Raw genomic sequence first — 72,089 nt, 5'->3', positions numbered from 1 at the left:
GTAAGAGCTAAAACTATAAAACTCTGAACATCATCAAACTGGACATGAAAGTTTAAAATTTTTTTGCTTCACAAGATAACATCAAGAGAGTGAAACACAGCTCACAATTTTTTTTACAAATTTTTACATGTCATAATCATCTAGTATTCAAAATATATAAATAATTCTTATAACTCAACAAAAAGACAACCCAAATTTAAAAATTGGCAAAGAATCTAAATAGACATTTCTCCGGAGAAGATACACAAATAACCAATCAGCACGTGAAAAGATGCTCAACATCATTAGCCATCAAAGAAATGCAAATTAAGGTCACAAAGAGGAATTATTTCACACCTCCTAAGAAGGGCATAATAAAAAAAAAAACAAACAGATACTAATGATCATTGGTAAGATTGTGGAGAAATTCAAAATCTCATACATTGCTGGTGGGCTGTTCTCCAAAATGTTAAACATAGAGTATCATGTGACCCAGTAGTTCTACTCCTAGGTATATATCCAAGAGAAATGAAAAACATATGCCCACACAAACACTTGTACATGCATGTTCATAGCAGCATTATTCATTATAACCAAAAAGTAGAAAAACTCAAATGTACATCAACTGATGAAGGAATAAAATATGGTATATTCATGGAATGGATTATTATTCACTATTATAAAGAAATAAAACACAAATCCATGCTATAACACATTGGACCTTGAAAATGTTCTGCTAAGTGAAAGAGCCAAATATAAAAGGTCACATATTATATGATTCCATTTAAAGGAACTGTACAGAATAGGCAAATCTACAGAGACAGAAAGTAAGTGAATGGTTCCCTGGCACTGGGGATATTGGGAGCCAGTGAAGAGTGACTATTAATGGGCATGGGGTTCTTTTTAGAGTGATGAGAAAATTGATATTAGTAATGGTTGCATAACTCTGAATACACTAAAAACCATTGAATTGTGTATTTCAAATGGGGAATTGTATGGTATATGAATAAATCAATAAAGCTGATACACACACACACACACATATGTATATGTATCTATATATACATTTATATATGTATTATTTTACATCTCCCCTGGATAACTTTGTGCCTCCAGGACATGAAGCAATATTCATCATTCATCCGTTTACTCAATACATATTTACTAGGTACCCACTATTGAATCATTCATTTTTCAACAAATATATATTGACTACCTACCCTGTGCCAGGCATGGTTTCAGACACAGAGAATTCAACAAAATATACAAAAAAACCTAGCCTTTGTGTTGCTTCCATTTTCATGGATAAAAACAGGCAATAAACAAATATACAGGAGGATCTTATATAGCGTAATACATAGAAAGTAACTGATGCTATGGAGGAAAATAAAGCAGGGCAGTCATAAAAGTAAAGCATGGTCAATGGGGGAATAGCAGAGGGGAGGGGTTGCAGTTATAAATAGGGTGGTCAGGAAAGGCTTCACTGAGAGGATGAGACATTTGAGCAAAGATGTGAAGGAGGTGAGGGAGTGAATCACAGACATCTAGAGAAAGAACGTTCTAGGCAAGGAAAATAGCAAGTGCCAAGGTCCTGGGGTGGACGTGCCTGGTATGTTCGAGGAATATTTGGGGAGTGGAGTCAGTAACAAGGAAAGTAGACTATGAAGTCAGAGAAATAAGGAGAGAGACACTCTCTGCTATTCTTTTGAGGTAGAGCTGAATGGAGTATGTCCATCTAAGAAGAGCAGAGATTATTCTGGACACTGGTGCCATGAGGAGTGCATATGCAATCACTAAAGTTACAATCACTGGTGTACTGGAGCTGGCACAAGTTTTGACTGAATTTTTTGAGGAATCAGGGGATTCAGTTGATAAATACAGCTATTACTAAAAATCAAATTTATAAAAATTTACAATGAGATAAATTACGTTAAAAATAAAAGCATTAAGTACTCCCACTTTCCCAATTATTTTGCTACATTTAACTATTATCTAGGCTGCTGAGGTTTTGTGTCCATTGTATCTGTATGGTGGAGATACTAGAAAGAATGAGCCATGGGGCTTCCCCTCTCAACTCTGCATCACGCTCAGGGATGGCACATTAGCTCACTTGCAATGGGTCATGGTAGGAGTATTTATACCACAGAAATCAGCAAATGATCCACACCATGGCTTGATTTATTGTTTTATTTTGTCTGGACTTTAAAAAGTAAGGGAGAAAAATGCTAGTAGTACAGTTTTAACGAAAAGTATGTCATATTCCAATCATTCTAGAGCAAACAGGACAACATTGTGAGGAAATATTTTTACAGTATTTTGAAAACTATTGCACAGTTTAGCAAAGAAGTCACTCACATCATCGATGATATTGACAAACTAGTGAATTTCTGACATGTGTCCTTGTTTCTTCTCTCTGACCTTACTAGCATCAACCTACACTTATGTTGTAACCACACCTGTTTGTCAATTTCAACCTCAGGTTGGTACAGATAGGTGAGCTCAGCAAAGAGCAATGAAAAGATTCCGAGGAAATCAACTGACTATATAGAATTTACAGTAAAGAGTACTATATATTGGGACACCCGGCTGGCTCAGTTGGTTAAGCATTTGACCTTTGGCTCAGGTCATGACCTCAGGGTCCCAGGATTGAGTCCCGTATTGGGCTCCTTGCTCAGCATGAGCCTGCTTCTTCCTCTGTCTCCCACTCCCCCTGCTTGTACTCTCTTTCTCCATCTCTCTGACAAATACTCTTTAAAAGGAAGGAAGGAAAGAAACATTCCCAGAGAATCAATTGAATATATAGAATTCACAATAAAGAGTACTATACACTTTTCTCTGTAATTTGTGTGCTACAGGTCATCGCTATCAGTAAGATGCATACTAAGAGTGTGTGTGTGTGTGTGTGTGTGAGAGAGAGAGAGAGAGAGAGAGTGTGTGTGTGTGTGTGTGTGTGTGTGTGTTTACATTTATTTTTGAAGAGCCTGGTTGTTAAGCATTTACCAGCTACCAGCACTGCTCTGGCTCCAATCCAATATCAGATCAGTGATAAAAGATCTCAGGGACCCAACAGACAGAGGGAAGAGAAGCTTCCCAGGACAACCTATCAGCTGAAAGGGAGTTATTTTGAAATCATTCTGTTCTGATATTCAGTCCACCAGGCCAGAGGCCAGAAACTCCTTTGCATTTCTAGGGATGGTTTACCTTCTTTACTGTAGATGAGCCTAGCTCTCCATTTATGGTAGTGATATGGTTTCCTTTTCAAACAAAAACTGTTCAAAGTACCAGAGGAAAAAGGGGGGGTGTGCAATTTCCAAAAGGAAAATATTCAGTAAGTGATACAGGTAAAACACAGAAGGGACAAAAATTCCTACAGTGGCCTTTAGTGACACACCTTGGGCAATGCTCACACAGTGCTAAAGACCAGAGACAGTGAAGAGCTACCCCCCAGGGCTCCCATTCAGGCATTCCTAATGACCCCTGGCTTTTCGAACTTTCAGCCTCAGCGTCCTGGTCTGGACCACAGGGAGCTGAGTCAGTGAGAGGAGGGAAGCCCAAGGCCTGGCACCCCTGCAGCTGACTGGAGAGGGGCTCTGGGGAGGAGCCTGGGCTAGGCCAGGCAGCATCCTCCCTGACCCACACCAGGCACCGCCTTCGACCTCCCCTCCCCAACCTGTGTAATATCCATATTCACACACGCGCAGCAGTTTTCCCTTGGTAATCCGTAATCACCCCTGCCCAGCAGCCAGCGCCTTCTGGCCATGACTCAGCAGGCCCAGCCTTCTTCTCCTGGGGGCTGCTGGGGCAACTGCGGCTCCCAGGGGGCGGGCTTGTCCATTCTCTGCTCACCCTTCACCCCCAGCCCTGGGCCCTGGCAGGTGGACTTCTGTGCTGCCTTGGGCTTTCACCTCCGGTTGGACTGGTCTTTGGGTGGCATGGGCAGGAGATGAGTGTTAGGGAGGAGAGGGATTGGGGGTCTGTATCCCCTCCACTTCTTCCCTGTAGGGCCGACTGGCCCAGCAGCAGGCTTGTCCAGAGCCCACGGTTCCTGTCCGGCTGCTCTCTCTGGAGACTGCCAGGTGTCTGCTAACTGCTCCTTCCTCATCCCCTCCGGCGAGGGGACCGGGGAAAGGCTCCTGTGAATGCTAGCCAGAGTGGGCTCTGCCCTTCCTTTCCTGTCCCTGCACCTCACCCACACCTTTTGTCAATGGGTCCCTTCCACTCTCGCAATTACCCAACCGCATGACCCGCCCAGCCCCAGAGCACTCCCAGAGCTGCTCCTGCTGCTCCCGGCTCCTCTCTGCAGGCTCGGACCTTCGCTCGTGCACGCATCACAACAATCCCACGAGGTGGACACCCGTATCCGTCCGGTTCACGAAGGAGGAAACTGAGGCACAGAGAGGGCAGGTAACGGCCCAAGTTCTCACAGCAGTGGGCGGCAGGGCCGGCATCCATCCCGGGCCATGCTGCGCCTGACGCCATTTTGAGTTCGGATGTGTAAGGGGCTGGGAGGGTGGGTGTCTCTCTGTGCTCCCGGGAGCACCGGCCCAGCCAGACCCACAGGCTGCTAGAGTCTGGGGCAGAGTTCAGAAACAGAGAGGTGGTCCAGGCCACTTGGGGGGGCCCTCACTATCTCACAGCTCCCAGGACTGCTGCCTCACGGTGACTCAGCCACCCCGCCTTGTTCCCACCCTGTTGCCAGCATCCTGCTCCTCTCTGCTCTCCTTTGCTCTTTTTTTTTTTTTTTAAGACTCTACTTATTTATCTGAGAAAGAGAAAGTGTGTGGTGGGGTGGCCGAGGGAAAGAGAGAGAATCTCAGTCTGCCCCCTCACCCCTGCCCCCACTGTGTGGAGCCTGATGCAGGGCCCGATCTCAGGACCCTGAGATCACCACCTGAGTTAAAACCAAGAGGCCGATCCTCAATCGGCTGAGGAACTCCCCCTCTCCCTCCCAGGCATCCCCTCTGCTCTCCTTCTCCTGTTCTCACAGTTTCTGCCCAGGGCCTTGTCTGTGTGTCCTTTCATTTCTACCCCCCACCAACCACTGCTGACCCCTTCAGGGCAGGGTCTGCTTGATCGGGCCAGTCACCAGTCAGTCTGCTCTGTTCTGAAAGTCACCGGCCTGGCCCCAGTCAGAAGCTGCCTGGTTACCACAAGGGGGTGGGAGTCCGTGGAAAGCCACCCACAGCCCCAACTGCAGGACTGTTGCACAGCAGAGAACACAGAAACATACACAAGCTCCAGTCCGCACGGCCAGCGCCCGGGCAAAGACATGGGCATTCTCGTCAGGGAGGAAGGATAGACAGCACCCCTCCCAGCTGTTCCAGAGGCCCTGGCTTCCTGCTGGCTCTCCATGAGAGCAAGAAACTGATGCCGAATAGGCCTCACACATACCAGGAGCTAGGTGAGGCAAGACTCTGTTTCTCGGGAGCACCCCAGCAGACTCAGGCCTCAGGCCGGTCCCAAGTCCATCCCTGCACACATCTACCCTAGTCGGTGGCTGAGGCCAGAGTGGGAGGGCCACCTGGTACAGAAGGACAAAACCAGGCTGGTCACACATAAGAAGCCACTCTGGGCCCCTTCTCAGACCTCTCCAGGTGCAGCAAGCACCCAGATCCTGAGAGACTCCCCTGTGTACATTCCTCCTGCGCCTTCCACTCCAGGCTCCCCGAACTTTCCACAGGTTCCAGACATAAAGCATTCATGACTTGGGGCGCCGGGGTGGCTCAGTCAGTGAAGTGTCTGCCTGAGGTTCAGGTCATGATCTGGGGGTCCTGGGATTGAGCCCTGTGTGTTAGGCTCCCTGCTCAGAGGGGGTGGCTGCTTCTCCCTCTGCCTCCGCCCTCCCTGTTCCCCTCCCCTCCTTGTACGCACTCTCTAATAAATACAGGAAATCTTTAAAAAAAAAAAAAAAATTCATGACTTCCTGTCTGCCCAAACCCTTCCCTCAGCCCCGAAGGCCTTCCTCCACTTTCTTCCAGCAAATTACTTTCCATTCAAGAAAACTCCCCAGAGACCCCCCCGAACCGGATCAATTGTCCTACCACCTGGACCCCCACTCCTTGGTTCTCTGGACTAGCACCCTCCGTGTCCCGCTGCCAGGTTTCAGCTGTGGCCTCCTCTCTTAAACTACCAGCTCCTTGAGAACAAGGCTCGTGTCTCATTCATTTTTATATTTTAGGGCCCTTCCCCACACCAGGAACATACTAGATGGCCCCCAAGTGATACCAAAGAAATGAAGAGATGAAGAGCCAGGAACATAACCAGAAAGTAGCAAATAGGAGTGTGACTGTTGTTTCCCCGCAGGGAATAGCGGGAAAGGATGGGGGAGAGGGGACCAGGCAAGGAGGCAAAGCCAGCACAGGGGTGCGAAATCAGCTGGTCACCAGGTAAGCATCTGGGGCCTCATCCCACTGGAGGCTTCTGAGGAGTCACGTAGAAGGACCTCTGAACTGCCCAACTAACAGACAGAAGGGGAGGTCTTCACCCTTCAGTCCCATCCCCCACTGACTGAAGTTTGCCCCACATCACGGCAGGTCCCTCACATAGCCAGAAGGCAACCAGGAGACAAGTGCGTCCCTACCGCAGGGTTGGGGAGACACCAGGCAGCAAGTGAGTGATTCTCACTCACTGCTAAAGTGAGAGCGCTGCTAAAGTGAGAGCTGTTGGGCCGCAGATGCAGAGAGCTGTTTGCCACAGTGGTGGTTAGAGCAGCAGCTGGGCCAAAAGGAGGCAAAGCATCTGTGCAGGTCTCTAGAAGGCATAGATATTAAGGCTGGAAAAGCAGAGTGAAGGTTATACTACAGAGGGCCTTGAAAACCAGCCCTTAAGGCTTAGCTGGGTGGGTTTCTCAGCCACTGCGAATTTCTGGGCGGCACAGAATACAAATGGCAGCACCAAGGGCCGGCTTGAGTTAGTTGGGGTCCCCTCCCTCATAGACCAACCAGCTCTTTCCCCAGACCTCTGCAGATAAACCCGGAATGTAGCAAAAACCAGTACAACTGCTGTATCCCTACCCACTCCCATTAAACAACAGCACACCTGAGCCCCTCAAGACGGAAATACTAAGCCCCAGTTGGGGCTGCTGTCTCTCTCCCCTCCCGTGAGGAAATTCCTATATTTTTAAATATTGAGTTTTTTGTGTATACCTTTGAGATCTAAAGAAAGAGGAGCTTGGGAACCTTTAAGAAAAAAACCAAGCCCAAGGGATTCCTTGTGGCAACCCATCAGGGTGTTTGGCTGCTGAGGAAGTAGAGTTCATTCTAATTTCTGAAAAGGTTTGGAGAAATGTTAGGTGAAAGGAAAAAAACAAAAACAAAAACAAAAACAACCCCTTCAAATTAGTAAAGAATCAAGAGGAATACACCTGGCAAATGCCATGACACTACTTTTTCAACTTCTTAAACAAGTCCATTAAGACCTATACAATGAGAGCTGGCCTTTGGGGCACCTAATACTTATGTTCCATGGTTCCTTTATTTGTCTATCTTAGCTCTGGACGCTGGGGCCACCGTCATATGAATCTCCTCCAGAGTAGCATTCTCTGTCCTTTCAAAACAAATTGGATTTTCCTGAACAGTCCAAGATCAAAGGCAGGAGGAAAGATGAAGATTTATTTTCTCATGTGAGTCATCGGCTGGATCACCAAACACGGAGTTCACCAAATGTTTTGAGTGCTGATGACACCACGCAGACAAGATTACAGAGTTCTGGTGTGATGTTTAATTAAAACTTTTCATCTGATCAAGGGCACTGTCACAGTTGGTGACAATGTAAATTACCCATCACCCAGAAATTCTCCTCCTGGGAATTTATCCTAAGGAACTAATAAAGAATGTGGGGTAAGATTTAGCAACAAGGATAGTCACCAGACTGCACTTGAAAAAGAAAATTTAGAAACAACGTAAATTCCCAAAAGAGGGGGATTAGCTAAAGATAGTACCATCAAACAGTGGAAGTCTATGTTCCGTGCTGCCATAAATGTAAACACTGTGTTTGTGTGTGTGTGTGTGTGTGTGTGTGTGTGTGTACATACACCCACAGAGACACGTTTATATATCGTGCTCTGACAGAAAATGAAAAGAATGTCTGTGGTAGTCCCCAGATTTGGGGAGATGGGATTAGAAGTACATTAAATGTTCTCTTTGCCTGATTTTTCCCATTCCGAGCATGAACTGCTTTTGTACTATAGAAAGAATAATTAAAGAACAGTCCTACTCAGGGGAGTCCCATTCATTGCTCGTGGACCAGGTGGTCAGAATTGCCCTCTTTTTCCAGGCTCAGTTCATGGAAGAGTTTAGTCCGGCAGATGTTTAACAGGCTTCACGAGGACATGCCAAGCCCTGCAAATTTCTGGGGACACAGTGGTGAAGGTGAGGTATGGTTCCTGGCCTTGAAGGGCTCCTGTCAAATGGGAGGACCTATACCTCAACAGAAAGTCATCAGCAACCCAAGGGGGGCCCAGGAATTGAAGTGCAACTGCGCCCCCATCCCCAAGATTGGATACTACAGGAAAGTGCTTTGAAAGGCAGCACTATATTAAGGGGGGCTCCCAGACACCTCCCATCAGAGCGACCAGCTCACAGGGAAACCTAAGTGTTCTCATGAGAGCTAGTACATAGTGTGCACAGCGTGTGAGGAAATGGTTATAAGCCTCTTTTAGGCAGCCAGAGGTAGGTAGAATCTGAGTAACGTTGCCGTCAGCCTTCTAGCAGCAATACCCTCCTGATAGTGATATTTCCCTCCTATAGAAGAATACTACAAAACACTATATTAAAGAAAGAGGTTTCACCCCATTTATACTAGATGTTTTAGATCTGGTCTGAGTTTCAAGCGTGCCATTTTTTTTTTTTTTAATTGCAGTTGCATGTTGCCCCCTGGTGTTCATCTATATTATTGCGCCCTGTTTTAAGGGTGAGGATGAAGTGGAGGGAGGTCTGGGCCCTTGACTTTACAGAAGGGGAAAAATAAACGAAGTGGATATGTGATATCCACTTGCAAATGTACACAGATAATAGCCACTTAACTTGAAAAATATAAGCCATGGCTCTATTTTTTCTATAACAATATAAAATCCTCTCATTTTTGGTCGGGATAATAAGAGGTAATATGTAGTGTTCACTTACCATGTGCCAGGCACAATACTAAGCACATTGCATTTGTTAACTCGCTTAATGCTCACAACAATCCTGAGAGGGGAGACCTATTAGTTGCCCTGAGCTCACAAGTCAAGGGAAGAGATAGATATAAAATGTCACATCAAGGGACACCTGGGTGGCTCAGTTGATAAGCATCTGCATTCAGCTTAGGTCATGATCCTACAGTCGTGGGACTGAGCCCCACATTGGGATCCTTGCTCAGTGGGAAGCCTGCTTCTTCCTCTCCCTCTCCCCCTGCTTGTGTTCCCTCCCTCACTGTCTCTCTCTGTTAAATAAATAAATAAAATCTTCTAAAAAAAAAAGTCACATCAAAACAAAGCAAACAAAGCACAGGGGCCCATGATATGCAGAGAGAGTACTGGAATGAAGAGCTACATGCAGATGACAAGGACTGTGTTCCATAATCTTGTTGTATTAATTGTTGTGGAAGAGATCTGAATGATGGGCTTTCAGTTTACCCTCAAAAGTAAACCATTTGAGGCACCTGGGTGGCTTAGTCCGTTAGGCGTCTGTCCTCAGTTCAGGTCATGATCCTGAAGTCTCAGAGTCGAGCCCTGTGCCAGGCTCCCCTCTCTGCTTCTCCTAATGATCCCCTGCAATGCTTACTCACTCCCACCTCTCTCAAATAAATAAATAAAGTCTTCATTATAAAAAAAAAAAAGTAAATCATCTTTTTTTTCTTAACTACTTTACTGAGATATAACTCACTTATACAATTCACCCACTTAGAGAGGACAACGCAATGGCTTCTAGAATGTTCAGAGATATATGGCACCACAGTCAATTGTAGATCATTTTTATCACCCCTAAAAAACTCCACATGTCCATCAGTAGTCACTCTTCAATTTCCCAAACCCCACTGATCCTAGACAACCACTAATCTACTTTTTGTTTCTATGAATTTGCCTATTTTGTCTATTCTGTATTTTATAACAATAAAATCACATGGTCTTTTGTGACTGACTTCTTTCCCTCAGCACGTTTTCAAAGTTTAGTCATGTCACAGCATGAATAAGTACTTCATTTCTTTTTACTGGCAAATAATGTTCCATTGTACAGATATACCACATTTTTTAAAAAGGTTTTATTTATTTACTTGACAGAGGGAGAGACAGTGAGTGACTACACAAGCAGGGGAAGCAGCAGAGGGAAAGGGAGAAGCAGGCTCCCTGCTGAGCAAGGAGCCCAATGCAGGGCTCAATCCCAGGACCCTGGGATCCTGACCTGAGCAAAAGGCAGATGCTTAACCAACTGAGCCACCCAGGCGCCCTGGCTATACCACATTTTAATGATCAATTTACTGGTTTATAAACATTTGGATTACTTCCATGAATATTGCTGACATGAACATTCATGTACAAGCTTTTGTGTGGACATGTTTTCATTTCTCTTAAGCATATTTCTGGGAATGGAATTGCTGGGTCCTATGGTGACTCCATGTTTATCATATCAAGGACCCACCAGACTGTTTTCCAAAGTGACAGCACCATTTTGCATTCCCACCAGCAGTACATACGGGTTCCAATTTCTCCACGTTCCTCCCAACACATGTCTTTTTGACCACAGCCATCTTAGTGCGTGTGAGGTAGTAGCTCACGGTGGTTTTGTTTTGTGTGATGGCTAATAATGTCAAATGTATAAAACCATTTTTTTTTGAAACTGGAATTCACAACCTAGTCTAATTTTTATGAACAGCCTTGACATATTGATAAAATAGGAGTAAGGAAATCAGAAGAGATGGAATTGAAAATTCTAAAGATGGCAAGTCAAGGGGCGCCTGGGTGGCTCAGTGGGTTAAGTAAGCCTCTGCCTTCAGCTCAGGTCATGACCTCAGGGTCCTGAGATCGAGCCCAGCATCAGGCTCTCTGCTCAGGGGAAACCTGTTTCCCCCTGCCTCTCTGGCTCCTTGTGATCTCTCTCTCTCTGTGTCAAATAAATAAATAAAATCTTTAAAAAAAAAAAAAAAAAAAAAAAGATGGCAAGTCATGAATTCATTCCCTGATTTGAGCCCCTGTTAGAGATATGAGACTCTTTTGGGTTCTGAAAACAAGGCAGACAGCCACACGGGAATAGTTTCTGCTCTTGTGGAACTTAACTTTCCATCAGGGGACACTGACCAAGCAACCATCTACATAAGGAAGTGACTGCAATCATGAACAGCCATGTGAAGGAGCAGTGGAGGCTCTGAGCTATAACAGAGGGTCCTGACCTCGTCTGAGGGCCCAGTGAAGTGAAGTTTGAGTGAAGATTTATAGGATGAGTTCGGGGTCAGAAGAGGGGTTGGTGGCAAAGGCACCAAAGAGGAGGGGTCGTGCGGGGTGGGGAAGTTAAACAAGGGGGAGGGATGAAAAGGTGGCCAGTGTGGCCTGTGTCCATGGTACAGACACCAAGGAAAGGAGGCTAGAGACACAAGCCAGATCATAGGGCGTATTACAATTTGTGATCAGGGTTTTGACCTTTCTCCCAAAAGCAATAAGGAGCCTGTTTGAAGGTTTTTAAGTTGGGGAGCTGGATGACAGAATTAGAATTGCACTTTTATTTTATTTTTTTTAGAAACCTGAATTATTTTATTTTAATTTTTTAATTTAAACTCAATTAATTAATATATAATGTATTATTTGTTTCAGGGGCACAGATCTGTGATTCATCAGTCTTATATAATACACAGTTCTCAGCACAACACATACCCTCCACAATGTCCATCACCCAACCACCCCATCCCCCCCACCCCTCTCCCCTCCAGCAACCCTCGGCTTATTTCCTAAGATTAAAAGTCTCTTATGGTTTGACTTCCTCTCTGGTTTCATCTTGTTTCATTTCTTTCCTTTCTTTCCCTATGAGCCTCTGCCTTGTTTCTTAAATTCCCCATGTCCGTGAGATCATGTGATAATTGTCTTTCTCTGACTTATTTCACTTAGACTTATAGTTCCATCCACGTCATTGCAAATGGCAGGATTTCATTTTTGCACTTTTAAATGATCACTCTGGCCGCAATCTGAAAAACGCAAAGGTAAGAAGGAATGCAAGCGGACCTTTCAGGAAGGGATGTTAATTAATCTAAGCCAGAGACAAAAGTAACTTAAGTCTAGAATGCGGGACACTAGAGAGACTTGAGAGACAACGAGGAGAAGTTTTGGGAGAAATCTAGTGACTGATTGGATTTCAGGGCTATGAAGTGGAAGAGATCAAGGATGACTCCGCAGTTATCAGATATCAAGGATAATGGCTCCATGCACTTGATAATGAGAACCCAAGGGAAGGAGCGGGTTGGGGATGGGGGAAGCTCATGAGTTTATTCCAGAGAAACTAAATTTAGGTGCCTAGGAAACATGGATCGGAGAGGTGGAATGGACAGTCTCATATACAAGTTTGGAACTCAGGGGGTGTTCAGGGTCCAGATGGTAAATGTGGAGCCTTGGGTAGAGATAAGCTGATTTAGGGAAAAGGTGTGGCATTAGAAGAGAAGGAGCCAGCGCTGAGGCAGGAGTCACCACCATATTTAAAGCCACATAGAAGAGGACTCACCTGCCGAAGAGGCTGAGGAGAGATGAAAGAGATAGGATGAGAACTGGGAAAGCTACTTGAGTCAAGAGATAAGAGTTTCAAGGGGAGAGTGACCAACAATACAAGAAGCAACATGACGACCACTGAATTTAGCAACAGAGAGGTCACTGGTGACCTTAGCAGGATCTAGCATGTTGAAAAGTAGGGATTAAAATCAGACTGGAGTGAGGTGAGGAAATCAAAAGGAGGCAAGTAGGCAACTCCATTAAGAAGTTAGGAGGTGAAGGGCAGAAGAGGGGGAACAGCTAGAAGGAGATGTGTGGTCATGGGAGGGTTCCATTTAAGATAACAAGCTGAGGCATATTTAAATACGGAGAAGGACTCACCCTGATGAGAGAGACAGGAGGATGGGAGCTGCAGAAGCGACAAAGCTGAGTGACAAAGAGCTCAGCTTCTGGATACAGACAACTTGGGTTCAATTCTGGCTCCTCCATCTGCTGCCTGTGTGGCTTTGAGTGGGCTGTTGGGCCTCTGTGTGCCTTCATTTCCTCATCTCTAAAATGAAGGAAAAAGGGGCACCTGGGTGGCTGTGTCGCTTGAGTGTTTGACTCTTGGTTTGGGCTCAGGTCATGATTGCAGGGTCATGGGATAGAGCCCTGTGTCAGTCTCCCTGCTCAGTGAGGAGTGAGAGTCTCTCCCTCTGCCCCCAACCCCGGCTCACGCGTGTGCTCACTCTCCCAAATAAATAAATTTTTAAAAAATAAAATAAAATGGGGGGGGGATGGGACTACTGTTGGAAGGATTAAGTAAGAGAACGTATAGAAAGGGATGAGATTTGCCAATGCAGGATTCCAGAGCCACACTGATCATCTTTACCGATTCCTGGAGCTCTGCTCTTAGAGACCCTCATTTGCTCCCCATTTAAATTGTGACAGCAACAACCAATTTCTGATTCAAAGGGGGTGATGGTAAACTATTTTTACAATTAAAAATAGAGCACCAGGGGCACCTGGGTGGCTCAGTGGGTTAAAGCCTCTGCCTTCAAGTCAGGTCATGATCTCAGGGTCCTGGGATTGAGCCCTGCAGCCGGCTCTCTGCTCAGCAGGGAGCCTGCTTCCCTCTCTCTCTCTGCCTGCCTCTCTGTCTACTTGTGATCTCTGTCAAATAAATAAATAAACTCTTTAAAAAAAAATTAAAAATAAAGCACCAACAGAGTATAAATATAGGCTCACCAGAAATCATAGACTAGAAAGCACCATGATTCATAATAGCCTTGAGTTGGAAGCTGTTCAAATACCCGTCAACAGAATAATCAATAAATAATCTGGTATATTTACACAATGAATACCATATGGCAACAAGAATACACAGTCTACAACCACACACAGCAATACACATGAAAGAAGCCAGATGCAAAAGAGTATATGTTGTTTGGTTCTACTCATAAAGGGACAAAAACAGACAGAACTCATCAACACTGTAAGATAACAGGACAGGGATTTCCCTTGGGGGTGGGTAGTGACTAGAAGAGGTGGAGGTTTGGACAAAAGCGAGTTTCCTGGAGGGTTGCTAATAATAATGATGATAATAATTTTTAAGAAAACATTAAATAAAGGACATATTTAGAAAAAATACTGCTTGATAACACTCTTTCAAACTCGTTTTTTTATCAGGTTGGTGAAGTAAACACATACATTCTGAAATTCAAAGCAACAAAGTTTTTGCCTTGTTCCCACAAAGGCAATGACCCCAAACTCTATAAAAGGTGTTTAAGAGGCACCACTTTTCAGAGGGAGAAAAAAAAGAAAACCTCTCATGTTTTCTTAGGATTTGAGGTCTTTCATTTCCTCAGAACATTCTGGATAAGTAGCTTTAAAGGAAGCATCTTCCTGACTCAGCCTCAGGAAAAGTCACTACGTCCGGCCAGGCAGTCTCACCCCTGTGTCTGAACCAGCATCTAACTGCTGATCTTCTCTCTAAGACAGGCTTGTCCAGAAAACTAAGTGTTTTGACAGACTGTTACCTCTCATCCGACACTGAAATCCCTGGATGTTTCTAGAACAAAGCTGAGTTGTAGCCATAGCTCTACCTAACCTTCCCCTGCCTGAGTGAGTCTCTTGACCTTATTTTTCTCTTTATTCAGAGCTTTTGCCTGGACTTCTGACAGAATGATTGGAGTGAACTAGCTCTGAAATTAGTATCAAGGCGTTTACCAAATTTTCTCTGACACTCTACCTTCAGCCTGTTTCCAGCATATTGAATTCCCCATGATTTTAGAAAATAAGAACTGCACTGGATAAGTCACATGCTGCTTGGGATTTGACCTGAGTGATGGCCTCTTCCTTGGGCCTTGCTTCTGTCCCTACTTGTCCCTCATTTCTTGTTCTCTTTGTTTTGGGGGGCTCCTTCCTATTTTCCCAGGTGTCCTCCCTAATGTCCTGTTTGGGGCAAACTATGATACTAGAGCATTAAAAAGTTCCCCTTTCTCTATCCCCTGGCTGCTTAATGCCACTTGGAATCAGAAATAAAGCCATCCAGATTCAGCTAAGTCGTAGATATCAGTCATCAAAAATGAAGCCTATAAATAGATTCCTTCCAGTTTTTGGTAATTTTCTCAGGAAACATTCTTTTTTCTTTTTCTTTTCCCTTTTTTTTTTTTTTTTTTTTTTGAGAGAGGGAGAGAGAGCATGTGGGTGGGGGCACAAGAAGAGGAAGAGAGAGAAGAGCCCCACACAAGGCTCAATCTCATGATTGAGATCATGACTTTAGCTGAAACCAAGAATCAGATCCTTAACGGAGTCACGAGGCACCCCCAACATAATTATTTTCAAACTGATCTGCCTTTGTTTTCAACTTCATTCTATAAATTAGCATCTAGAAATTCAACTACCCCACTCAGCCAACTCAAAAAGGGAGGAAACAACTAAATAAATCGCATTCCATTTTGTCCTGAAGAACCAAGGCCTATATTCATAGAGTTCTCATTAAAATATGTATAAACAGCTATAACAATAATATAGTGCACCTACCTTTGTGAAGCAAACACACAGTGACATCTGCTTATCAGAGATGATTCAAGTGAAGAGGTTTAAATGGCTTTGCAAGATATTCTAGCAGTTTTAGCCTGGAGACAGAAACAGAGTATGAGGTCGTAAAGTAAAAGTAAAAGTAAAGTGGTCGTGCTTATGGATGGTGAGGAGTTGATCTCAGTAATATAACATTGAAGGATTCCAGAACTTCACAACGGAAAACACAGGGCTCAGTTATGTTATTGTTGGTATAATAATACAATACACCCATCTTTGTTAATGCATACAAATGCATACAAAACCATTCCAAGCAGCCCAGGCGCTCAGAGTGCTCTCCGTGTTTGATCCCAGATCAGTAACATTAGCATCATCCAGCAAATTGTTAGAAAGAAAAAATTCTCAGAACCACCTTGGGCCCACAGAATCAAAACCCTAGGGAGTGATGCCCACCATCCTACATTTTGACAAGCCTTCCAGGACATTCTGTTGTATACTCAAGTTCGACTCGAATTCATCTTCTCCTAGCACACAGAAACACCATGCGCCCCTCCTTTTGTGTGAAGTCATACTGGTGTCTCCCCCTCCTTGTCCTGTGAGCCCACCTGGGTATGAGACTTCATTCTCCACCTCTCTTAACCAGGGTCATGATAGAGATCACCATCCTCAGGATCCATTCTTTTCTTGTCCCTCTTAGTATTACAATCATCACCACCCCATTCCACCACAACTTTTAACAGGTCAGCAGCCTTTCCAGCAAGAAACTACATATCCATTCTCTCTTACCTCTAGAGAGGACTATGCAAATAATTAGTTTGGATCAAGAATACAAGAATGGAAGTGATGCATTCAAATTCCAGATTATATCTCTTGAAAACTCCCCAACAACCTGGTTAGCCTCCTCTTTCTCTCTCTTCCCCCCTCCCCAACTGGAATGATAAGATAGTTATTGGCCCTGAGGGTGAGGATGACATTGCTCTGTTGGAGCAGCAAGATAGAGGACACCTAGGTCCTTGGATGCCCCTAGGTCAGAGCCACCTCAAGAACCTCAACTACATTCTTCTGGATTTTATGTGAGAGAGAAATAAATACACTGTGACTTCATTTGAACTGCTATCTCACTCTGTTACAACCTAGCCTATACTTCTTTAGTGGGCAGAGCTGTCTTCCTAGAGCTTCAATCCCATTTCCTTTCCTAAGGCTAAGATTTCATGCCTCGTTCTCATAAATCCACCTTTTATATATATTCCCATCCAAGACTGTTGGCACTTTACATAAAGGACTTCTAGTAATGATGGTTTTGGTAATTTGGACCAACTTTCTCACTGAGGATCACTACAAAAACCAGACACATCTACTTAATTTTTTAAAAAAATCTACTTAGAGTCACTAAAGAGGCAATAAGGAAGTTTAAATAGCTAAGCTAAGATAGCAGAGAAGAGGGAAATCCAAAGTGGTACACTGGGACTTGCTTTTTCCCTGGGCATTTGCCAATTCTGGAAGAGGTAACTGAGAGGCTGAGTAAGATTTTTGACAGCCTTGAATGTGCTAATGAAATTTTTTTAAAAAAGGGAATCAGAGGACCCATGCGGTGGGGTAGTGACCTCAAGTTCCTGCAGCAGAGAACTGAATCCGAGGCAATATATGAGGGGAAGTGGCCAGCTCCCAGCAAGCGGCAGAACAGCAGAGCACAAAATAGGAACTTTTAGAAGTCTGCTCCACTAAGGAATATTACTCCAGAGACTAAGCAGGGGGTGGAGCCCTCATGGGGACAGTGTGGTCTCAGGACCTTTGGGGTCACAGAAAGACCAGGAGGGGTCTGAGTGTGGCAGAGCCCCCAGGGATCAGAGCAGGGAGGCCAGCTGCAGAGATGGAGTCGAGAAGAGACTTTCGGCTTGGAGTTACCTTAAACCGTGACCTGAGGCACAGTCAGACCTCTGCTCTTGGAGCAGGGACCACACAAACAGCAGATCCAGGGAGACTCACCTTCCTCCCCCAGGAGGAGCAACACTGGAGAGCATGCTGCAGGAATCGACTGGGTTTGGAGACTCCAAACGGGGCCCAGTGCCAGAGAGAGAAATGCTCGGTCACAGGCCGGGTGAGCACATAGCAAAGCTGGAGACCAGGGAGATGGGAGGGATTGACTGCTTTTCTCTGAGGGTGCACTGAGGACCAGGGGCTGAGCTCTCGGTTCCTCTGGGCAGGAGACTGGGAGGCCGCCATTTTCATTCCTGTCCTCCAGAGCTCTTCGGAAAGTGCTCAGGAAACAAAAGCTCCAAGAACAACCCGGAGCAGATTCTTAGCCAGGCCCCTGGCAAGGGTGTTGCAATTCCGCCTCCAGTAAAGACATTCGAGAATCACTGTAACAAGCCCTTCTGCCAGATCAGCAAGAACATCCAGCCAAGACCAAGTTCACTGAACAATGAGAAGCACAGAGGTCCAGAGCTAATGGAACGCAACACGTAGAATTCATGGCTTTTTTCCCATGATCCTTTAGTCTTTCAAAGTTAAATCTTTTTAATTTTATTTTTTCTTATTCTGTTTTTTTAACTTTTCCTCTTTCCTCTTTTAATGTTTTTTAACTATTTTATCTTATCAATGTCTTTTTTAAAACTTTTTAAATTTTCATTGTTACAGTCATATTTTATCCCTTCATTGTATTTAAACTTATTTTTTGTATACATATAAGTTTTTCTTTCTTTAAAATTTTGGGAAACAGTTTCTTCTAATAGAGCAAAATATACCCTAAATCTAGCACATAGCTTTGTTCTAGTATCCAGCCTTATCACATTCTTTCCTCTTTTTTTTCTTCTTCAACCAACTTTTTCTCAATTCCTTTTTTTAGAATATTTTTAAATTTTCATCTTTACAGTCATATTCCACCCCTACATCATGTTTATCCTTATTTCTGTGTATATATATGTTTTCTTTCTTTAACATTCTGGGAGACAGTTTCTTCTAACAGACCAAAATACACCCAAAATCAAGTGTGTGGCTCTGTTCTATTCACCAACCTAATATGTATATAAATATAAAATATTTATATTTATATATGTGTATATATATTTATATTATATATTAAATGTATATAAATGTAAATATATAAATATAAATATATATATATATATATATATTTATCTACATTGTTTTCTTTCCTCCTTTCTTCTCCCCTGGTTTTGGGTCTCTTCTGAATTGGTTAGTGTATTTTTTTTCTGGGGTCATTACTACCCTTTTAGTATTTTTTCTCTCTTCATCTATTCTTATATTCTTTTTTTTTTTTAAAGATTTTATTTATTTATTTGACAGAGAGAGATTGCAAGTAGGCAGAGAGGCAGGCAGAGAGAGAGGAAGGGAAGCAGGCTCCCTGCTGAGCAGAAAGCCTGATGTGGGGCTCGATCCCAGGACCCTGAGATCATGACCAGAGCTGAAGGCAGAGGCTTTAACCCACTGAGCCTCCCAGGCACCCCCTATTCTTATATTCTTCTCTGGATAAAACAACAAAGCAGAAAAACTCACCTCAAAAAAAAAAAAAAAAAAGAACAAGAAGCAGTACCAATGGCTGGGGACCTAATCAATATGGACATTAGTATTATGTCAGAACTAGAGTTCAGAATGACAATTATCAAGGTGCTAGCTGGGCTCGAAAAAGCATGGAAGATACATAGAGAATCCAATTCTGGAGAAATAAAAGAACTAAAACCTAACCAAGTTGACATTAAAAAAGCTACTAATGAGGTACAGTAAAAAATGAAGGCTCTTACTGCTAGGATAAATGAGGCAGAGGAGAGAATTTGTGATAAAGAATACCAAATGATGGAAAATAAAGAAGCTGAGAAAAAGAAAGATAAACAACTACTGGACCATGAGGGGAGAATTCAAGAGATAAGTGATACCATAAGATGAAACAATATTAGAATAATTGGGGTCCCACAAGAAGAAGAAAGAGAGAGAGGGGCAGAAGGTATATTGGAACAAATTATAGGAGGGAAATTTCCCTAATTTGGCAAAGGAAACATGCATCAAAATCCAGGGGACACAGAGAACCCCACCCTCAAAATCAATAAAAATAGCCCACACCCTGTCATCTAATAGTAAAACTTACAAGTCTCAGTGACAAAGAAAATTCTGAAAGCAGCTTGGGACAAGAGGTCTGTAACATACAATGGTAGAATTACTAGACTGGTAGCAGACCTATCCAAAGAGACCTGGCAGGCCAGAAAATACTGGCATGATATATTCAGAGCAGTAAGCAAGAAAAATATGCAGCCAAGAATACTATATCCAGCTGGCTGTCATTGAAAATAGAAGGAGAGATAAAAAGCTTACAGGAAAAACAAAAATTAAAAGAATTTGCAAATACCAAACCAGCCCTATAGGAAATATTGAAAGGGGTCCTTAAAGCAAAGAGAGAGCCTGAAAGTAACAGACCACAAAGGAATAGAGACAATATACAGTAACAGTCACCTTAAAGGCAATACAATAGCACTAAATTCATACCTTTCAATAGTTACCCTGAATGTAAATGGGCTAAATGTCCTAATCAAAAGACACAGGTTATCAGAATGGATAAAAAAAAAAAACAAGACCCATCGATATGCTGTCTGCAAGAAACTCATTTTAGACTCAAAGACACCTCCAGATTCAAAGTGATGAGGTGGAAAACAATTTACCATGTTAATGGACATCAAAAGAAAGCTGGGGTGACAATCAAGCCAAAGACTATAAAAAGAGATGAGGAAGGCCACTAAATCATACTGAAAGGGTCTGTCCAACAAGAAGATCTAAAAATTGTAAATATCTATGCCCCTAACATGGGAGCACCCAATTATATAAACCAATTAATAACAAAATCAAAGATACACATCAACAATAATACAATAATAGTAGGGGACTTTAACACTCCCCTCACTGAAATGGGCAGATCGTCTAAGCAAAAGACCAACAAGGAAATAAAGGTTTTAAATGACACACTGGACCAGATGCATATTCAGACATATTCAGAACTTTCCAACCCAAAGCAACAGAATACACATTCTTCTCTAGTGCACATGGAACATTCTCCAGAATAGATCACATCCTCGGTCACAAATCAGGTCTCAATCAGGACCAAAAGATTGAGATTATTCCCTGCATATTTTCAGACTACAATGCTTTGAAACTAGAACTCAACCACAAGAGGAAAGTCGGAAAGAACTCAAATACATAGAGACAAAAGCATCCTACTAAAGAATGAATGGGTCAACCAGGAAATTAAAGAATTTTAAAAATTCATGGAAACAAATGAAAATGAAAACACAACTGTTCAAAATCTGTGGGACACAGCAAAGGCAGTCCTGAGAGGAAAGTATATAGCAATATGAGCTTTTCTCAAGAAACAAGAAAGGTCTCAAGCACAAAACCTAAACCTACACCTAAAGGAGCTGGGGGAAAAAAAAAAACAGCAAAGAAAGCCTAAACACAGCAGGAGAAGAGAAATAATAATCAAAGCAGAAATCAATGAAATGGAAACCAAAAGAACAATAGAACAAATCAATGAAACTAGGAGCTGGTTCTTTGAAAGAATTAATAAGATTGATAACCCCCTGGCCAGATTTATCAAAAAGAAGAGAGAAAGGACCCAAGTTAATAAAATCATGAATGAAAGAGGAGAGATCACAACCAACACCAAAGAAATACAAACAATTATAAGAGCATATTATGAACAACTCTATACCAGCAAATATGACAATCTGGAAGAAAGGGATGCATTCCTAGAGACACATAAACAATCAAAACTGAATCAGAAGAAATAGAAAACCTGAACAGACCCATAATCAGTAAGAAGACTGAAACATCACCAAAAATCTTGCAACAAACAAGAGCCCAGGGCCAGACAGCCTCCCAGGGAAATTCTATCAAACATTTAAAGAAGAACTGATACCTATTCTCCTGAAGCCATTCCAAAATAAATAAATAAATTAAATAAAAATGGAAGGAAAACTTCCAAACTCATTTTACGAGGCCAGCATTACCTTGAGTCCAAAACCAGACAAAGACCACACCAAAAAGGAGAATTACAGACCAATATCCTTGATGAACACGAAGCAAAACTTCTCACCAAAATATGAGCCAATAGGATCCAATAGTACATTAAAAGGATTATTCACCATGACCAAGTGGGATGTATTCCTGGGCTGCAAGGTTGGTTCAGTGTCCTCAAATCAATGTGATACAATACATTAATAAAAGAAGGAACAAGAACCATATGATACTCTCAATAGATACTGAAAAAGCATTTGACAAAGTACAGGATACTTTCTTGATCAAAACTCTTCACAGTGCAGGGATAGAGATAGAGTGAATCATTCTGAATGGGGAAAAACTGAGAGATTTTCCCCTAAGGTCGGGAACACAGCAGGGCTGTCCACTCTCACCATTGCTATTCAACATAATACTAGAAGTCCTAGCCTCAGCAATCAGACAACAAAAAGAAATAAAAGGCACCTGAATGAGCAAAGAAGTCAAACTCTCACTTTTTGCACATGATATGATACTTTATGTGGAAAACCCAAAAGACTGCATTCCAAAACTCCTAGAACTCATACAGGAATTCAGTAAAGTGTCAGGATATAAAATCAATACACAGAAATCAGTTGCAAGAGCAAGACAGAAGAAAGAGAAATGAAGGAGTTAATCCCATTTACAATTGCACCCAAAACTATAAGGTACCTAGGAATAAACCTAACCAAAGAGGCAAAGAATCTGTACTCAGAAAACTATAAAGTACTCATGAAAGAAATTGAGGAAGACACAAAGAAATGGAAAAATGTTCCATGCTTATGGATTGGAATAACAAGTATTGTGAAAATGTCTATGCTCCCTAAAGCAATCTACACATTTAACGCAATCCCTATCAAAATACCATACTCTTTTTTAAAGATTTTATTTATTTATTTGACAGAGAGCGACACAGCAAGAGAGGGAACACAAGCAGGAAGAGTGAGAGAGGGAGAAGCAGGCTTCTTGCTGAGCAGGGAGCCCAATGAGGGGCTCGATCCTACGACCATGGGATCATGCCCTGAGCTGAAGGCAGACATGTAACAACTAAGCCACCCAGGCACCCCTAAAATCCTATCAATTTTTTTTTAAAAAAATGGAACACATAATCCTAAAATTTATATGGAGCCAGAAAAGACCCTGAATAGCCAAAGGAATGTTGAAAAAGGAAACCAAAGTTGTCAGCATCACAATTCCAAACTTCAAACTCTGTTACAAAGCTGTCATCATCAAGACAGTATGGTATGGGTACAAAAACAGATGCATAGATCAATGGAACATCATAGAGAGCCCAGAAATGGACCCTCAACTCTATGGTCAACTTATCTTTGACAAAGTAAGAAAGAATGTCCAGTGGAAAAAAGACAGTCTCTTCAACAAATGGTGTTGGGGACAACTGGACAGCCACATGCAGAAGACTGAAACTGGAATATTTCCTTATACCACATACAAAACTAGACTCAAAATGGATGAAAGACCTCAATGTGAGATAGGAATCCATCAAAATCCTTGAGGAGAACACAGGCAGCAACCTCTTCGACCTCAGCTGCAGCAAATTCTTCCTAGGAACATCGCCAAAAGCAAGGGAAGCAAGGGCAAAAATGAACTTTTGGGACTTCATCAAGATCAAAGCTTTTGCACAGCAAAGGAAATAGTCAACAAAACCAAATGATAACTGACAGAATGGGAGAAGATATTCACAAATGATATATCAGATAAAGGGCCAGTATCCAAAATCTATAAAGAACTTATCAAACTCAACACCCAAAAACAAATAATCCAATGAAGAAATGGGCAGAGGACATGCACAGACATTTCTGCAAAGAAGACATCCAGAGGGCCAACAGACACATGAAAATCGCTCCATATCACTCGGCATCAGGGAAATACATATCAAAACCACAATGAGATACCACCTCACACCTGTCAGAATGGCTAAAATTAACAAGTCAGGAAACGACAAATGTGGAGAAAGGGGAATCCTCCTACACTGTTGGTGGAAATGCAAGCTGGTGCAGCCACTCTGGAAAACAGCATGGAGGTTCCTCAAAAAGCTTGAAAATAGAGGTATCCTATGACCCAGGAATCACACTACTGAGTATTTACCCTGAAGATATAAATGTAGTGATCCAAAGGGGCATGTGCACCTGAATGTTTATAGCAGCAAGGTCCACAATAGCCAAACCATGGAAAGAACCTAGATGTCCACAACAGATGAATGGATAAAGAAGATGTGGTATGTGTATATATGCATGTATATATATACATACATACACATACACATACACACGCACACACAATAGAACATTATACAGTTATCAAAAAAAGAAATCTTGCTATTTGCAATGACGTGAATGGAACTAGAGGGTATTGTGCTAAGCAAAATAAGTCAATTAGAGAAAGACAATTATCATATGATATCTCTGATATGAGGAATTTTAGAGGCAGGGTGGGAAGTCATGAGGGGTAGGGAGGGGAAAAAAATGAAACAAGATGGGACCTGGGAGGGAGACAAACCATAAGAGACTCTTAATCTCAGGAAACAAACTGAGGCTTGCTGGGGGGTGCAGGGAGGGAGGGGATAGGGTGGCTGGTTAATGGACATTGGGGAGTATATGTGCTGTGGTGAGTGCGGTGAATTGTGTAAGACTGTTGATTCACAGACCTGGGGCAAATAATACATTATAGGTTAATTTAAAAAAATGAAATCCTTTATCCCACAATTAGCCATATAAAAAGAGAGAGAGAGAATTAGAGCCCCACCAGCTATGGGAGAGAGGTGGTGCTGTGGGGTTACCATACTTGAGACGGGACACTGACACTGACGGCTGCATTTCAGCAGAGGATGACGCGGAAGTAGTATAATCCTCACAAAGACGCAATCTAGCTTTAAATCACAATAATCACCTGAAATTGGATTAAGGTAATCCTGGATTATGAGGCTTCCAAGGTTCCTTCTTAAAGCAAATGTCATTCCTCTCCAGCAAAAGATAATATTTTATAAACCTCAAATTACTTCTATAATTTTTTCAAATAACAATGTCTGGCACAAGTCAAAAAAAAAATAATAACCATGTATTACGGTGACGGATACAATTGTGGTAAGCATAGCTGAACATGTAGTATGTTCAATCACTGTGTTGTACACCTGAAACTAACATAACATGTGTGAACTATATAAGAAAATCCAAAAGAAAAAAAAAAAAAACGGGTATTTAAAGAGACAAAACTGCATGAACAATAATAACTACAAAATGAGCAGAAAAGGATACAACAGAAACCTACCTGAAGGGTTCTGGATATTGGAGCTACTGGACATTGGCTTAAAAATAGCTATGCTCACAAGGTTAAAATAGACCAAAGATAAGACTGAATTTCAACAGGGGATCTGAAAATATTAAAAAGGACAGAACAGATTCTATTTTTTTCTGGAATTCTATAATTTCCAAATAGAATGAGGAATTTCCTAGAATTAGGAAACTGTAGGCTGACTCCTGATCATGGAGAGATTTTGAGATCATCCTCATCTAAATCCTATGAAATAGGTTCTCCACAAGAAAGATGAATAGAGAGAAGGAATGCTGGGCCATCACGAATAATCACTGCCCACCAGAGGGCTTTATAATGACAGGGACACAGAGTGTATAGGTAATAAAATTAAGGGGACATGTCAACTTTCAGAAGGTTTCTAATTTAAACCCATCCTTAATAAAGAACCTTAGAGACCTACATTTTTCTCTATGCTCATTCATGGTTTTTTTTTTCCTGTATGACACTGGTTTTTGTGTTTTGTTTTACTTTTGTCCTTGGAAATCCCAGACCCCATCTGCTCTCCACTCTTCTGCACTCAAAACCTAAGGTTGCACAACTTTCCTACTGAGTCATCCAGTGGAAGGAGCTTCTGCATCAGCAAATGGGGTGATGGTTGAACAAGCCCCTGGGCACTCCCCCACAACCCCTCCAAAGACGTGAAGTTATTTCCCCACCTCTCAAAATAACAGAACCCATTTCCACTTCTTTTTCCTCCATCCCTTTCTCCCATAACCTTCCCTCCACCACCCTGCACCCACCAATGGATGCAAGGAGCAAGGACTGAAATGGGGCAGAGAGCTTCCCAAGGCTGCTGTGAGCCTCTAACAAAGACACTCTCCTCTCATCTCCTGAGGGAAGAAAAACCCCAAAAGACTGTGGTTGAGAGAAAAGGGGATTGGGTCCCCTAGGCCACAAGCTGGAAACAAAATGGAAGCTCCTCAGCATGATGTCAATATTTATTTAACCACTGATTGGCTACAATCACCAAGTAAAATCAGTTATTTGTGCAGTATCACAGTGAACCTACACACATTTTAAATGTATTCAAATATTTTGTATCTTGGGCTCTAGGTGGCTCAGTCAGTTAAGCCTCTGACTCATGATTTCACCTCAGGTCATGATCTCATGGTCTCAAGATGGTGCCCTGTGTTGGGCGCCATACTGGGTATGAAGACTGCTTCAGATACTCTCTTCTTCTCCCTCTGCCCCTGCCCCTCCCCCACCCAAAAATGACCCAGGTGGTATTGTAAATATATATTTATTGCAAAAACATCTATATAGACATGTATACAGAGCTAAAATTAAAGGGCTTCTTCACTTCCCGCCAACCCCTAACTCATTCCTATTCCCCAGGGCTATTTGTTCCTGACATTAAAAAAGAAAAAAGCCCTCTCCTCTATGTGTATGTATACACATGTGTGTATCTCCATCCATACCTAGGATGCTACCATACCTGAAGGATATCAAATGTGTGTTATTCATTTTTTTAAAGATTTTATTTATTTATTTATTTGACAGAGAGACCCACCCAGTAAGAGAGGGGACACAAGCAGGGGGAGTGGGAGAGGGAGAAGCAGGCTTCCCACCAAGCAGAGCCTGAGGCAGGGCTCGATCCCCGGACCCTAGGATCATGACCTGAGCCGAAAGCAGACACTTGATGACTGAGCCACCCAGGTGCCCCATTTATTCATTTCTTTACAGAAGTTCCAGCTACCGCACTATCTAGACTACAAGAAAAAATCACTTTTAACTCTGTCATCTACTGCCATACAACAAACCCCGTAAAACTTAGTGACTTCAAAAACAAACAAACAAAAAATTCACCATTTTATTTAGTTCATGCTTCCGTAGTCAGCCATGCAGGTCTTCTGACCTGGGCCAGCTGGCTCATCCCTGTGGCCAGTTGGTGCGTGAGCTGGAGCTCTCATTCACATTTGGCTGGTTGGTAGCTGTTGGTGGGAGGGGCCTCAGCCTTACCAACTTGTCCTGGCCCCACGTGGTCTCAAATCCTTCAGTGGCTACCCCAGACTTCATCACGTGGTGATCTCAGGGGTCCCACCAGCAAAAGCTGCTAAGCTTCTCAACCAGGGCTCTGGGCTTCTACCTACATCATGTTTGCTAATGCCCCACTAACCAAAGCAAATCACATGAGAAACCCCAGCTTCCAGAGCAGAGACATGGGCTCACTTCTTGACAGGAGGAAAACTACGTTGCAAAGGAGTATATGAACAGGGAGGGTGGGAATTTGTTGCTGATTTAAGCCACCAGACTCCTTGAGGGTCTGTGTAGGGCACCTGGGAATTCCTGGGATGTCTCCTAGAAGCTGTATCATTTGGTCAGAAGGTCAAGTAGCTCCAGCATCTTCTCAGAACCTTTGTGCTCTGGATGTTTAAGGGAAAAGGTCTTCCCTCAAGTGCATGACTTCAAGGCTGACAGGAGATCTAGGTCTGAGAGGTGGTGGGTCCTGGGACCTGGTCTGGGGCAGCTATGATGGGAACAGAAGGGGATAAGAGCTCTGTCTTTATGATTCTAAGAGAGGGACGCTTCACAACTAGCGAGAGGATGATCCTCTCTGGAAAGCCGAGGGCAGCTGCCTCTGCAGGTGAGTTAATTTAAGGGCTTCAGTGATTAACTGGGAAAAGAAAATGTGATGGCTTTCACACCAAGTTTATGGCATTTATACTAATTACTCATATTTTAATTAATTTCTAATCAGTAAAGCTTGTCCTATTGTGTTTGAGAAATTCTATGTGTGTGTTTTCATTAAAACTTCATATTTTTAAAAAATTGGCCCAGGTTGATCATAATAGCACGAGGGACACGTGGACCTTCTGTGGTGTTGGGAAGACAACATTGCCTGGGGGGCCAGCTGATTTGAGTTGTAGTCCTCACTATCTAGTTCTGGCCTGAGATAAACCACCACGCTTCTCTGAGCCAGGGTTGTTCCCCTGTGAAGTGAGGGATCTTAAATGATACCTAAAACCCATTTCATTTTCTGTGATCCAGCCCCTTTTATTAAGTACCTACGAGGCCTTCAAGACATGTTGGAGGACAAGATAGAGACATTCATTTCCTGCCCTGGTGGGACTTACAATATAATAAGTACAGACGGACAAATAGATAAGCAGGAACTGCCTGTGATCTGTGCCTTCCCCTGAGAGGAGTCGCAGAGGGGCCATCAGGGTATAGGGGGGAGGTTTATGGAAATCAAGAAAGCGTTAGCCAGGTGAGGCACAGGGAAGGGGTACATGGGGAGCAGGATGAGCAGGCTACGTACTGGTCCTGAGGAGAGCGATGGCAGGTATGCTAAGGAGCGCAAAGACCTCTGGTGCAACCTGAACCCAGGGGTGGGTAAAGGTCTCACATGACACAGCAGGAGAAGTGGGGCCTGTAGCTTAGGAAATCGGCCTATACCTGAACCCTGGCTGAGCCGTTCACCAACAGACATCCCTGACAGAACAGAGTGAACATGTAAACAGTTTATAATCAACCTGCCACTTCCCTCTCAGGCCATCAATACACTTGAGTATTTTTTAGTCTATTTTTTCCTGACCTCACTTATTTTTCGGATCGCTGACAAGTTTTCAAAGAGGTATCTACAAGGCTGTGCCCATCCACAAACTGTTACTGTACTCTACCTGCAAGATGGCAGACTATCACAAATGTAAGTGGATAACGCAATATTTACAGTGCGTCAGGGGCTGCTCTAAGATATTACATATATTAACTCATCGAACCCTCATGACTGGCCTGTAAAATCAGTACAAAGAATATGAGTGCCTACCTCATGGGCTTGTCAGGAGAACTAAATATGGCTCCTGTTTTACAGATGTGGAGACTGAGGCATGGAGAAGGTGGGGGTGTCAGGTCATGCTGAGTGTCAGTTTCAAGGCCAGGATTTAAACTCAAGGATCCTTGCTCCTGGAGTCCAGGCCCTGAACCATGGATTTTAGGGGCTCCTTTCTTTATTTATTTGACAGAGAGTGAGAGATCACAAGTAGGCAGAGAGGCAGGCAGAGAGAGGAGGGGAAGCAGGTTCCCTGCTGAGCAGAAAGCCCGATGTGGGGGTCCATCCCAGGACCCTGGGATCATGACCTTAGCCGAAGGCAGAGGCTTAACCCACTGAGCCACCCAGGCGCCCCAGGGGCTCCTTTCTTGGGGCTCCTTCTTTCCTTTTCTTCTCAGACTTTTCCCCATCTTGGCATTTACCTCTTGGACACAAAAGCTCTTGAAGAATGGGAACCCTTCTGCCCTATCCCTGAAACTGTCCTGACAAACAGCAATCCAGTCACCAAGATTCAGACGTCTTTTCTCAGGTCTCAGTCATCACCTCTGGTGCAATGGCTCACCTGAAACTTTGGCCCCTTTGTTTCCTTCAAGGTAGATGTTGTGGACTGAATGTTTGTGCCTTCCCCAGATTCCTTATGTTGAAGCCCTAACTCTGAGGGTGATTATATTTGGAGATGAGGCCTCTGAGGAAACAATCACAGTTAGATGAGATAGAAGGGTGGGGCCTTAGTCCAAGGGAATTAGAGTCCTTATAAGCAGAAACAACAGAAAGCCCACCCGCCCACCCCCCACCTCCACTGGGCTCACGCAGCAAGAAAGAAAAAGCTAAGCAGTCATCTGCAAGCCAGGAAGAGGACTCTCACCAGAAACCACATTTGCTGGCTCCTTAGTCATGACTTCTAGCCTCTACAGCTATGAGAAAATTAATTTCTGTTGCCTCAGCCAGCCAGTCTGTGGTATTGCACTATGGCAGCCCTAGCCAACTAATAGAGTGGGAAAACACGGTCCTCTAGCCGCCCTCCACTGATTTGTCCGTTTTCCTTTCTCCTGCGGTCAGAAGTCTGCATGGTGGTAGGGCTGGTTCCTTCTAAAGGCTCTATGGGAGAATTCGAAAAAAATGAAAGAGGATGACATGTTGGAGGACAGGAGTGGTTCCCTGTGAGGGGATGCTGCTTGAGGTAAGACCTGCCTGAGAAGGAAGCAGACATGTGTAGAGCTGAGGCGAGAGCCCGAGCCCGGAGGTGGAAATGGCTTTGTGTATTGGTTTCCCGTTGCCGCTATAATAAGTTACCACAAACTTAGTGGTTTAAAGCAGCACAAATTTACTATCTTACAGATAGAACTGCTTATTTATTTGTTTCCTTCTTTAATGCCTTCTTGTAAGTTCCTTCCAGAATATAAACTCCATGAAGTCCAGGGCCTCGTGGGCCTTACTCCCAGGCGTATCCTCACAGAGACTAAAGCACTGAGATGAGGTATTTGTTGAATAATTCTCTAAGTGAATGCAAAAATTATGGAATAAAGTGAGGTATGTCTGCCTGATATGACAGAAAAATTAAACGAGGAGAATGTTTATGATGTCATGTTCAAATGAAGAAAAGCATGGTACAAAATTATATATACTCACAAGATGTAAAATAAATATGCACAGAAAGATGGCTGGCAGAAAATAACTCAAAAAGTTAATAGTGTCGGGACACCTGGGTGGCTCAGTGGGGTAAGCATCTGCCTTCGGCTCAGGTCATGATCCTGGAGTCCCAGGATCGAGTCCCACATCGAGCTCCCTGCTTGACAGTGAGTCTGCTCTCCCTCTGAACTCTCCACTCTCAACACTCTGACTCCCAAATAAATAAATAAATAAACTTAAAAAAAAAAGTTAATAGTGTCTGTTTCAAGATGCTAGAAATATGGGTAGGTAGGCTTTTTTCCCCTATTATCTTTATTTTCTACATTTCCAGATTTTCTGTAGTGAGCGTATATTACTTTTTAAATGTCTGGGGCTCCGACTTAGAAATAATCTACCAGGTCATACCAGGTAACGGCTGCCTCCTTCCTGAGTGTCTCCTGATTCCCCTCCCCTTGGTCCCTACCCAGGAGGGAATTCAGTGAGCTCTAAGACATCCGCTGTGCTTGTCTGGCAGCCGGCCACACGTTTCATCTGCTCTTACAGTTATCTGAGAACTTGTCACGTCTCCCCTCCCTCTCTGCTTCCTTACTCATCTCTGTATTCCTAAGAGTATTTCTTTGGCCCTAGGGCTGCACTTCAAACATGCTGCCCGTTACCATAACCTTTTCTCTCCATCCTATCGATCCTACCTGATCCTGCCCTCCCATAGTCTAGTGAGTCTAGCAGACTCTAAATGTAACCACACCTTGCTCAAAGCCTCCAATGGCTCCCCATCTTCCCCAAAGGAAAAGCCAAAGGCCCTCCACATTGGATCACTTGCTTCCTCCACTCCAGCCACCCTGCCCCTCCAACCCTCACACTCCCTCCCTGTGCCTGGAACATTCTTCCCCAGAGATCCCCCAGACAAGCTCCCTCAGTGACCTCAGGCCTCTGCCCAAATATTATCTTACTAGAGAGGTCTTCTGTGCCCACCTCTATCAAAAAGCAACTACTCCCACCCACAACTCTGCACCCCTCCTGCACACATTCACTTTGTTTCTCCACAGCACTTCTGACCTTCAGGCACACTGATTATTTACTGTGTGGTCCTCCTCCAATCTAAGCAGCATGAGTGAGAACAGAAACCGTATATACCACTGCTTCCTCAGACCTGAAATGGGCCTGCTATAGAGCACGGGCTTGAGAAACGTTTTTTGAATAAACAAATCACTGAATTACTGAGTGTACTAGAGGGAGGGATGGATGGATGGATGGATGGATGGATGGATGGATGGATAGGAGGAAGGAAGGGAAGTCAAGGAGGAGGCAGGAAGGGGAGGGATAGCCCTCACTGGTTAGTTTCAGCAGGGATAAAGAGCATGTATTTCTCTGTAACTGTAGAGACAGTCCAGAGACAAGAAATGATAACTAGAGTTAGGGAAAGGGATGGAAGCAAAAGGGCTCTAAAGCCAGGCTTGACCTCTAAAGAACTAGTGAGATGATAGGAAACCAGGGAGGAGAAAGCAGCAGGATTTAGGGACTTGGGTAGAGACAGGTGTTTGCCACAGCAGCTTTCCCAAGGCAGTCTCTGCTGCGCACGTAGCAATCAGAGGGGATAGCATTTGATATAAAATATTAAAGGGAAAGATAAAGTGGATGTCACTGCTAATTAAGAGGCATTAAGCATGCTTTCAGAAATCATCTTGTGAAAGGAGCTTATGGGAAGGGGGGGGTCCTGACATTTATAAAGATTCCTCTCATAGCTAATTGTTAAGGTCTGAATGCTTGTGTGCTCCCCAAAGTCTTATGTTGAAATACTAAATAAAGCCCAATGCAGTGGTGTTAGGAGGTCAGGCCTTTGGGAGGTGCTTGGGCCCTAAGGGTAGAGCCCTTGTGAATGGGAATCCGGTTCTCAGAAAAGACCCCACAGAGCCCCCTCCCCTTCCTCCACCTGAAGAGGGGTAGGGGAAGGAACAGAGGTATATGAACCCAGAAGCAGGCTCTCACCAGATAAATCTGCCCCCACCCGGACGGGGGACTTTCAAGTCTCCAGAACTGTGAGAAATAAAGACCTACTGTTTATAAAAAGCCACCCAGTCTGTGGTATTTTGTCAGAGCAACCCAAATGGACACAGCCAGGCTCATTACTCCTCAGCCCTCATCAAGGTTGTGGTTCTTTGCTATTGTTCCTCTATTATGAATGAGAGCAATGCTTAACCAAGGCATTCTGAAGAGTCCCAGTGCTTTCCTTCTGAGCTGAGAGCTATCTACCAAAATATTCTGCCTGCAAATATTGTTTGCACTGGGCAAAAATTCTCTCTCTTGCCTTTCTCAAGGTGGATGTATTCATGTCCGTCTTCAGACAGACAATGGAAAACAGAAAGAGAAACAATATACCAAATGATGACAACAGAGAACAATTATATAGGACTATATACTTTTGAGAAGAAAAAAAATGTTTAAAAATCAACTTAGATTGGAAGCACCTAAAACATTTTACAGATTATAAAAGCAACATTATTTTCTAAACAAAACTGTGTGGTTCTAAAAGTAAAACACAAGGGGCACCTAGGTGGCTTGGTCGGTTAAGTGACTCTTGACTTTGGCTCAGGTCATGATCTCAGAGTTATGGGATTGAGCTGCAAACCGGGCCTCCATGCTCAGCAGGGAGTCTGCTTCTTTCCCTCTCCGTGTTCCCCTCCCACCCCCTCCTCGCTCGCACTCTCTGTGATAAATAAATCTTTTTTTAAAAAATAGAATTTAAAAAAAAGATTAGCTCTCAACAAGAAAAAAATTTATTAACATATGTATAATATAATAAAAATAATAATCAAATTGTATAACAAAACAGCCCCGTGAATTAGGCAGATCGGGAATTTCAAATTGAGGGACCAATACTGAACAAGCTCAGAGTGAGTTAGTGAGGGGCGGTGCCCGGTTCTCCAGGCCTCCAGTTTCAGAGAGCTCCTGGACCAGGGGAGGGAAACAATAATGGCCCTGTGCCATCTTATCTCTCATTGGCCAGAACAGAGAATGATGTTCCATGAAAAGGAAATAATTTTTTTTGTAGAGTAAATGGATCCAAAGAAAGGATTCCTAAGACTTTCCAAAAGGCCTTACCAAAGGTCCTAAATAAGGCTTACATAAAAATGAGTTCACTACACCATTGAGAAAATGCTGTAACCATCACTGAACCAAGCGAGGGGCAGGCAACACAGACTAAGCACAAGTACTTTCACACTTGCTCTCTCCTTCCTGCACCCTACCCCCCCACACACCCACATCTCATTTCCATTCTGCTATCTTAGGACCCTGGGAAGAAATAAGCTTACCTTCTCTGGAACAAGTCACTTCCCCACATACAAGTAGCTGGTGAATTGCATCACCTCAAAGGGCTCTTCTGGCATCAAAATGCTTTTATTGCCCAGAAAAAGGTTGGGCTTTAAAAAAAAAAAAAAAATACCACTTATCTTATTTGTACTTCGTCCTCTCTACCGCACTTCCCTGTGCCAGCCCCTTTCCTGCCCTGAGCCTGCTGACATGCTTTCAACTGCTTTTCGCCTCCTCTCCAAACGCCTCCTCTCCACATTTCACTCTTCCTTCCAGAGCAGCAAAACTATCTCTTATCTGTACCGACTGTTTTGCTAGCCTATGAGAACTCTCCTTCTTCCAGGAATATTACAATATCTTTCCCTCTGATTTTCTGGAGTGCATGGGCGGTTTTGTGCCTTCATCTGCCCTGTCCTGCCTCAGGACCCCATAGCTGGCCAGACTCCTGCCAAGGTGCTGGTACTGTCCTGGCGTAGTGAGGGTGGGGACCGTCCCTTTCTTTTCACGGCCATGGCCCAGCACCCAGCAGAGGGCTAGCTCCTAGTACTCATTAAGTATTTGACAGTCATATTGCCTGTGATTCTCCATACCTATCTTCTCACTTCCTGCTCCCTTGAGAGCCCTGTTAGTACAAGTCTTCTGGGCTGGAAAGCTCATAAATGGGAGTCCCTGATGTCAGGAACTGACCTAATATTCACAGCTAGAGCTCATGATTGTTACAAACTGATCTGACGCAGCCAGGTCATTTTTGTCTTTCTGTTGGACAGAAACATTCTGGAAGAATAACAATCTCAGACAAGATACTGTCAACTAAATGTGCTCTCTTTTACGATGAAACCTGATTTCCATGGTGATGGTATTTGGAGGTGGAGCCTTTGGAAAGTGATTAGGTCCTAAGGGGAGAGTCTTCATAAATGGAATTAGTACTCTTCTAAAAGAGGACTCAAAGAACCCTCCTACACTGTTGGTGGGAATGCAAGCTGGTGCAACCACTCTGGAAAACAGCATGGAGGTTCCTCGAAATGTTGAAAATAGAGCTACCCTATGACCCGGCAATTGCACTACTGGGTATTTACCCTAAAGATACAAACGTAGTGATCCAAAGGGGCACGTGCACCCGAATGTTTATAGCAGCAATGTCCACAATAGCCAAACTATGGAAAGAACCTAGATGTCCATCAACAGATGAATGGATAACAAAGATGTGGTATATATATTCAATGGAATACTATGCAGCTATCAAAAGAAATGAAATCTTGCCATTTGCAATGACATGGATGGAACTAGAGGGTATCATGCTTAGTGAAATAAGTCAATTGGAGAAAGACAACTATCATATAATCTCCCTGATATGAGGAAGTGGAGATACAACGTAGGGGGTTAGGGGGGTAGGAGAAGAATAAATGAAACAAGATGGGATCGGGAGGGAGACAAACTATAAGTGACTCTTAATCTCACAAAATAAACTGAGGGTTGCTGGGGGGAGGGGGGTGGGGAGAGGGGGTGGGGTTATGGACTTTGGGGAGGGTATGTGCCATGGTGAGTGCTGTGAAGTGTGTAAACCTGGCGATTCACAGACCTGTATCCCTGGGGATAAAAATACATTATATGTTTATAAAAAAAATTTAAAAATTTTAAAAATAAAATAAAAATAAAAGAGGCCCCAAGGAGTTCCCTTGTTGCTTTTGCCACATGAGGACAGAGCCAAAAGACAGAGGCGTATGAACCCAGAAGCAGATTCTCACTAGACATCAAGTCTGTCTGATCTCGTTCATCCCAGCCTCTAGAACCATGAGAATAGATTTCTGTCGTCTATAAACCACCCTGTTTATGATATTTTGATATAGCCTCCCAACTAAGCAAAATGCAAGGTCCCTCTGAACCATGACAAAATGAAATAAAACAAAGCAACTTCATGGTTTTGTCTAATCATAAAAATAAAGTCACCGAGCCACCACGAAATACTCCATCATAGCACAGCTCCCATTCTGACAGTATCCAATTCGGAGCAAAACCCTGCTTGCTTAGACCTTCTCCTAAATCATCTAACTAAAGGCTACACCCTACTACGCTCTTACTAAGACACCTTGCTATAATCGGTGATAACGTATTTAAGTACATGTATGTTCCTAGGATGGTCTTTGGCTGAAAGGCTCCAACAGTTATAGGCTGTCATTTCACATTCACTGATATCCACAAATATCTCAGGGGTAAAGTATGATTATTCCCAATTTACCCCCAGGGAAACTGAAGTTGAACAAGGTCAAGTGATTTGACAGAGATCAGACAAGAAGACTTCTAGACCTAACCCTGCTCACTTAATATAAGGGTCAGTCCAGGCCTTTTTCACAACAGTCAGGTGTCCTCAGTCACGGAGAATCTCAGTTTACTTCCTTTACCTTAGAGGTGAAGTCAAACAGCAAAAACACAATTTCTCTCACCAGGAACGTTTCTCAGATGTGAGAGGCCTTTCAAAGGATGCTGAACTCTACAGTGAAGATGTATGTTCCAGTCTGGGTGGTAAGTAAACAACGTACATTACCTATCATTCTATCTGCCTCCTTGTGTGTATACAAATATTTTACCAAAAAAATACAATAAACTGAAAACAAAGCCCCCGGAAAGACACAGGTGGTACTTAGAGTAGCCAGATGCCTCAGGCTTTGCGACAAGCATGACTGGGTCTAGAGCAAGGCACCCATCTCGGGCACAAAATTTAAGGAGCACCCAAAATCTCATTAATCGAGATAAAATCAATTAAAAAAGCAAAGCAGCGAACTGCGACCCAAAGCTCGGTGCCTGTTTTTGTAATAAAGTTTTACAGTAAGTTCCAACAAACATGTATCTACTCAAAAACCAAAATCCAGCCTCAACCATACCAAGTGGCCTCACGATGTCATTAGTGACTCCGCCTACCCCACTCACACAAACAAACAAACAAACAAACACGCTTCAAAGGACCTGACAGGAAAGGGAGGTCAGTTCGCCACAGGCTGCGAGGGGAAAGCAGGTGAGAAAGAAGCTTGCCCGCGGTCCTGGCTCCTTAGCAGCTCACTGCCCCGCCGCCCCTCCCCCAGCCCCGCGGGTGCCGCGGCTTTAAATCTCCGGGCTCGGAAGCGCGCGGCGGGCGGTTGCCCAGGGAGACAGACGCACAATAGCTCTCACGCTCTTCAGCCTAGACCCGCCGCAGCGCGGGGCACTGCGCTAGCGGCCACCCGGCTTCCCGCCAGCCATGGCCGACTTGCACTCGCGTCGCAGCTTCAGAAAGCCCGAGACGGAAGAGGACTGGCAGGAGGAAGAGGAGGAAGAGGAGGTGTTGGCAGAGATGGAGGAGGTGGCGGCGGAGGAGGAGGAGGTGGAGGAGGAGGAGGTGGTGGAGAAGGAGGAAGAGGAAGAGGAGGAGGAGGCCGCAGACCCAGAGAAGAAGAAGGTGGAGGTCCACGGGACGTTCAGCGATGAGTACTTCTGGAAGGCTTTGGAGCTCGGTGACAGCAATGGCGAAAATTCAGAGCCCTACCTTCCCCGCTTTACCAGCATCCTGAGCCCCAGCCTGAGCCCGACCCCGCCGCTCAGCCAGATGCTGAGACCGTCGCAGAGCGAGACCCAGAGCTGGAGCTCGCAGTGGAGCACCTCCACTCCCCAGAAAAGTACAGCCCCTGCCCGCCCCTTTCTCTAAGGCTTCCCGGGCCCTCGGGGCTGCGGGTCGTCCGATTCCAGAGCCTTGGTCTCCTTGAGCGGCTGGTTTCTAAATACATGCACACTCCACACACAACCCAGTCTATCTCCGGCCCTTCTGTCAGAGGCACTGAAATCTTAACCGAGCCTTTGCGATGGCTCAGAGTTTAGGACATCGTTGAAACGCTTGGCGAAACTGAAGTTTGGGAGGTGCCATATGGAGCGCATTTGGTAGTACTCCTCTGTGCATTCTGGCCGTGATTTTGTTTCCTCCCTCCCTCCCTCTCCCTTTCCCTCCCTTTCCCTCCCTCTCCCTCCCTCTATCTCCCCCCACCCCCACGGTCCCCCATCCCCCCCAACCTCTTTTACACACACACACACACACACACACACACACACGAACGTTCCACTCATGGAACAGTAGTGCCTTTAGAGTGTTATGCTTCTAAAACCGTCCTCCAGAAAACCTACCTCGTGTTTAAGTTCCTGTGCTAAAACCACACTAGTCTCTTCCTTAAAAAGAGAGGCAGGGCAGTTATCTAGAGGATTCTCAACCTCCCAGTGTTGACATTTCTGCCAGGATCCTCCTCTGTTGGGCAGAGCGTGGGAGGGGGCTGTCCTCTGCATTATAGATGTTTGGTAGCATCCCTTGCCTCTAGCGGGGGCTATGCCCTTAGCCCCCACTCTATGATAATCACAAATGTCTTTAGATGTTGCCAAAGGTCTCCTGGGGGGGGGGGCGGTGGGGGAGTGGAAGAAATTGCCCTTCTGAGAGCCACTGATTTAGGAAGAGTGGATAAATTGTTTAATGTTTCATTCAACAGGTTTTCCTAAAATATTCCAGACATTTAGGAAAGACTTTTCTGAAAGGAATTTAAATAGGTAAGAAATGTTTTGCTTTCATATTATTTTTGGAAGCTGATGGTGTTTACCTCTTGGATAAACATGTCTGGAAATAGAGTAAAATAATCCAGGACACTTACAAGTAATTTCTTCAAAAAGGTTTTTTTAAAAAACCATACTGTTAGACACTTTGGGGATAGAGACAAGGTCCCTGTCCATCTACCCACAGACATGGCATGTCCACTTCATAAAACATGAAATAATAACACTCTGCCAGGTAGACAATACCAAGGGTTCTGAACGTTTAGGGCATAGGTCTCTATTGGCTAAATGAGACTGTGATTACAGACATATTCTGTAAAGGAGACTGGAAATTATGGTCTTTTTTTCCCCCTTCTCTCTTTTTCTTATTGTTATTCTTGCTATTAGCCTTCAAGCACAGGAAGAGACCAGAGAAATACCTTTTGGGACAGGTTTATAAATCTTCCCTGAAATCTCACACCAAACTTGAGTCCACAATCTTGAATTACTATTCACCTAAACTTTGCTTTTACAAGCAAATTCTAAATTCCTAAGCATCAGGATTGTTCTGTCCCACTTTTATGTTTTTATTTATCCCTTTAATTCAACTTTTTAAGTAAAAAATATGTACATGGTTAAAATATTAAAGTATACAAAGGTATAAAATAAAAAATCTCCATGCCCTTCTTCATCGCCACACTCCCACTCACCAGTTAACGTATTATTAACAGTTTGTTTCTAATATAATTTTATTTGTTGTTTTTTTTGGGGGGGGGAATGTCATCACTGCAGTAAGGTTTTATTTTTAAGTAATCTCTTTACCCAATGTGGGGCTCAAACTCACAACCCCAAGGTCAAGAGTTGCGTGTTATACTGACTTTGGCCAGCCAGAAACCACTGCAATATAAATTTAAATAGTGTATTTTCATTCTCTGATTTATCCATTTGTGACATATTTATGGGCTTCCCACCCATGAAAGATGAGGATTATAATTCATTACTATTTCTCTCCTCTTCATTTTTGGTAGTGATGTTATTTTTAGTTTTTCTAGCCTTTAGGATTTTAAGGTATTTAAATCTCTACTATCTGATTTATCAACTTTAGCGACTACCTATTAACTCCTTTTTTTTAAAAAAAAGATTTTATTTATTTATTTGAGAGAGAGAGAGAGCATGAGAGGGGAGAAGGTCAGAGGGAGAAGCAGACTCCCAACTCCACTGGGAGCCCCATGCAGGACTCGATCCCCAGATTCCGGGATCATGACGTGGGACCAAACAGCAGCAGTTGCTTAACCAACTAAGCCACCTAGGAGCCCTACCTATTAATTCTTATTATGAGACATTAACCCACTAATGCACTTCTACTTTCTTCTATCTCTCCTCGCACCCCTTCCTATCCCAAGTAATACATTATATACATTTTATAACAAACTATATTAATGTGTAATATATAGTCATATAAAGTCATTTTACTTTGCCAAGTTTTATGTTCATGTTGTGTTTTATAATCATAATTAAGACAGTACAAGTTAATTATAAAAATTGAAAGCCAATCAACAATATAATTTCATGCTAAGAATCCAATAATGTGATTGGATTAGTACACACACACACACACACACACACACAATCCTATGCTAGTAAAACTTGGCTCCTAAAAGGAGAACTTTTCACCTCTCAGTTGTTTTTAATTGTCTTTAGCTTTCCTGAGTTGGGTGCAGTGGCCACATTTTCTTGATTCCCAGCTTCTATTCCTTTCCTCTTAGCTGGAGAAACTCCTCAGATAATTATCTCATGCAGATCTCATAGGTATTCAAACTCCTGAGTTCTTGCCTATCTGGAGATTTCTTCATTTTACCCTCATACTTAATTAATATAACATAGCATAAAAGAATACATTTAAAGCCCTTTTCCTCAGAGCTCTGAAGATATTGTTTCTTTGCCTTTTAGTACCCGGTATTGCTGATCGTTCTGATTCTCAGACACTGGTGGCATGTGATTCCTTCCTTCATTTGTCTCTGTTCTTTCCTTTAGAACTCCTACTGGATAGCTGTTGGCCCTCTCAGATATCTTTAAGATTTGGGGTATTTATAAGATAATACGCAGCCCTTGTACAAAAATTTTTATTTCGTTTTTCATATTTGTCATTTCCAAGAACTAGATCTTGCTCTGTGTCGCTGTTCAAATAGTAGTTGCTTGTTAATCTTTTTTGAGAGTATTCTTACACTAAAGTTCTTTTTTGTTCGTTGAAGTTCTTTCTTTTCAGGATGAGTTCTTTTTTTTTTTTTTTTTTTTTTGAAGGTTCGAAAAAGATTTTTTTTTTTATTTACTTTCAGAAAAACATTATTCATTATTTTTTCACCACACCCAGTGCTCCATGCAAGCCATGCCCTCTATAATACCCACCACCTGGTACCCCAACCTCCCACCCCTCCGCCACTTCAAACCCCTCAGATTGTTTTTCAGAGTCCATAGTCTCTCATGGTTCACCTCCCCTTCCAATTTACCCAAATTCCCTTCTCCTCTCTAACACCCCTTGTCCTCCATGCTATTTGTTATGCTCCACAAATAAGTGAAACCATATGATAATTGACTCTCTCTGCTTGACTTATTTCACTCAGCATAATCTCTTCCAGTCCCGTCCATGTTGCTACAAAAGTTGGGTATTCATCCTTTCTGATGGAGGCATAATACTCCATAGTGTATATGGACCACATCTTCCTTATCCATTCATCCGTTGAAGGACATCTTGGTTCTTTCCATAGTTGGGCGTTCAGGATGAGTTCTATTTATCTTGGTGCTTCTCTTCCATACTATTGATTGCCCCTAGGTGACTGGTAAGCCTGGGTTATCAGTTTGTATTTATAAATGAATGGCCGGTAGGCAACCAGAATGGAGTCATTCTGCAGCTGAGTAGTTCCTCACAGCACTGCTGGAGGCTTGGTGGTGATTCGTGCATGCGTGGGTGGGTGCCTGTCAGAGCCAGGCTCTCCTGGAGTGTCGGCAGGAAGCAGGCAAGCTGGATGCCCCACTATTACCAGAGTTAGGATAAGGACACATTGCTCCATGGTCGGAGTTCTTCAGGCATTTCATTTCTGGGTGGGGTGTCCCTTCCTCCTTCCTCATCCAGGCCTATCCGGCAGGTCCTGTGGAAACTCTCACTGTGCTCTGCTTGTCTTTCAGACCCAAAATCTCCGCAGAGAGGCTGCCCGCTCTTTGTAGGGAGCAGTTCTTTGGGCTTCATCTGGAAATAAAAACAACCTTCCTGTGTAAGGGGAGAAGAACGGGCCTGGCTGTGGCACTGGCCAACTGCTTTGAGTTGACTTCTTGAACTCCTCTGATGGCAGTCCCTAGCTCCCTCCTTACTGCATTTGGTTGAGTCTGAGCGAAGAACTTCCCAGAAAAACTTTACTTACCTCTTTTGTCTGAAGCTGTGATGTTCTCCACTCTGGTTTTCCATCAAATGAAAGCCATTTATTTTTGTTCTTTAAGGACTTCAATATTACTGGTCTACTGATAACGTGTTTCTAATTTCCCAGGGCTTTTTTTTTTTTTTTTAAGATTGTATTTATTTATTTAACAGAGAGAAAGTGAGCACACAAGCCAGGGGACGGAGAGGGAGAAGCAGGCTCTCTGCCAACAGGAAGCCTGATGAGGGGCTCAGGACTGTGGGACCTTAAAAGACTCTATCCCAGGACTGTGGGACCTTAAAAGACTGAGGCACTCAGGTGCCCCTCCAGGGCTATTTTTGTGTTTGTTTGTTTGTGTTTGTCATTTCAGTAAGATGTGGACAGGGAGGGAACTGGGTGCTCAAATGCCAGCTTGACTTGAACTTCCTATGATGTGGGAACATCTCTTTACTTGATCAAATTCATAATTTCCCCTCATAAATCTTCCTAAGAAGACGCTTCTTTTATATTTCCAACCATTCTCTGGTGAATTTCATGAGATTGCGTTTTTGAGGAAATCTGTCCTTAAAAAGTCATAAAAATGCAACCACTATTGGCTCACCTCCTATTTTTAATTGCCCTATTACTATTCTGGTTGAAAATGGGGCCAACTGTAGGCGGCAGATGAATGTGGAGAAACACAGATTTTGAAGCCGAACATTTCAGGGCCCCATCTCCATCTGCCCCATGCAATGTTTCAGAAGTTCCCTAGAGCTTCAGTTTCCTTGCCTGGAGAAAGGGAATATTAATACAGCCTTGATTAGTTTTTGTTAATTGGAATGAAATAGCGTAAGGCAACTGTTGTGAAGGGACTACTACATAATAAGTTCTCTATAAACGTTAATTTTGTTATCCTCAGTCACCCGCCATCTTTACACAGAATTTCAAAAACAATCTCTGGTATTGGTTTCAGGAAGGCAAAGAGCCTTTGGTGGATAATGTATTGATTTTGCTAACCATTGAATTCAGGGAAAAAAGCACCAGACATACACTGCTGTCTAGGGATTGCTGTTTAATATGCCTTTACCCTTGGGACACCTGGGTGGCTCAGTTAGTTAAGCATCTGCCTTTGGCTCAGGTCATGATCCCAGGGTCCTAGGAACAAGTTCCACGTCAGGGTCTTGCTCGGTGGGGAGCCTGCTTTTCTCTCTCCCTCGGCCTGCCGCTCCACCTGCTTGTGTGTGTGCGCTCTCTCTCTCTCTCTCTCTCTCTCTCTCTGTGATAAATAAATAAATAAAATCTTTATATCTTTATATATGTGTGTGTGTGTGTGTGTGTGTGTATATATATATATATATATATATATATATTTGTGTGTGTGTGTGTATGCCTTTACCCTTGGTCCCCATAACTTATTTATCTGGTAGGTGAGATAAACAGGACTCCCCCAGAGATTTGCAGAGGTGGCTTTGGCTGAGTATTCTTCACTTATTACAAGACACAGTCATTTCAGGATTAAAACATCCCAGTGATGCAATGTGCCAAGGAACCAAGCATTAAAAAAGGAAGGTAGAGACAGAACAAAGAATGTTTTTTTAAAAAAAAAGTGAGAACCTAAAATTGACTCAATTATTTGAAAAAGATTTGATAACTTCAGAAGATCCAGCAAATTATTACAAAAAACTGAAATTCAAAGAGGCAAAGAAACTTGAAGCAATAGTTATTACTCACTTATTACTGGTAACAGTCATCTTAACTAGTAAAAATCAATGTATTTCTGCCTTTCTATCATGTCAGTGATAAGTCAAGTAACTGAACTACTTGTAGAAAGAATACCAATTGTTTGATTACAAAGCATTGAGCTTCAACTTTAAAAAAAAAAAAAAGGTTTGGATTATTTTTAAGCTATTTAAGTGGGACACATGGCTGGCTCAGCTGGAGGAGCATAGCACTCTTGATCTCAGCATTGAGAGTTCAAGCCCCATGTTGGAAGTAGAAATTACTTAAATAAATAAAATGTACAATGTGTCTCATTTAAATTAAAATAAATGTTTAAACACACACTCCATCACTGTCACCACCAACGCACATGCACCGATATAGTGGTGGTAATTTATTCCCCGGGCGGGGGTGGGGTGGGGTGGGGATATGGCATTGGGAGCATCTGGGACTCAGGAACACTGCCCTATGATGAAAACACACTGTGCTTGACTTGACTGAGAGATAACAATGGAAGAATATATTTCAAAGAAAATAGAAACCAGGCTCTCCTATGTACTACACTGCAGTATTTGACTGTTAAAATGTGCTGTGTTCCGAAGAACTGCTAACAACTCTATAGATACACTCAAAACTAACACTTTGTTTAAACTTCAGGACTATGTATCACACTTTGTATCCAGGAATTCCAACATCAGTACAAACAGAAGAAAGCTGGCTTCAAGAATTTTCTGGCAAAAGGCGGAGGAGTGAGTAGTTTAATTTCTTAGCTTTGGCTTGGAGATATGTTCGCATATGCCCTTATGTTTTGATATATGTCTTCATTTTTTATTAACTAAAATGCATGCTGTTTCTAAATGCAAACCATTAAGAAATATATAAAAATGAAAATTTTAATTTATCCCAGTATAAGGAATTATGAATAGCCTTTTCTTTGAACTTTTCTATTTTTTTATATTATGTCACGTATTCATCAGAGGCTTATCGAGCCCCTACCACGTGCCAAGCACCCATCATAGTCCAGACCCGGTTTTAGGGAAATGGCAATGAAGAAAAACAAACAAACAAGAAAAAAAAAACCCTGTCTCGGTGATCTGGTGTTAAAGTGTGGAAGGTGTGTGCGGGGCTGGTGAGGTAGATAATACACAAATACATAGTACATTGGACAATAGACATGCTAAGGAGAAAAAGCAGAGGAAGGGACAGGAGATGTTGGGTGAGAGAGGGGCAAGGTGACATGGGGTGCTCAGGGAAATCTTCACTGAGAAGCTAAAATACTTGAGCAAAGACCTCAAGGATGTGAGAGAAATGAGCCAGAACGGTTTCCAGGGAAAGAGGATTCCAGGCACAGGGACTGGACTAGCACGGGCCTCCTCCCAGAGCAAGGGGGCAGTCAGTGTGGCTGCAGGGAAGTAAGTAGGAGGAGGATCTGAGGGTCAAAGGGACAGTTGAGGACCAGATCTTTATAAATGGGACCGAAGTAGAAAGACACTCCAGGGTTTGCACAGAAGAGTGACAAAAATCTAACAGGAAAATGGACCAAATACTAAAAAGATGTTAATCATTCCCAAATTAATCTATGCAGTAATTCTGATGGGATTTCTCAATGGAACTTGACAAGTTGATTTGTCACCCCGTCTTAGCAGTGTTACAAGACAAACAGGCATTTTCAGATGTCTAGGTTTGAGCAAACATGGACTGAAACGGAGCAGTGCCCAACAGGACATAGATAGGAGTTGCTCCCCAGACAAGAGCGGGGGCAGGGGAAGCTTCTTACAGAGAAGACCCCGGAGCAGAACAAGGAAATTTTTTAATTGGAGAGCTTATGGGTTTGAGATATATGGGAAGCCTCCTTGGCTGTCCCCACTGGCTGTTCTTAACCTTGAGGCATTTACAGGAATTGACTGGCGTGGATTTCGGTTTGCTTACCTAGGCTACCAAGGAAGGCAGCGGGGCCACCTCATCTGATGGCCGCTCAGTCTGAACCAAGCAGGAACCTAGTGAGCCTAAGTGTGCCCCTCCATTTCTTTCAGATCTTCTTTCATAGTTTTGTGGGGGGTATTTTCCCCATAAAGGACTCATGCAGCTCTTCCTAGTTTATTCCTAGGTGTTTTATAGTCCTGTATTGATGTAACAATTGGACACTTTTTTCCCATTATATTTTCTAATTATTGTCAATGCATAGGAAAATTATTGATTTCTATATATTAATCTTGTATCTGACCCACCCATTGTTGAAATTTCTTACTAATGCTAATAGTTTGTAAGTTGAAAGTCTGCAGAACAATTAACATTTCCCATGAGTAATGGAAATTTTATCTCTTCTTTAACTTTTTTACTTAGCAGTGCATGATGGACACCTTTCCATGTCATGAAAGATCGATCTATTTCATTGAAACAACAGCATAGTGTTACTTTATATACAGTTATTGTGGCTTATGTAATAAAACTGATTGCTAGATATTTCAGAGTTGGTTTGGTTTGGTTTGATGTTTTGAGCTCTTCCCCTTAACAACTCATGCCTTAATAAAAATCTTTGTGCATACATTTTTTTAATACCTGTGCTGGTATTTCTGTTGACCAAAATGCCTAAAACACATTTAAAATTTTTCCAGATACTCCACATAGGAAGTGCATCATTTTCTGAAGCCCACTTCTTTCTCCCACCGCAGTCCTTGCTGGCCCTGGCTCTGTGAGCAAACGGGCCAGCTCCCTCCCCATACCTCTGTCCCACTGTAGGTTGATCTGGTTGGTTTCCATCATTCCAGTTCTATCCGTTTAAATCTTCTAGACATTTATTTAAAGTTGCTGATGGTTACCTTCCCCATTTCCAGTACTGCCATGGAATATGTGGAGGGAATAATCCTCATGGTTGAGTTCAGTGTCTTAAAGGAGAACCCTTAGCACCCTTCAACCTGAAAAGTCTTTTACAGAATAACAGACATAAGGTAGACAAAGTAGTACTTTAGAAAGAGGGAAACAAAAGAGTCTGCAAACAACATTTATAATCAAGTAAAGTGTGCATCTCTGTAGTAGTCTAGGACCAGAAAGGAATAGGGACGCATTTTTAAATATGATCCTTCAGTGGTGGCTCTCCTCTGTTCCCCACGATTGATAAAAAGCTACAATTGTTCCCCACAATTGATTAAAAAAAAAAAAGTAAAAGGTACAAGGTCAAAGGTAAAACAAACACAGATAAGGGTATTTCTTTTTCCGACAGGCATATTTTCTTTTACATTAAACTTCTTTCCTACTTTGTCAGGATTGATGACAAATGTACACTCATTCTACAGGGAAGGAAGCAGCCTCTGTAATCAAAGAAACTGAACCTGAAAATCTGGCTTCTAAGTTAAGAGGTAAATGGATATTTGGAGTCCTTCCCTCTGCCCGAGAAGGCCAGCTGCCACTGGGGAACCACACTTAACTGGGATGTGCTCGCCCCTCTCAAAATGCCCTCCCTTAAGAATTTACCCAAGGAGGTGGTGAAAGTGTGTAAAAGTGTGTGTGTGTGTGTGTGTGTGTGTGTGTGTATTTGAGATGGGTAGTGGGTGACGAGAGAGTAGAAGACTCTGTTACAAAGATTTTATACTTTCTTTCTAAATTGATGCTTTTCTCTTCAGAAAAATGGGTAATTAATCCAGAAGAGCGAAGGCTGAGTATTTTATGTGAGCTGGAGGTAAGAAATGTTTATCAGTCCAATACTCAAGTGTGTTCATGGTAAATATCACTTATTCAAACATCAATTCTCTCTCTTTCTAAAAATGTAGTTTAAAGAAGATTTCATCACCCTGTTTGAACCTTCTCTGAGAACATTGCCTAGCATCGGGCCACCATCCATTCTGACATTCAAACCAGAGAGTTCCAATTTAGGCATTAACTTCAAGGTGATTTTAATTCGTGTTGTTTCAAAAAATTTTTTAATTTCGTTTATTAATACATAATGTAATAAGCCATGTGACGATTTGCCCAGAAGATATGAACATACTCTAAAAAACAAAGACAGGTAAAGAGTTCTTTTATGTGGAACGGCACTCAGGGTGGCTGTGTCTGTCTGCTGGGGCCGCTGGAACTAAGTACCGTCAACCAGGTGGCTTAAAACCACGGCAACTTACTGTCTCACAGTTCTGAAGGCTAGAAGTTCAAAGTCCATGTGCCAGCCGGTCCACCCTCTCAGACAGCATGCTTCCTTGCCTCTCCTAGCTTCCAGCGTGGCCATGGAATCCTGGCCTTCCTTGGCTTGGGCTGTTCCACTCCTATGGCGCCTCAGCTGTCCCGGCATTCTCTGTGCGTCCCGGTGTCCCTCTTCTCCAAGGACACCAGTCCTGTTGGATTATGACCTAATGACCTCATCCTCACTTGCTTACATCCGCAAAGACCCCCTATCTGCATAAAGCCCCATTTCCAGGGACCAGGGGTTGGGACTTCCAAAGTGTTGTTTCAGGGGACACAATTCATCCTGTAACAGTGGCCACAAGGCCTGGCAACAAAGGTGAATGTCTGCCATACTTGATCACCTTAAGTGACCAGTTACTGCCTCTGCCTGGTGGGCAAGGGAAAGGCCGCCCTCATAGTTCCAACAGGACCGCACACTGTCCTGCTGCACCAGAGCTGGGAGGGACTGATGGGTGGTGTGATTATTGCCAAACTCGGGATGGCTTGGCCATGTGGAGAGAGCTTCACCATCCCCAGACTGGAACCTCCTTCATTATTTACTTCGGGGTACACTAAAGGTGCAGGCTTCCTCCCTGGGAATAAGAGCCAGTCATCGTGGGAGGCAGCGTGAGGCAGAAGTGTGTGTGGGAATGCTGGGCAGACACACCCTATGCTGCTCATAGCCGCTCGGGGCAGCACATTAAACTCTACAAGTCTAATGAGGCGGACACACTAAACGTGCCATGGAATGTAATATTGGTCAGTATTTGCTGTTTGTGTTTGTCCAGGTTTTTCTAAACTTTAGGCTCACCCTTCAGACTCTTCAGACTGAAATTCTTGATTCAAACCTAGCTCCTTCCTCTTGCTGAACCACAAAAGCTTGTACCTAAGGAAGTGTCTGGCGTTTTCTTCTGCTGACCCCCAGAGATGGTTTTGAACATGCAGAAAGCCTGGTGGCCTTTCTTCCAGGGGAATGGTCCCTACACTGGCCCCCGGATCTTTATACACAGCAGATCTCATGGGGCTTTGACAAGGGCACCAGGCGCTGGCCTGCCAGCTCTCCTTTCCAGCTGCAGCCTCTTCAGGGGCAGAGGCCAGCCCCCCTCACGATCTTTGGAAGCATCTCCACCTTCTTCCTCCCGCAGGTGAAGGGTTGAAGGGACTATGGGCTGAAAAGCGAATGACCCAGACCCTGGTAGGGAAATGGCATCGCCACACTCTCTTTCCACCTGTCCTGTCACATGAGAGACAAACTAGACGTTCCACCACCATCTGTCTAGGGCGGGGCTTTACCCACCCCTCCCAAAGTGTTCCACTTTCAGCCATGCACAGTACTTATTATCAGGTAGTTCAACAGCCTCAAGACAGTAGCCCTCACTCCCCAGTGATGAATGCTTGGTGGCACCGACCACCTCATCCACCCTTTGGCCCCACAGTGGTTATTTTGCCAGTCCCAAAGAATGGAAGATACAGCTGGCCTGGTCGTGCTTGAGACCTGCGGGCCACGCACGAGATGGGTTTTTCCCAGAGGCCTGTGCTGCTGGCCTGCCCAGGAGCCCCTGCAGTCACAGTCGTGAACTCAGACACTTATCTGGCCATAGTGCCTCTACCCTTGAGCCCCTAACTCCAAGTCTCCTGTTGCTTCCCCTGGCCTCCCACGCCCCTTCAAAATTACCCTCACAGCACAGACAGGAGAATTCAGAACCCCAACCTGGGGCTAATGTGTGCTATCCTTTGTCTCCTGCATCTAGTCACACACTGTAATCCACACACTTCCAACCGGACTCTGATGTCAATAGTAAAGTCATTTGTGCAACTTTCTTTCTTCACTGAGGAGGCACCCTAAGGACCCACAAGTTCCCGTTGGGTTCTCTGTGCTCTGGTGAACCAGACAGAGGCCCTCAAAACACCACCTCTGCCTCTTCAGGCCTCCCCAGCCCTTGAATAGAAATAATGTCTCATTACTGGAATATACAGACCTTGCTAGTTTGGTGCCTTCTGGTATAGGATCTCAGCCCCCTGCAAGTTCCCCCACCAACTGTTTCAGCCTCCAGGGATCCTGACAGGTTGGCACATCCCCCAGCCCCACCCCTGCTCCCCTACTGGACATTTGCTGGCCCCAACTAGAGCCCTGACTCCTGCTGCTCCCAGAGGCTCTGGGCCTCCTTGTGGGCATTGACTCATTTTTGCTTTCCCCTCCCTGAAGGAAGAAGAGGAGGAAATATCACCCCAGTGTGAATTTTGTGGGGGCGATCTAAGAACATTTCTTTCCAATATGGATATTATCTCTGATGACAATAACTCGGAATCAATAGAAGAAGTAAGCTCTAAAGCAGGTTCATGGAGGAAATGGTGTTATTTTTAAATGTATGAAGTATTTTCTCCTGCATCTTCCCTTGCATTACAAGGCTTAACAGGGTTACATGTTAGCTGGTGGGGAAATGTAAATCATAATCACAACAGGATAACTTTTCATACCCCCTCTGATGGCTATAATCAGAAAGACGAATAATACTAACAAATGTTGGCAAGGATGTAGAGAAACTGGAAGATAATATGGTTTGGCTTTCGAGAAACAGTCTGGCAATTCCTTGAAAAGTTAAAAACATAGTAACCTACAGCCCAGCAACTACACTTCTTAGTTTATGTCCTGGAAAACTGACAACCTCTACCTCCACAAAAACTTGTACACCAATGTGCATAGTTACATGATTCATAACAGCTGAAAAGTGAAAACAACCCAAATAACCATCAGCTGGTAAACACAGGTCAATAAACGTGGTGTATCCATATAATGGAATATTATTCAGTCATAAAAAGAACGAGGTACTGATCCATGCTTACATGCTCCAACATAGATGAAACTTGAAAACGTTATGCTAAGCAAAAGCCGATCATAAAGTACCACAAGTGTCTGATTCCACTTATATGAAATGTACACAACAGGAAACCTATGCAGAATGCAGGTTAGTGGCTTTGGGGGGCTGAGAGGAGAAGAGGATGGGGAGGAAGTGTCGAGGGATAAGGGTTCATGTTCTAAAAGTTGTCTGCAGTGATAGTTTTGCACAACTCTGTGAATTCACTAAAAACCCGTGGCTTGTACACTTGAAATGGATGTGAATTATGGTATGTAAATTCTATCTCAAGAAAGCTGTTACCAGAAAAAAGTAACTATTGATCATTATCCAAAGTGCATTAGCCATTTTTGGTTTTTTCCTTCTCTAATTATCTTCATTGAGGACTAGTGAGATGAAAAATGGACTCTTTATTTTTCAGGCCTCCTGTTGTAGGTATTTTCAAAATCTGATTGACTACATCTATGAGGAAAAAAAAAAAACCCAGGACCCTACAGCGGAATTAATCTGTATTAACCCTCACGCAGCCCATGGCAGTGAAGTTGACAGACTCAAAGCAAAGGAAAAAGCCCTACGGAGGTAACTGAGCCTTTGATATTGAACCTCAGGCCCACTGAAGAAGAGGGCTTTTTGTCAACGAACCTTGTTTTTTCCAAATTTATAATTTTGAAGATGTGTTCCCAGTAAAGAAATAAAAATTGGCCAAAGCAAACCCATTAAAATTCCTGGTGGATGTTACTGAGATTCAGAAGCTCCCAGAAACTCTGTGAACACACCAATTTAAAGTAGAAATCTACCAACTGCAAATTCTCAGCTCAATTTAGAATTCCTATGTTGGAGAAATTTGTTGACTAAAGAGTAGAGACCCGTATGTACTGATCAAATGCCTGGATTCACAAGTATTTAAAGATAAAAATAATAAGGGGCAGCATTTAAACAGTTAAAATTTGTACTAAAATTCTGTTTTAAGCTTCAAAACACATTTCAGACTTTTGCATCATATTTTTCAATTTTGTAGAAAACAGGAGCGACAAATGGCCAGACAATTTGCAATAATGACAAACGAACAGACTAATTTTTCTGAAGAAGGTGAGTTCCTCAATGCTGATGTTATCTATCAGTTGAACATAGAAAGCTCAGATGACTAAGAGCTGAAATTGGTTTATTTAAAAAATAATATTTAAAATGTTAATTCCAGGGATGCCTGGGAGGCTCAGTCATTAAGGGTCTGCCTTTTTGGCTCAGGTCATGATCTGGGAGTTCTGGAATTGAGCCTGCTCTGCGGGGAGTCTGCTTCTTCCTCTGCCCCTCCCCTTTCTCCTTCTCTCTCTCTCTCTCTCTCTGTCTCAAGTAAATAAAATCTAAAAAAATAGTAATAATTAAAAAATAAACAAATAAATTGTTCATTCTAGTCAATGCCTCAGTTAAAATGGTTCAGAAAATCTGGTGTTTCGGTTATGTGGCTTTTGGAGGTTTTTGTCTTCTGCTTACTATTGTTATTGATCGAAATAAATTAGCAACATCTATAGACCACTTTATAGGTAGCTGTAAAGTTGTTCTAGTTAGGGGTAAAACTGAAGGAGCACTGATTTTTAGAATCAGAAGTTCTTGATTTATATCCTTGCTCTTCTCCCTATAGGCTGGCTGATTTGGGGTAAATTACTTTATCTTTCTGAACATGGGGTTGCTCCTCTACCACTCAGAACCATTGAAAAGATACTTAGAAAAGATCAATGTTTGTTGTGGTTTAAACTAAATCTCTAGAATAAAGTTCCTTGATATTCCACTATTTCCTACTAAACATAAGGCCAGAAAATTTCACTTAATAAAAAAATCATCTTTCTTCTTTTAACAAAGGAACGTTTTCATTTTTTTAACAAAAGAAGATGCTCACTTTAATTTAATGAGGGACGTCATTTTTCTTCCATTAAAAAAAAGTCTGATGAAGTGATCCTTTTGTAATAGGGTTTAAAATTTCATTTTAGAAGAGAGGTTTTCGAACATTTTAAACAAATATCCACTTTCATGTGATTCTTTTCCCATTAGATTCAAAGCACTTAAAAACAATTTCTTATCAACTTTCTGTGGATATTCCGGAAAAAGAGCCAATTGCTGACAGACTACTTGATTTCCAACTAGAAAACAAAAAAATTTCCATTGTTTGCTGTGATGCTAGAATAGCATGTGGAAAGGTAATTCTCTTGTAATATTTTTACTCACGACTCTTTAAAACAAGTTCTTCCTAAAATTGTAAAAGCTGTCATAATGAATATAACAGGTTGGCTACAGAACACATTTAACTCTTTGTCAAGAAGAAATGGTACAGACTTGGCTTTTTAACTTCTACTAGACTTTGTAACAATGCTTTTACATATATTTTATGGTGAGCTATTTTACTTAAGGGTTTTTATTTTAAAATGTGATCATTGGAACATTTAGAATCCTTAAAAACTAAAAAGAAGGGGGAAAAAAATCACCAAGAGCCTCAAGCACTTCCCCAGTTCATTTTTAATATTCCAATATTTTCTAGATCCACGCTGCCCCATAGGGTAGCAACTACTACATATGGCTATCTAAATTTAAAATAACTAAAATTAAATAAAATTTAAAATGGAATTCTTCAGTCACACTAGTCACATTTCTAGTGCTGAACAGCTGTGTGTGACTAACAGCTACCATATTGATGGTATAGAACATTCTTTTGGTCACCAAAAGTTCTATTAGATGGCACTGTTCGAGACTTATACCCATTGTTTTTTGTTAATAACACTTGTAATTATATTACATGTGTAATTTTTATCTCATTTTTAAATGTATTATAAAAATATTTCTATGAAATCTGAATAAAGTAAGGACTTTAATTAATAATATTGTACCAATATTGTTTCCTTCACTATAACAAAGGTACCATACTCATATAAGATGTGAATAATAGGATACACTACTGGGTTTGAGATATATTTTGTACTATTTCACAATTTTTTTAAAAATCTAAAACTGTTCTAAAATTAAGAGTTTATTTAAAATTTTTCATTAAAAAATATTTCCATGATCTTATATAGCTTACATTAATAGCATTTCAATTATCTGTGTGGTATTTTAATGTAGTTTGTCTAACCACTCCCCTATTATTAGACATGCAGGTTAACAATTTTTTTGCTATATTAAGTAATACTGCTTTGAATATCTTTGTATATAAGTGGATTTTTATATAAGTATATTTTTCAGAATAGATCTCTAGAAACTAAATTATGGAGACCATATTTGTTTCTCTTGAGTATAAAGAATTTAAACCATGGCAGTGAACTGAGAAGACTGACAGAATCAAACCCAAATCCTGTCAGGAAGACCGGCCCTGTCCAATTTGCCTGGCCCTCAAATTTCTCCTGCAAATTATCCTTCAGGTTCAGATACTAGCACAAAGTGACAAAGAATCAAGAAAACAAGAAAACTCAACACCACAATTGAAAACCCGGAAGAATAATATCTAATTAAAAAAAGACCTGCAAAGACTTTGGAAATTAAACTATGCTCATGAAAATAAAATATCAGCTTTAAGATATATGGAGGGAACAGAAAACTATCGTGACATAATTGGTTTGTAAAGAAAAAAATGGAACTTCTAGAAATGAAAAATAAAAACTAAAGTTAAAAACTTGAAAGATGACAGTTAAACACAGGTTAGGCCCAATTAAAAAGAGAACTAATGGGGGGTGCCTGGGTGGCTCAGTGGGTTAAGCCTCTGCCTTCAGCTCAGGTCATGGTCTCAGGGTCCTGGGATCGAGCCCCACATCGGGCTCTCTGCTCAACAGGGAGCCTGCTTCCCTTCCTCTCTCTCTGCCTGCCTCTCTGCCTACTTGTGATCTCTGTCTGTCAAATAAATAAATAAAATATTTAAAAAAAAAAAGAGAGAGAGAACTAATAACTTGGAAAATTTTTTAAAAAATTATAAAATTCTCTATGGGAATAAAATTAAGTAAAGAATACAGAATAAAGTTTATGATATGATATGAAAATGAGGTGTCTAAAACATATCTATTCAAAATTCCAAAAGGAGAGGAGAAAGATAATCAGGAAGAGGCAGTATCTGAAGAGATAATGGATAATTTTCTGAACTGATCAATGAGAATAACCCACAGGTTTAAGAAGTCCAATGAATCCCAATCAAGATGAAATAAAGAAAAAAAAATCCTAGACATGTGAGAGCAAAACTGGGGAACACAGAAGGGGGAAAAAAATCTTAAAAGCAGCAGAGAATAAGAAGTTCTGTTTATATTCGAAGAATTACACTCTCAGATAACCTCCCAATAGCAAGAATGGAAGTCAGAAGGCATTGGAATGTCTTTAGCATGCTTACAGAAAAAAGCAGTCAGTCTAGAAGTCTATAACCGGTTAAGTATTTTTCAAGAAAACGTGTCCAAAAAAGATATTGTCTAGTAAAGTCAAAGAAAATTTGTCACCAGAGCCCCACGTTAAAGGAAATTCAAAAGAATGTGCTTTGTGTAATTGGATGGTCTGATATTCAAGAAAAATGAAGAGAAAAAGTGGTACATTAGACTCCTTCTTTCATGTTGATTTATAAAAACACTTCATACATTTGTATGTCATATTGCTGCAACTACTTTTCCCTTCTTGGCTTATCCTTCACCATTTTAACTGTAATTTATCAAATCCTTCATGGATACTGCTTTTTTTCATTGGTTGGTAAATTTTTCCCTTACCTGAGATAATAAAGTTATTCTCCTATGTTAAAGAAATCTCTGTAGTTCTGCATTTCACATTTAGGTCTTTAATCCACTTGGAATTGGGTTTTACATATAATGTGAGCTAGTGGTTCTAATTTCATTTAAAAAATATAGAGAGGCACCTGGGTGACTCAGTTGGTTAAGCGTCTGCCTTCGTCTCATGTCATGATCCCAGGGTCCTGGGATGGAGTCCTGAATCAGCCTCCCTGCTCAGTGGGGAGTCTGCTTCTCCATCTCCCTCTACCCCTCCCATCATGCTCACTGTCTCTCTCTCTCAAGTATGGAAAAGATTTTCCTTTCTCCATTGCCATGCACTGGCACAGCTGTCCCACATCAGATGTTTATGACTGCATGATCTTGATTCTGGACTCTATTTTTTTTAGATTTTATTTATTTATTTGACAGAGAGAGAGAGAGAGATCACAAGTAGGCAGAGCAGCAGGCAGAAAGAGAGGGGGGAAAGCAGGCTCCCCGCTGAGAAGAGAGCCTGATGTGGGTCTCGATCCCAGGACCCTGAGATCATGACCTGAGCCGAAGGCAGAGGCTCAACCCACTGAGCCACCCAAGCACCCCTGGACTCTTTATCCTGTATCATAGATTTCTTTATTATGCCCCAACATTACACTGTCTTAATTACTCTAATTTGTGATAGATCTTAATATCTGGTAGATCACATTCCTCTTTCTCAGTCTTCTTCTTTAAGAATATCTTGGCTCTTCTAAGTTCTTGGTATTTCCTATAAATTTTAGAATCGACTTGTGAAGACCTCCCTTTCCTCAACACATACAAATACTACAATCTTATTAAAATGTGAATTGTACTTACATTGGATCTATAAATCAATTTGGGAAGAATGTCATCATTAAAATACTTAATCTTCCAATCCATGAACATTAGGTCAAATTTATGAAAGACATTATTCAAATATTTTATTTTATTATTACCTTTCTGGTCTAAAAATCCTTGCAATTTTTGAGAGAGGTAGGCTAAAATATCCCATTATGATTATGGAATTTTTAATTTTTCCTTTTCCTTTTGTAATATTTTGCTTTATATATGTTGAAATTATCTAAGTATGGGAAAAATATTTTGTAATGTTCTATCCTCCTGGTGGATTTAAACTTTTATCATTATGAAGTAATCTTCTTTATCTCTAGTAATACTATTCAGTATTTTCCTGTATCATTTTTATTTATAATCTTTTTATATACTTAGATTTTAGATTTGTCTCTTGTAAAAAATATATGGTTGATATTTTTCCTTAAAAAGAGAACTAAAACTAATCTGACATTCTTTTTTTAATTAACTGGAGTATTTAGTCTATTTACACATAAATACTGACATTCTTTGATATTTTCTATTTGTTCCCTGTTATGTGTTTTTATTTTCCTTTATCCTTTCTTGTCTTTTGGGGAGGGGTATTTAAAATATATCATTCTTTTTTTTTTATTCTACCTCTACAAGCTTGGGAGTTATACTCTCTGCTTCTGTTATTTTTCTGGCTACCCTAGAAATTTTCAGCAAGTAAACTTAATTTATCCAAGTCTGAAGTTAAGCTATAATATTTACCCTTCTCTCAGATACTATACCCAGAAATGGAATTGCTGAATCCCAGGCTATGCCTGTCTTTCACTTTACTAGATGAAGCCAAAATGATTTCCAAGTTGTTGGACTGTATTACATTGATCCACTAGAGGCAAACAATAATGACTCTTGTTCTTCATCCTTTCCAATAGTCATTACTATCAGAATTTATATTTTCTTTGCTAGTATGATAGATATACATTGATCTCTAATTGTGGTTTTAATTTTCCAGGTTAATTTTCCAGGTTACTAATGATGTTGAGCACTTTTTCGTTTATTGATCATTTGAGAGTTCTCCTTTCAGAAGTGTTCAAGAGGTTTTTTTGGCCCATTTTTCTCAAATGGTCATAATATCCAAGGGGAACTGAGTACCAGCATACATGCATAAGAATGTTCTCAGTTTACAATAGTCAAAAACTGGGAATGACTCAGGCAACCATTAAATAAATAGGGATAAATTCATACCCTGAAATACTATCACAAATTAAAGTTAGTGGACCACAGCTACACACTGGAACATGCAAGAAACTCACACATAATATTAACAGAAAGAAACAAAATATTAAAGACACATGATGTATGTTTTTACTTATGTAAAATTCAAAATGAGAAAAATTAAAGCTATATTGTTTAGAAATTGTGAAAGTGCAAGGAAATGACTATGAAGTCAGAGTAGCGGTTATGTCTAGGAAAGAAAGTATCGACTTTGAGATAGACACACAGTGGGACTCCTAGAGTACTGGTATTATTCTATTTCTTGACCTGGTTGGAGATAACAATGGGTATTCACTTTATAATTACTCACTAACAAAACAGCTTGTTTTAGCACTGTTCTTAATGTATTTCATATTCATAACTTTAAAAATGAATAAAAATGTGTTATCTTCCAAAATAAATGGCAACACTTATTTGAGTATTTCGGTGGTTTCATTGTTTAGCCCTAGAAATCCTTGAATCGATTACATTGTTGTAATTCAATACAATTGTAATTCAATATAATCAATTGTATTGAATCAATACAAGATTAGGATTAAAAAGAATCATTATAAAATGTTACTGGGCACAAATTCATTTCCCTATTAAGTACTACATATAAAATAGTTAAAATTGGAGATCTAAGAAGAATTATTTCCCTGTATTTTTTTCTTCTCATATGCCATCAGTGTTTTACTCAAGTAACTTCAAGAGCAATCCTGAAGAGAGACCAGATGCTACAGATTCTAGCGTCTGTAGCTTTGAGTTCAAAGTCACTCTGTCAAAGTATAATTTATATACAGTTATAATTTATATACAGTTGAATTCACCTTTTTTAGATGTCCAGCGCTCTGAATTTTGGCAGTTATGTAACCACTACTACAGTCAGCACATAGAATATTTCCATTGTGCTAGGGCTGCTCTTTAATTTTCTGTTTCTAGAGTAATGTGTGAATAAGGTTAAAAAAATTTTTTTTAAGCCTTTCAAACAGATATGTAATGTCAGATTCCTGCCTGAAAGCTTTTATCAAGTTATCTGCAGGGGCTAGGAATAATCTTTAATGATTTTTAAGATTGGTTTGTCCAGGCAAGGAGAATTTTAGACCAATATCACCTACCAAAAAGGAGAATTTTAGACGAATATCACTGATGAATATGGATGCTAAGATTCTCAACAAGATCCTAGCCAACAGGATCCAACAGCACATTAAAAAGATTATCCACCATGATCAGGTGGGATTCATCCCTGGGCTACAAGGATGGTTCAACATTCGCAAATCAACCAATGTGATACAACAAATTAATATGAGAAGAGAGAAGAACCACATGGTCCTCTCAATTGATGCAGAAAAAGCATTTGACAAAATCCAGCATCCATTCCTGATTAAAATGCTTCAAAGTATAGGGATAGAGGGAACATTCCTGAACCTCATCAAATCTATCTATGAAAGACCCACAGCAAATATCATCCTCAATGGGAAAAAGCTTACAGTCTTCCCATTGAGATCAGGAACAAGACAAGGATGCCCACTTTCACCACTCTCGTTCAACATAGTATTAGAAGTCCTAGCAACAGCAATCAGACAACAGAGAGAAATAAAAGGTATCCAAATTGGTAATGAAGAAGTCAAACTCTCTCTCTTTGCAGATGACATGATTCTTTATATGGAAAACCCAAAAGACTCCACCCCCAAACTATTAGAACTCATACAGCAATTCAGCAACGTGGCAGGATACAAAGTGAATGTGCAGAAAGCAGTGGCTTTCTTATACACTAACAATGAAAATACAGAAAGGGAAATTAGAGAATCGATTCTATTTACTATAGCACCAAGAACCATAAGATACCTGGGAATAAACCTAACCAAAGAGGTAAAGGATCTGTACTTGAGGAACTATAGAACACTCATGAAAGAAATTGAAGAAGACACAAATAGATGGAAGACCATTCCATGCTCTTGGATGGGAAGAATAAACATTGTTAAAATGTCTATACTGCCTAGAGCAATCTATACTTTTAATGCCATTCCGATCAAAATTCCACCGGCATTCTTCAAAGAGCTGGAGCAAATAATCCTAAAATTTGTATGGAATCAGAGAGACCCCGAATTGCGAAGGAAATGTTGAAAAACAAAAATAAAGCTGGCAGCATCACGTTACCTGATTTCAAGCTTTATTACAAAGCTGTGATCACCAAGACAGCATGGTACTGGCATAAAAACAGACACATAGGCCAGTGGAACAGAGTAGAGAGCCCAGATATGGACCCTCAACTCTATGGTCAATTAATCTTTGACAAAACAGGAAAAAATATACAGTGGAAAAAAGACAGTCTCTTCAATAAATGGTGCTGGGAAAACTGGACAGCTCTATGTAGAAGAATGAAACTCGACCATTCTCTTACACCGTACACAAAGATAAACTCAAAATGGATAAAAGACCTCAACGTGAGACAGGAATCCATCAGAATCCTAGAGGAGAACATAGGCAGTAATCTCTTTGATATCAGCCACAGCAACTTCTTTCAAGATATGTCTCCAAAGGCAAAGGAAACAAAAGCAAAAATAAACTTTTGGGACTTCATCAAAATCAAAAGCTTCTGCACAGCAAAGGAAACAGTCAAAAAAACAAAGAAGCAACCCATGGAATGGGAGAAGATATTTGCAAATGACAGTACAGACAAAAGGTTGATATCCAGGATCTATAATGAACTCCACAAACTCAACACACACGAAACAGGCAAACACATCAAAAAATGGGCAGAAGATATGAACAGACACTTCTCCAATCAAGACATACAAATGGCTATCAGACACATGAAAAAATGTTCATCATCATTAGCCCTCGGGGAGATTCAAATTAAAACCACATTGAAATATCACCTTACACCAGTTAGAATGGCCAAAATTAACAAAACAGGAAACAACATGTGTTGGAGAGGATGTGGAGAAAGGGAAACCCTCTTACACTGTTGGTGGGAATGCAAGTTGGTGCAGCATCTTTTGAGAACAGTGTGGAGATTCCTCAAGAAATTAAAAATAGAGCTTCCCTATGACCCTGCAATTGCGCTCCTGGGTATTTACCCCAAAGACACAGATGTCATGAAAAGAAAGGCCATCTGTACCCCAATATTTATAGCAGCAATGGCCACGGTCGCCAAACTATGGAAAGAACCAAGATGCCCTTCAACAGATGAATGGATAAGGAAGATGTGGTCCATATACACTATGGAGTATTATGCCTCCATCAGAAAGGATGAATACCCAACTTTTGTAGCAACATGGATGGGACTGGAAGAGATTAGGCTGAGTGAAATAAGTCAAGCAGAGAGAGTCAATTATCATATGGTTTCACTTATTTGTGGAGCATAACAAATAGCATGGAGGACAAGGGGCATTAGAGAGGAGAAGGGAATTTGGGTAAATTGGAAGGGGAGGTGAACCATGAGAGACTATGGACTCTGAAAAACAATCTGAGGGGTTTGAAGTGGCGGGGGGGTGGGAGGTTGGGGTACCAGGTGGTGGGTATTATAGAGGGTACGGCTTACATGGAGCACTGGGTGTGGTGAAAAAATAATGAATACTGTTTTTCTGAAAATAAAGAAATTGAAAAATAAATAAATAAATAAATAAATGGTTTGTATCACTGCCTAGCAAGCAACCAATGCCTGTTATTATCATAATTAATACACTGTATCTGGAACAATTAACATTAAGGGACCTTTCATTTTCTGTTGTACATACATAGATCATGAGGAAAGAGCTCTTGGAGAAGCACTACAAACATGGGAGCAAGTTTCTGACTTCATTTCCTGATGGAACAACACAAATATTGTATCCTTTCAACAAGTTATTTTTATTAGCTTTATTATATATACAATATATAGAAAACTATAAAGAAAGAATACAACCCCAAACCCTGTCATCTAGAGAAAAGCTGTTAACATCTTTTTTATACACCTTTCCTTTTTTCTATGAGCATATATATATATATATATAATTCTTTAAGTCAATTCCTCAACTCGTTATTCATATTGTTCAACTTGCCCTCTTTTTATAATAATATTAAATAGCAATGTTATGAGCATATAATATGTAATAAAGATAGAAATACACCACTGGTTTTATAACCACAAGGTATTTCATTATAGAGATGTACTACAATTCATTTAACCTAACCTCAAAGGCAGTATCACAATTTTTTGTTATTATATGCAACAGCTAAATTAACAGCTCTGTGCAGACTTCATTGTATACTTTTCACTTATTTCCTTGAATTGAATGTCTAGGGCTAGAAACTCTGACTGTGAAATTAGGCATTTTAAAGCTTTGATAGATTTTGTCCCCCAGAAAATGTGTACCAATTTATACATCTCTGAGCAGCACATTACTTTTTAATACAAAAATTCAATATCCATTTTATGGAACACTAAGTTATTCATCACTTGAACCTCCACCTCATGGCCAAGCCATTGACTATTTTGACATAAAGGCCATTTAATACATCAAGGAAAGGAAAAAACAGAGCTGTGAAATGAGGAGAGATTTTTGGTGGCTGAAGGCCCCACTTTTATAGGAGAAAGACATGTTTGGTTATAGTTTCCTAAAAGTTTAATCAAATCCCAATAATCAAGCAGAAAAATGACTTTCATGGCATAGGAAGTATAATGAAGTTTTAGGTAAGTCCCCATGAGAAAAACTGTAGGTCTTGTTTTAATTACATCAATAAATTTTACATAACACTCTCCAGCTTTTATCATTAGTTATCATTTCAGGCCCTGTCTTTAATTCTTAATTCTCTTGAAGGCCCTGGCTGCTTTTCAAAATGACTCAGAGTCAATCTTGTGCTTACCTTTCCTCTAATCTTCTCTGATAAGCTTAGATAGGACTGAGTATTAAGAGTAAATTACCCTCAGTAGACTCTATTCATTTGATGCTATTGTAAATGGGGTTATTTTTGTAATTACATTTTCAGAATGTTCCCTGCTGGTATACAGAAGTACAATTTAATTTTTGTGCATTGGTCTTGTAGCCTATAACCCTGCTGAACTTGTTTATTAGTCTAAAATATTGTTCCATGGATTCCCTAGGATTTTCTATATACAAGAGCAGGATAGTTTCACATCGTTCCTTCCCAATCTGGATGCCTTTCGTTTCTTCTTTCATAAAATATCTCTAGTTAGACTCCTCAGTGCAATGTTGAATAGAAGTGGGAAGAATAGATATTTTCATTTGGTTCCTGATATTAGGGGGAAATCACTCTTAAAGCCTCTTGCCATTAAGTATGATGTCAGCTGTGGGTTTTTGTTAGACATTATCAGGTTGAGAAGTTTCCCTTTTTTTCCTACTTCATTGAGTTATTTTTCATGAAAGGGTATTGGATTTTGTCAAATATTTTTTCTGGGTATATTGAGATTATCACTTTTTTTTTGCTCTTTATTCTATCAATACAATACATTTCATCGATTGATTTTTAGATGTCAAGCCAACCTTGCATTCCTGGGATAAACTCCACTTCAGCATAGTATATAATTCTTTTTATACGTTGCTAGATTCCATTTGCTGGTATTTTGTTGAGACTTTTTGCATCTTGTAAATGTATTTTGATCCCATAAAAAGCATAAAATGCTTTTTGTAGCTCCCATTCCAGAATGGTTTCAAAGCCTCTCTCATAAATTGAATTTATTCTCGGAATAGTCAAGGGCCATTAGAACTCAAAGGACCTTATCTGATCTCAGTTACCCATCTGGAAACCTAGCCATCATCCGAGTGCCCAATAAAATAAATGGTTTTACTTGTATAGTCCAAGAAGATATGCCAACTGACCCTGCGATCCTGGCATTGTTAGATTCTTCTGGGAGAAGTTCATGCTACCATCCCAATGGAAATGTCTGGTAGGCTTCTAGGTTTCTCCTGCTGCCATTTTGCGGGAGTTGGGAGGGGGACTGGCTTTGAAAATTTATTTTTCTTTCATTTTTTCCAACTTTATTGAGATATAATTGACATAACATCGTAGAAGTTAAAAACATAAAATGTGTTGATTTGATACACTTATATATTGCAAAATGATTGTTGCATTGAATTAGCTAACACTCCATCGTGTCACATAATTACCACTTCTTTTTTGTGTTGAGAACATTGAAGGTATACTCTCAGCAATGTTTAAATATATATACAGTATTAACTATAATCTCTATGCAGTATATTAGATCCCTAGAATTTATTCATCTTCTAGCTGGAGGTTTTCTTTTTTTCTTTCAAATGATAAAAGTAAACAGAATGTAAGAATTTTTTGTTAGTGGTCTTTAGATAGTAATGTTTAACTCAGAGAAGTTTTTTTTTATGTTGTCCCATATCTTCTCAGTGGAAAAATCCCAGGCAGCTACATAAAACAAAGCTCATCATATTCTTTCTGTAAACAGTAAGAATATATGAACTTTGTGATTTCAGTATTTCAGTATTAGAAAAAAAAAATCTCCAAACAAATTATATGGTCACATGAGGGATTTGGGATACGAACCCAGGTGGTTTCTCTAGAGGTATGCCTGATAATGTTATACTACATCATCTATGGAAATAATTTACAATGGAAGCTGCCATACTGTGTTGTTATAGTTTTTCTGTGTGTTATGTTTTGAGATATGTCTATAACTATTCCAATATTCCTATAGCTATAACTTACAATTACATACCTACAAAATGTCTACGGATCCTGATCCCATTTTGATCTATGAACTTATTTACTCTGTGACTTTGCCTCATATTATTTAGACTGAGAAAGTGAAATTTGGGTTCTAACTTTGAATGCAGTTCCAACTTCCTGAACTTTTCAGAAAGACATACGCTCTCCTTTTAAGTTATGTACAGGAATAACTATCTCATCTTGAGAAGCTCCATTCATAATTGACAAAGTCTGGACATTCTACCATTACTTGAGAAAGTTAAGACACGTGTGTTTTTTAGATCTAAAGCAGCAGTCCATTATCCCTACTTGTACTCTGGAGAATTTCTACTTATCCTTCAGGGTTCAAAAGCAATTGTATATTACATGTGGTGGGGCACTGTCTTAATTGTCACCAAATTTTCATTGGTTTCTAGGACTGCTCTCCTGTCTGTGAAGTCCCCTGACCCACTAATTGAATTCCTGACCCTCTGATGTGACTTCTGCATACTCTCATAGCCCCTTCTACCTGCCTCCGCCTTTCGTGTAGCGAGTCCATCTCCCCTCTTGGACAGATGGTCTTTGAAGTCACACTCTGAATCTTTGTCCCTAAAGCATGTACATGATACAGACTCAAAGAATGCTATAAAGTGAACAATTTGTCTACATAATTTTACCGAAGTTTTATTTTCATCCATATTTCAAGATGAAAGGAAACTTCTTCCTCCCACATACAACAAGATCATCACCTCAATTTCTCATTTACACTTCTGTTATTAGATTACTGTCACTAATCAGCAGTGGGGAAATAAGATATTATCTTACTCTAGGACCCCTCATGGCCAATTCATCTAGGTTAAAAAAAAAAATTTATTATCAAATTCCGCAAACTTTCTAAATACCCAAAGTTGTTCGTATTCCCTCTCAAGAAAGGGAGGGAGATCCAACTTGGAACACAGTGAGAGAGCACGAGAAGATAACTAAGTAGAATGGCAGCCCCTAGTGCCACTGGGGCTCAGTCTGTGCCGGGCCCGATATGTATATAATGTAATAAATGTGGCATCAGCTAAGCCAAGAGACTATGGAGGCCCCATTAGTCTAAGCTCTACTTTGTGCTCCATCACAAAGCTCTTCACTGGCATCCTGAGCCATTTCAGAGATGTTCCCAGAGTCTCTCCTGCCCACACCCAGCCCTGACGAGAACCCTCCTAGGAGGATTCCTGGCTCCTAGTCACTGGGTACTGTTAGAACACAGCTGTCCCGTACTGAGGCCAATGGGGTCTTCCCTAGGACTTAACAGCCACTGGTCTTCATTGTGTAGTCTTCTCCCCTCTTCAGATACAGTCTGCTTGCCTCACCTCCATGTCTTCTTGTCCAAAGCAAACCTTTCCTGCTCCCCCTTCATTTTTCCCAGCACACAGTTTTCCAGATCCCTTTACCATCGTGGTTCCATCTTTGGGACCCAGTTTGGTTTATCAGTAGGTCTTGGATTGGATCCACCACTCTAAATTAGTATAAAATCCAGTTACAGTATCACCACTCACAAGATTACCCGAGGTTCTGCACTATTTGTATGCCGCTGGCTAGCGTAAACTGCTGCTCCCCTTTGTTAGCAAGCAACAGGGCTAATTTCAAGGTTAAAGTAAAATATGACGGTTTATAATTTTCAATTTCCTTTCTGCCCAGGGTATACATCAATATCTTGGGAGGTCAATACTCAGATCAAGCTGGCAACAGAATAAGGGCTTGGAATTGGTCCAGTTCTGTCGCTTCCTCACCCTTTGTTTCATTTAAACCTGTCTTTCTGGCTTTGAACCATTACATTGGAATTCGCATCTTAGAACAAGACAAGATTTCAATCACTTTTCTAGCAATGGGCCAACAGGCAAGAATCAGTGTTGGGACCAAAGTGAAGGTAGGTACATTTTTTGAAAACAATTCAAAGCATTTAGAATAATGAGAGTAAATGACTCTTGTTAGTATTATGACTGAGAGATTATACTTGTGTGTAATCTGCTATCCACTAAGAGTTTTGGAATTCAATGAAAAAAACACATAGTGAAAAACCTTATTGTTTGTTCTTCAGAAATTCCTTTTAGTACAGAGTGGATAAAACTAACATTTACTGTGTTTACTCTGTGACCAAGTAGTGCTACTTTGGGGGTTTGGGTTTAGAATTTTGTACTGTGTGTGTTTTTCCTTTGTGCTCTGGCAGAAAGCCCTGGGCTGAGTCAGGAGACCCTGGGTTCCAACCATGTGAAAGACCAAGTATAAGTTCCATCTCCTTGGAGACACTTCCCAGACCACGTAGACCTTTGCCCAATGAGGGTCCATCATGGCTTTCCCTGGGGGTGTTCATGTACTCACCTCTCTCCCTGCATTTGATGGACCATGCTGCCTTACTTGCCGTTGTGGCTGCCTTGCCTACCAGATGGTGAACTCCAGGACAAAATCTCTGCCTTACGGATTGCTCTACCCTACCCAGGGCATGGCCTAGAATACACTGTCAGTGAGTGGCAGTGGTTAAGAACGTGGCCTTCAGGTTACAGGGACATAGTTTCATACTTCAACTCTGCCACTTAGCTAAGTGAGTGATAGAACTTCAGTTCCCTCATCTACAAGATGGGGATAATGATTCCCACCAAATAGATTGCCAAATATTCAATAAGAATACAAAATATAGATCATATAGCATGGTGCTTGGTACCAACTAAGTATTCAATAAATGATAGCTCCACACAGAGTTTGTCAGTTATAACTCAATAATGTTGAAATATATATATGGAGAGAGAGAGAGAGAGAGGTAAATAGAGGTCTGTGTAGCATATCTAGGCTCTGAACAAGTCCCTTAAACCCAAAGCCCTTTGTTTCACCAGTTATTAAAAGGAAGAGATTGCTCCAGACTTCAAAGGTGTTGTCAAACCTCGAAAACTTCTACACTTTTAAATAAGAGGAAATATGACCTCCATATTCAGCACAGGCAGGAATATCTGAGAGACACCAACCAAAAGGGACACTTCTGAGTCCGCCAACTCCAAACCCCCAAGAGGGTCTACCACGCACTCAGCACTATTCCAGCCACTTTCCATCTGTCTGCCTATTGGGGTCCTCTGTTTACGCTCCAGACAAGCTTCTTTATTTGTTAGAAATTGATGAAATAGGCTGCTTTCTGGTTACATTCATGGTAAATGCCTTCTTACCAAAAACGTAAAAAATGTTCTCTCTCCCCCTTTGCTCCTTAGAAATGAATTTTAATCAGAAGTCATTTTGATGCCAAAAAAAAAAGATGTTCCATTTCTCATTATCTTCATGATTAGCCTTTTTTTAGGCTTTTAAAAGTTACAAAAGTGGTATGTTAAATATTCTCATATTCGAAGATTCAAATAATATAGAAATAGAGTGAAAAAGTCGAGATTCCACTTTCATCCTTTCATCATCTATTCTAACCCCTTTCTTAAAGGTCATAACTACCCCAAATTTAGGATTTTTCTGTTCAATGTATTTATAAATTATTCATACACATCTTTGTTACTATAAAAATTGGATCATATTGTTTGTATTGTTGGGGGGATTCTGTTTTTGGTTTCGACATAAGGAGTCTTAGAGGTTTTTCCATGTCTACATTTCCAAGCGTTATTTGTCTATTTTATTCTTAATGGCTCCATAACATTTTATATGCAGCATAATTTTTGCCACATGGAGTGGCCTCCCAGTGGTACCAGCCAGTTATTCACTTCCTCTTTCTGGAAGCATTTCTTGCCTTGCTTCCCTTGATTTTCCTTCCACCTCGGGAACTGTTCTTTCTCCTTTTTCTTTGCTCTCTTCACCTCTGCATTTTCTACATATTGAGGGGCTCCAGGCCTCCCGCTGGGGGCTCTTCTTCATATCCCTAGGTGAATCCCTCCTTAGGTGGTCTCATGGAGTCTCCTGCCTTGGTAGGTGGTAGTCTCCTACCACCTCCATCTTGATAATCCTTTCATTTCCTCTCCCTGAACTTTTAGCTTTCACATCCTGGATTCCAACCCTGCATATCCCTTTGCATGTGTAAGAGGGCATTAAAAACTTGGCGAAATTAGATCCTAGAGAACGCCCACCCCCCTCCACCCAGTGTTCTCCACCTCAAACAGTGACACCTGCACTCCTTTCCTGCTGAGGCCACTTTGGAGCAGTATTCCTTCTCTCCACATCAGAACCTCACATCTATTCCCTGCACGCCCCCTACCCCTCCGGTCTCAAAGCCTTGGTCTCAAACCTTCTCATGTCCTCTAACACCAACCCTCTTGTCTGCCTCTTGGGCCAAGTTCATCTCGTTTAAATCATTGTAAGAGCTTCCTAATGAGTCTCCCTGCTTCTGGTCTTCCCCAGTTGACTCTTAAGGTGGTGGTTAGGAAATTCAAGATGTTGACTATCTCCTTGGTGTGTTGTGCCTTCTGCCTTGGGCCAGCCCGATCTTCCACCTCACCTATTAGTTCTTCAGCTCTGCCCATTATGAGATTCAGTGTTATCAGTGAAGTTGTCTTTATTTTGACAAAAATATTATATTTTCAACATGTATTATTCCCAATGTCTCTACAAGTGACTTTTGCCTTAAATACTATTCTGTATGAAGTTAAATTGCTATACCAGCTTTCTTTTTAGTTAGCATTTGCTTGGTGTGGTTCTTTTTTTTTTTTTTTTTTTTTGCATTATTTGATTTTCAATGTTTTGTTGTTTTTTTTTCCAATTTATTTATTTTCAGAAAAACAGTATTCATTATTTTTTCACCACACCCAGTGCTCCATGCAAACTGTGCCCTCTATAATACCCACCACCTGGAACCCCAACCTCCCACCCCCCCGCCACTTCAAACCCCTCAGATTGTTTTTCAGAGTCCATAGTCTCTCATGGTTCATCTCCCCTTCCAATTTACCCAAAAGCACATACCCTCCCCAATGTCCATAGATTTTCAATGTTTTTATACAATTTTAAGTTAGATGTGTCGCTTGCAAACAATATATAACTGGATTTTGTTGCTTTCCTCAACCTAACAGACTCAATCTTTTAATACATTTTTAATGGTCACCCTAAAATTATTAACACATCAGGGACCTGGGGGACTCAGAGGGTTAAAGCCTCTGCCTTCGGCTCAGGTCAGGTCCCATGATCCCATGATTCCTCTGCTCAGCAGGGAGCCTTCTTCCTCCTCTCTCTGCCTGCTTCTGATCTCTGTCAAATAAATAAATAAATACATCTTTTTTTAAAAAAATAAAATTGTTAACACATCATTTTTCCTATATGCATAGAACTTCCAAGTCCTCTAGTTATTGCTTCTCTTTGACAAGAATTCTCTCCCTCAGAAAATATTAACCATCCATATTCAAGAGTCTTCCTCTGGCTATTGTCTCCTTGAATATTGGTATCTCTGATAGGTTTATCTGGCCTCTCTCTCACAGTCTCAAATTTCCTCATATATTTGGTGATTCCAGGTTGTGTGTTCATTTTGTATTTGAGAATCCCTACTTTCCTGCATATTTTGCTTACTGATGTTTGTTTGTGGGGCCTTTGGGAAAGTGGTATATGTTGAGAGGCAGAAGGCTAGCCCCAGGGCCAGACTTCCAGCTCCAGCCTGTGCAGCCCTGGGGGCACGATGATTGAAAACAGGTACAGCCCCACCCGTGTAAGGGCTGCCTTCCAACTGATCAACTGATTGTTCTAGTATTTACCTCAGGGTCCCTCCTCCTCCTCACTTCTGGATGTGTTCTGGGTTAGTGGTTTTATTTGATCATATTACCTCTCTATGGATATGGTCCCATCTGTTTTTTGATATTCAGGAATTCTGTAAGATTATTCCTGCTGATCAGAATCTTTTCTATTTCCTAGAACCTTCATTGATTTACTCTCTTAAAAAGTTTTCTGTGATTCTATGGAATCAGGATTGAAGGGAACTTATAAATGCTGGTCCATTCTTTGTTTTTCTTGTCTCAGACTCCCTGTCCCTCCCTCCCTCCCCTCTTACCTTCTGATGCAGAAGGGAATGCTGTGCGTTCTTGAGTCTCTTGTAGGTAGGTGGTAACACTGATGGTGGCAGGTTGCATTTAGCCCACCCCACTAAGGCTAAACGCCCCTCCTACGCTGGTCCTGAATCCACATGTGGGCACACACAGGCAAAACCTCCTGACAGATCATTCCCCTTCCTGCAGCTGCAGGAATTCAGACATCAGCCTGAATCACCAAAGGCTGTGAGGAAGGGTAAGCACAGAGGCCAAGGGAGGGTCAAGGAAAGGTTAAGGTGGAATGGCTTCCTGGGGGCAGGGGCACATTCTAGAAGGAAAGGAGTTTCAGCAGTCTGTGTGTGTCCTACCTGAAAACTCAGCTGAGGCGCTCCCTTCTCTGAGGAAGGCCGCCTGCTCAGTGACTTCCTATCCTCCAGTCCAGCACTGACCATGCTCTCCCCACTGGGCATCTCCCCAGGAAGGAGCTGTGCTCCAGGCATCTTGGTGCTCCCCTCAGTATATACTGATAACTTTACTTGAATAAAATTTGAGCGTTTGAAAGTATTCAAATTCTATGTGGTCAGGCCGGCTCTGGTCTCTCAAATCTCCACAGCATTTTAGCTCATTCCTCCTTCAGATTAGATTAACACCTCGGGCCCTGAGCTTCCTTTCTTTTTCTCTTTGCTGAAAAGTTCCCTAACCCTGAGGAGATTCCAGTTCTCCGGTACCTGAATGGGGATGATCTGCTGCTGCTGGCCAACTTAATAAAGATTCAGCGCCTGTTTCATAAACTTAAAGGATGTGCGAATTTTCCCTCCAGCCAGGTTTGGGAAAAATTAAAGCAACCTTCCTATCTTTCTTCACTTTCTGTAAAACTAATTGCCCTTTGTCACAATTCTGGTATAAAAAAAGATACAGTGAACACAATATCAGCTATAATAAATGAAAATACTTAAATGATGATACCTTCATTTTTTTGTTATTTTGGGAGGGGGTGTGAGAGATTTCAAGAAAAGTGTAATGACCAGGAAATACCAAGAAATACGGTTTATTATAAATTTAGAACACATTTTGAGTCATCAGTAGCTTACATTTGTAGTTGGAAAACTACGCACTTTCAGGACACCAGAAAATGAGCATAATCATTTCTAAGTGTCCATTATCAGAGTTCTATCAGAAAAACAGAAAGCAGGGTGCCTGGGTGGCTCAGTGGGTTAAAGCCTCTGCCTTCGGCTCAGGTCATGATCCCAGGTTCCTGGGATGGAGTCCTGCATCGGGCTCTCTGCTCAGCAGGGGAGCCTGCTTTCCCCTCTCTCTCTCTCTCTTTTGCTTCCCTGCCTACTTGTGATCTCTGTCAAATAAATAAATAAACTCTTAAAAAATTAAAAATAGAAAGAAAGCAGGATTAGATGCATCCAAAACCCATCCGAAAGGCTCCGGAAATGAAGGTCAAGGACAACCCCTGCTGCAGCTTCAGGAGCACAGGAGCACAGGAAAGTGCCATCTACCCCATGTCCACCCCTCCTGCCTGACCCAGGCTGCTGCTCTCCCACCGCGCAAAGGGAAGCCTCTGGCTGGGGAACGCACAGAGGTTCCTAGACTCACGTCTTGATCAATGCTAAATGTTTCAATTTTATTTTTGTCCTCTCCCCTCTTCCTTTTCACTGATGAGCTTTTAGTTTCTATCAAGTGAGACAAGTATTAAACTAATTGAACTAATATGTATCTGCACAGCTCTGAAAAAGTAGCATGTAGTACAACACTTAATCACAACAAAGCCTTAACTGAATCTGTTTTTTGTACATCAGTAAGAATTATTTGGAGATGCTAAACCCATAGTGGATACTGAATGAGGCCTTAATTGGGGACTGGCAGGATAATGAAATGACATCTTTAATCAATCTGCTTCATGTTTAGTGACAGAATTTATTTAAAATTATCTTCACTTTCATATTCTGATTACTCTTCAGATCAGATAAAGGTTTCACTTTTCACAAAATTAACTGTAAAAATAACTACATGTAATAAAGAAATTGATGTTGGTTCTTTAAAAATGTATTAAAAATAAAATATTTCCAAGTGAAAAATATATCTAAATCTATTAATCTATTAACCCTAATCTATTAGGATCATATCTCAGGGCAGTTTTATTGATTTAAAGGATTGTACTGTTAAAATAGCAATAATGATACAGTATAACAATACGACAATAATATGTACAAAAAGTGGATTGGGGTATGCCATAGATTTTATATATCAATGT

At 41.5% G+C, this 72,089-nt stretch overlaps 1 protein-coding gene across 1 annotated transcript; it reads left to right on the top strand.

The window, feature by feature from the left end:
• The first annotated feature begins 36,969 nt into the window (after positions 1–36,969).
• On the top strand, positions 36,970–70,782 carry ERICH6 (glutamate rich 6). Its single transcript, XM_044255084.1, has 14 exons — positions 36,970–37,384; positions 38,237–38,294; positions 44,042–44,133; positions 46,678–46,740; positions 47,005–47,060; positions 47,152–47,268; positions 49,743–49,856; positions 50,813–50,970; positions 51,410–51,480; positions 52,438–52,583; positions 60,942–61,027; positions 62,932–63,087; positions 65,541–65,769; positions 70,519–70,782. The coding sequence occupies exons 1-14, from the start codon at positions 36,970–36,972 to the stop codon at positions 70,780–70,782; spliced, it is 2,025 nt and encodes a 674-aa protein (XP_044111019.1).
• The last annotated feature ends 1,307 nt before the right edge of the window (positions 70,783–72,089 follow it).

This window comes from Neovison vison, chromosome 6, assembly GCF_020171115.1.
Source record: "Neovison vison isolate M4711 chromosome 6, ASM_NN_V1, whole genome shotgun sequence".
NCBI classification, from domain to species: domain Eukaryota; kingdom Metazoa; phylum Chordata; class Mammalia; order Carnivora; family Mustelidae; genus Neogale; species Neogale vison.
This window is presented reverse-complemented; position numbering and strand designations above follow the sequence as displayed.

Excerpts from the sequence above, each read along its gene's own strand:
- ERICH6 (XM_044255084.1), top strand. The coding sequence starts at position 36,970 with ATGGCCGACTTGCACTCGCGTCGCAGCTTCAGAAAGCCCGAGACGGAA. Across the intron at positions 44,134-46,677 it reads TTCTGGCAAAAGGCGGAGGA|GGAAGGAAGCAGCCTCTGTA; the intron begins GTGAGTAGTTTA and ends CTCATTCTACAG. Across the intron at positions 52,584-60,941 it reads CTAGAATAGCATGTGGAAAG|ATCATGAGGAAAGAGCTCTT; the intron begins GTAATTCTCTTG and ends GTACATACATAG.